The sequence below is a fragment of the Pelobates fuscus genome, chromosome 7 (assembly GCF_036172605.1).
Source record: "Pelobates fuscus isolate aPelFus1 chromosome 7, aPelFus1.pri, whole genome shotgun sequence".
NCBI classification, from domain to species: Eukaryota; Metazoa; Chordata; class Amphibia; order Anura; family Pelobatidae; genus Pelobates; species Pelobates fuscus.
The window spans coordinates 88340808-88410473 of record NC_086323.1 but is presented as its reverse complement, the minus strand read 5'-3'; the positions used below and the strand labels follow the sequence as shown (position 1 = coordinate 88410473).

The following is a 69666-nucleotide window of genomic DNA, read 5'->3' as shown; positions in this document are numbered from 1 at the left end:
CTCTTATGTGATCAAAGTGAATGAGCTAAGTTTACCCCATAATAAGCGGTATCAAATAAGGCACACTAACTTGAAAAAAAAAAAGAAGAAAATATTGAATACCACTGAGAATTACATGCGAGGTGGATGTATAGAACCTACAAGTTGAAGGTGACTTTCTATTGGATTCATGGGAGACAGGTATTTAGGTAATTTTGTTTTCTACCCCTGGTGGGCCCGTGGATATCTCCCAATTCTTGGATGTGTTCTACTTTATCAACCCACTGCACATCTATAGGATTGTGGGTTTTCTTTTCTTCAGTATACTGGTATCGGTGCATTGGCTTCTCCTAATAGTAACCATAGGAGTTTTTGTTTATATTTCTCTGGGAAAGTGTGAGTGACGTTGGAAGTGGGTGACCTCATTAATCACTTGAATGGCCAGCAACTAATAAGTCTGAATATATACCGGCAAAACCACCTTAAATGTTCAGTATTACCCAATTTGTCCTATATCTCCGGCATTATCACTTTGTGATGGCGAGAAAGCGTGTAATTGTACTGGGGTCCTGTAACATCTTCCTACACACTTATAAAAAGACTCTCTCTTGGCAACACTCACCAAAGAGACCATCACCCTCCTAAAAATAGACCTCCAATCAGTATCTGATAGCTGAATTTAAAGGTTACACATCCACATTCTCTGAGAATTTGACAGTCTGTCCCACCCCCTCCCCCATCGGCCCTGTCTGGATCAGAAGGTAGATGCTAGAAATATAGCCACCCTGTGTTTTATTTGTCTTTTATAAGGTCTCAAATGGGGTCTCTGTCTCCAGTGTGGCAATACTATTCTTTTTAAAAAATTGTACAAGTTGTGAATATCTCATAGTGTCTAACAATGATTAACGTTGTTTAATCACTGCCTAAATCGTGTGAACCCTGCTGTCTTTTAAGATGGAAGAGAGATGAGGGTTAGCATATCCCAGTAATCCTTTAAGGACATCTATGCCTTATCCATCCTGATAATCAGGATTGTCAACTAATGGAAATAATGGTGACAGCCCTGGGGAGAGTCCCCAAATATTTTTGTATTGCCAACATCTGAGTAGCGTTTTACTAATAAATGGATGAGGTTGGTAAACCAATCGACTAATACTGCATGTCTGTCCACTGGGATTTGACTTTATGATAGTAACTAAAATAGGAAAAAAAATATTTGTTTTGGGCATAGTCTGGGCAGGGGCTGAGCACGCCAGTAAAAGTGTCTCTTGTGAAAAGAAGATATCTGCAAGGCTCCTGTCCGTTTTACGAGTTAATATAGAGCATTTTCGGTTGTAGCTAGCCCTCTAATGTTCAAAAAGAACAGATTAAGCTTAGCCATCTTAATTTAAAAAAGATATAAGTTATCTAATGTCTGTGTAAGACCACATACACTAGAAAGTATTGACCATGTTGCATCAGGAGTACAAAGAAAATATGAAAAAAAAACATAACAATATGCAAAAGAAAAAAAATCATATGACATGGAACCTGAGATGATGCTACACTTGTGACAAGCTTGAGTGTGCTCACAAGTGGTAAAAGGCATCTCTCTGGGGGTAACGTGGGTTACAATTTAGCCTCGTATATACTTGGGCTTTCATGTATGACCTCATTGAACAAGGTCTAAAAGGACAGTGTCCTATAAACATAGGTCCTGGGCCTAGAGGTATTAAGGTATGTTAGCTAATAAGGGATACGTAGGTGGCAAAATACCTTAAGGCCCCTGATTTAACCGTAAGAAACACATTGTTTTAAATGATCATGTATAGCATAAAACATGTCAAACTTGATTATTCCAACAGCCAAATAGGGCAAATAATAACAAGAATAAATCTCGGGCGTCGTTCTGGCAATTTAGGGCGTCTTATCTCAAGGTATTTGTGGAGTGTTCTTGACAGTAGAGGTATCTTCTTCTTTTCCTTGGCGTCCTTTGACATTTGGGTTTCTGAGGCAGTTGTGCTGATGGTTCGAACATAAGGCCTCTCCAGTCTTCCAGTTTATCAGCTGGAATGCCCAGTGACTGCTGGAAAGGTCAAACATCGGCTAGTGTGGAGATTGATGCCATATTACCCGGATGAGAGACAATTAGTGCAAAGGAAATGTTCCAGTTAAACCTCATATTTTTGGTGATAGGTCTCAGAGCTCTTCTGGCATACAAGGTGGCTTGAGATAAATCTTAATATATAATTACATTGTGGCCATCATAACAAATTTCCTGCAGCTATTGTGCTTTTAGTAAAATGTCTTCCTTCAGTGGAAAATGATGGACCCTGCAGATTATGTCCATGGGTTTGTCCAAGGAGGGGGGGAGGGGGGGTATTATGGGCCTTAATGATCTATATTTATGATCAAATTATATCAAATTAGATTTCAGTGCCACAGTCTCTGTTGAGGATCTTATTAAACAGCCTAGGGAGTGTTTGAATCATATATTGTACCACTATTCTATTCCGTTCTGGTATGTCAAGCACATGTGTCTCATACCTCTGTTATCTAGGTCGTCCAATTTTCTTTGGGGGAACAATAAGGCTTAATTTTGGAGACCATATGGATTAGGTTTATTTAATTTAAAAATTCAACCCAATTAATAGTCACTCCCATTTAATGTACTGTAAATATACTACACTATATTGCTGCTGTTTTTGTTCTCCCACTGGATCAAGATCAAATTCACAGGCGGGGATTGTACCATCATGACACATATATTTGTGCATCTTCCCTCTACATAGAATCCAAACATGAGCCCTGACTGCATACAGAGAGGAATCAGCTGCACTACAATGGCAAGGCCAATAAGAGGTGGAAATAATCATCTGGTGACCTACTTGATATATCAATTATAAATGGTCAACATGGAAGAGATCAGCTTCTTATGGTATACGTTTTCTTTGGGATGTACATATGAGATAGAACTCTATAGTGAGAAGGAACATATCATAGGTAATGTATGTTAGTAGATACTAATTATAGGTAGGTCGGGTCCAAACAATGTTTTGGCCAATCAGCAACTCTTCATAAAGATGCATTGAATTTAAATGTCATTGTCTCCATGCCGAGCATGGAGACGCTGAACGGCAGTGCTGCCTACTGTGCAGCACTTTCTGAGGAAGCACCTCCAGTGGCCATCTGATGAGTAGCCACTAGAGGTGTCTATAGGGGCAATGTAAACACTGCCTTTTCTCTTAAAAGGCAGTGTTTGCATGGAAATACCTGAAGGTAATGATTATACTCAACAGAACAACTAATAATTGATAAGGGATACTATAGTCACCAGAACAACTGCAGCTTATTGTAGTTGTTCTGCTGAGTATAATCATTGCCTTCAGGCATTTGATGCAAACACTATCTTTTCAGAGAAAGACAGCTCTGCCGTTCAATGTCCCCATGATCTGCATTGATTCAATGCATCTCTACGAGGAGGTGCTGATTGGCCTAAATGTTTTTTGGCCCCATCCCTCGACGATTTTAGCCAATCCAATGCTTTCCCCATGGATTGGCTAAAAATTGGCAATTCTTATGATGTCACCAAGGGGGCGTGGCCAGTGCTGGCAGACCTGTATGCCACTGGAAATAAGGTGAATTTCTCATGCTCTTAAGAGGGGGGGGGGGGGGGAGCAAGCCACCTTAATGGTGGGTTTTGCACTATAGGGTCAGGAATACATGTTTTTTTGGTTGTTTTTTTTTAAAAGTATAACAATTTATTGGGGAAAAGATATTCCAAACATGGTTACATAAAAAATATATGTATACAAACAGCAGCACTAATGCATTTCAACCTAACCAGGTCTTTCTCAAAGTGCATAAAGTTCATCTCTGCATTTGCGACTTTACAAGATGATATGCGGGGCTTTTCATTAAATTTTCACATTTTTTTTTGCCCTTCCAGGTTCAGATTGTAGTTTCATGTAATTCCTGTTAATCTCTTCCTGACGCTCTGCATCATACTGAAGCGTCTGATGTAATTGCGTGATGACGTACATTGGATGACGGAGAATGAATTATTTTACCTATGCAATGCTTAGTGAATATTCCCCTAGACATACAGAGCTATAAATATATGCATTAACCTATAGATGTATTGCATACTGAGACGTGGATTTAATAACATTTATTATCTTGTATCTACAAATAACTGGACAGGTTTTTCTCGATGGTTTGTGGTGGGCAAAGGTAATCGAGGTGAAGTGCTAATTAAAGGCCAGGTGTAATTAGTACATCTGGAGATACCTTGTCAAACTCTCACCTGCAGTACCAGAGAAAAGGGGACTAAATAAAGGGTTAAACTCGCATTCTTTAAACATACCATATTTTTCTGTTGAGAGTCTGACACTAGTTTCCACTATTGTTTTATTTTAACTCTTCATTTTTCGCGTGCAAAGTGTAACAAACCAGCTTGCAACGCCATGATAGCTGTGACAAGCATGACGAAAATAATCAGCATAAGACAAGTACATGGCGTTTGTATATACAGCACAATTTTGTAATTATTTAACATTTGTCCATAAGATATACAAGTAGTGAAGACGTGAACATCATGGTATTTTAAGAGAAGATCATGAAATGATAGGTGTGCTTGTCCTGCCGCAAGTGTATGCTGTTGCTGAGGTGTTGTGGAAAACATAACTTTCTGTGTGTCTGATGCGAGCAGTAGAATTATGAGCCATATGCTGTATGCATAGTGGAAAGAACTTGTGGCTTAAGATAAGCTAAGTGGATTGAGGTACCCTGTTGGGGGTTGGTGTCTCAGTGGCCTGGTCTCTATATGTTACTTATGTACATTGCTATGCGGTAGCGGGTACAACAGGTGTAGTGAGGGGTATAGGCTGTTAAGAGAATGTGTGTGCTACGTGGTTCGGTCCCACCAAAGCCTATGGCAGCGCGGCCAAGTAGAAAAGAATATATAACACTAAAACAAAGAAAGAAGTGAAAGAAAGAGGCAAAATATAAAAAAGAAGATCGAAGGCAACTTTTTCCTCTTAGACTATGTTGGGCTTAGAGATGTGTCCATAGAGATGTGGATCTATTCCCATTTGTTGTTTAGATCCCGTCAGGTCGTAATGGCTGCATAATTCACTGCCTCTCGCTGTCAGGGGACAAAAGGGAGAGTCGTTGCGGGGTCTCATATCCCAGGTGATGCGGAGATTGATCGTGGTCCCATCGAAGGTAAGGACTCCTGTCTTAGTCCCAGGGTGGGGAGGAGATCGCGTGTGCCCTGCATGTCTTGGACGGTGTACTGGGGGTTTCCATGGTATAGTTGTAGTGCGTGTTAGCTCCTCCATTTGTAGGTGATGTTTTATGTGTGGAGGAGAGACGTGAGCCAGACCATTGTGGACCGTGACAAGTCTGTGTAAAATGAGAGCGACATGTTCTCCAATGCGTAAGGGGACTGGTTTCTTGTTGCGTTTAGTACTGTTGTTTTATCCCTGTTGCTGGAAAAGTGTACCAGTAGATCCCTGGTTAGGGTGCTTGGGGCTTTGGCTGGCCGTGGGAGCCAGAACATCCCCTTGGGGGTCACCTGTTTGGCATGCTTAGGTGTTAAGAGGGCTATGAGGAGCCGCCGTATAAAGTGAGGCAATTCAGCCTCCGGCATCTCTTCCGCTATCGCCCTGATCTTTATGTTCATTCTCTGTCTCTGGTCTTCCAGTGCGGCAAATTGGTAGTCATATTTTAGATTCTGTCGCTGTAGTTCGGTGACCAGATGTTGCAGCTGCTTTGTTTGCATGGCTTCTGGTTTGCGCCGTGTTCCAGGGCGCTCATGCGGCCTGTTAGTCCCTTTAGGTCCGTTCGTATCTGGACCATGTCAGCCTGTAGAGCGAACTGGACCCGAGCGAGCAGTTCTTTCATAACCGTTGTGGTAACTGGGAATGAGTCAGCTTGTGGGGGGGACTAGCAAAGGTTTTTTTGGTGCGGGTGAGGGCTCTATCTCTGGGCCTGTTGTGAAGTCATCTGAGAAGTCAGAGCATTCATTCGGGAAGGCGGCCATGTTTGGGCCTATTGCGCTCTGTGCCTGTCTCCAGAGGTCGCCAATGCACGCTTGCTGCCATGGCCTGTCAGGTTTGGATTTCTTCGTTTTCCGCCCCATCTCTTTGGCAGCAGCCCCGGCGTCTGTTTCGTGTCCGGTATGTGGAGTTTGGATGGTGTAATAGGGGTAAAAGTGGCCATTGTGTCCAGAGTTCAAACAGTTTGCGGCCATTCAGTGCAGTAGCTTAGCTCCACCCCCCAGGAATACATGTTTGTGTTCATGACCCTGTAGTGTTCCTTTAAACTGTAGTTGTTCTAGGCTGAATTGGAAGTTTTTAGAATCATCTTTGGAAGCATATGGAATAGAAGGCTGGATGTTAAGAGGTATCATGTCCTTATATAAAAATCCTACAACTAGAATAGTAGGCCCAAATGTTTGTTCAGACTGGGTATCAGTAAATAATGGGGTACGACAAGGCTGCCCACTTTCGCCATTATTATATATTCTTTCAATAGAACCCTTAGCAGAAAATATTAGGAAAAACGAATACATAAAAGGATATAGTATAAGGGATAAAGAATTTAAAATCAGTCTCTATGCTGATGACATCTTGTTATCAATTACTGACCCAATCAGTTCTCTGAATTATTTGATGGAGGAAGTTAGACTGTATAGTCAATTAGCCAACTATAAGTTAAATAAAGAAAAAACAGTGGTGATGAGTATTGAACTAGACAAGAAATCAAGAGATTTAATTAGTAACAAATATGCATTCACATGGGCATCTCAGAAATTCGATTGCTTAGGTATATCCATCACAAAGAATATAGATAAAATGATGGAAGAAAACTTCCTAAAATTACTAAAAAGTACAAACTTATTACTTAAAGAATGGAGAAATATGCAAATTACTTGGTGGGGCCGTATTAATGTTATTAATTCTTACATTATTCCCAAATGGAATTATCTATTTCAAATGATCCCACTTAAGATTCCAGATACCTGGCTGACGCTATTACAAAGCAATTTAGAAAACTTTATTAATAAGGGTAAGAAAAACAGAATCAACAGAAATATTCTTTCTTTGAAAACTAAGGAAGGAGGATTAAACTTTCCCAATATAAGAGTTATGTATTGGGCAAACGTGATCACCCATATATATAGATCCCAGACGTTGACAGCTAAAGAAGAAAGCTGGTTTAATATAGAAATGGAAGATTTGAGATTAAAACACCCCGAGGGTTTGATATGGAATACGAAAAATGCGGATAAAATGGGGATTGACATTAATAATAATTTGATATGGGCTCAATTGGTGCCTGTCTGGGAGGAAATCAAAAAGAAATTAGATCTTAAGTATGCAATCATGGACACGGCAAACCTGAGGATAGTAGAAGCCAATATGACAGATTTGTCCCTGTGTACCTGGAGAGCACAGGGAATAAATAAAGTGTCACAGATACTATCTTCAGGTAAAATAATGTCTGTTGACTCTATTGCGCAAAAGTATCAACTCTCCCAACGAGAGAGGTTTAACTACTTGAGGCTTAAACACTTCCTGCAGAAACATCTTATCAGAGTGTCTGGAAAAGCTCCCACTCTGATAAAATTTATATTCTCAAACCAGATTATCCCTAACGTTCTAGCTAAAGCTATAGACGTAATTAGAAACATCAATGAGATATCCAGCTTCCCCCAGAAAAATAAATGGGAAAAAGATCTAAATTGTTCTCTGGATTACCAAGATTGGTGTAAAGCTATAAACAATACCCGTAGTCAGGTCCAATGTCTAAATCTATTAGAGACCTATTATAAGGTCATCTACAGATGGTATTTAGTTCCTAGCAAGCTATCTCAGATGTTTCCAGGAGTTACTTCCAGATGTTGGAGATGCGATAAAGAGGATGGATCATTCCTCCACATTTGGTGGAGTTGCTCAAATATTCAGATCTCAATTGAGAGATTGATAAGTTTTATTAAGGATTTAAGAGGAATAGCTCTTGACAAGAAACCGGAGGTAGTCCTGCTGCATATGCATTGGCCGAGTATGCCATACACAGTCAGATGTTTTATAATTCACTGCTTTATTGCATTTAAAATTGTTCTGGCACGAAATTGGAAATCTAATCAAGTATTATTTTGGGAAGATATTAAAATTCAAATCAATCTTCAGGTGGAGATGGAAAGAGATTTAAGTATACCATACCTGAACTCCCCAAAAAGATTGGTCTTATGGCAAAGTTGGGTTAATAAATTGGAAAGTATTCTTTAAATTAAACTAGAATATATTGACTGGTATTTATTAGATTAGATAGAGGCCTGAGCATAGACAGTTCTCTCTCCTGGCATATCCCCCGCAGAAAAGGGTGTAATAAGTTATATGTGTGTCTATTGAGGCTTTCGAATGTGTTAACTATGTAATGGTATAAAGTGATTTGTGTTGTGTTGTTGGTCTTTGTATTTTTGTAAAAAAAAAGTAATAAAAGAATTTATATTTAAAAAAAAAAAAAAATAAACTGTAGTTGTTCTGGTGATTATAACTTAAGTTTGTAAGATGAATTCCTCTTAAAGCAGGCTTTACTGCAAATAAATTAAGACAGCTCCAGAAGAAAAATGAAAATGGTAAATAAGGAAGAACATAAAATCCAATGCCAGTCTTACAAAAAAATAGGAAAAGAAGAAGCAAGAAAAGCAAACAGATGTGTCTTTTAGACGAACAAGATGAACAAAAAAGATATAAAAGTATAATATAAAAGAACAGGAGAATAAGGTGGAGGTGATAAGTCACGTTAGAACCGGACGAGGGTTTATTTAAAAAAGATATGACTTGTGAAAAGTAAAATATTGATTTGAAATTAGAAATACTAATACAGATTAAACTCAAGGGCAAAAACATTAATTTGTATAAAATGTATTCTTTATATAGACAACGGACCTTTGTTTCTATCAGTCTTACTATTGATTAGATCAAAAGGTCATTCAGTTGGACAAGATGATACTAATGGAGAGCAAGAAAGTACACCATACTCTGCAAGCTCTGTTACGCCACATTTATAAATCAACATCCAATCTCAGACTCACAACACAAGTTATAAGATATATATTCCATTGCACTTTGATCTCACTTAAATGATTGTTTTTGTCACAAGCTGTTAATGCTGGATCAATAAAGATTATGGTTATCAAAAGCATAGTAAAACCTGAAACAGGTAGCTTCTAAGTCTGAAATAAAAAAAAAATAATAATACTCACTTACGTATAAATATGGATTTATAACTAATTTACAGCAATTTAAGGTTTTCTTAACACACACACACACAAAAACAAAGGGCCGGTGCAAAGAATTTTGGATACACAGGTGTAGATGTATTTTGCTACCCTTACCCAGAGTGCGCCTTCACCTGTGTATGTCACCTAATCTCTCTTTAGAATGTCTTACCTTCTGTGCGGTTTTATTTTCTCCCCAATCCCCGTTGTGTGCTTCTTTTTAATCCCCCACTACCTACTGTAGTGCCAGCCTTGCAGAAATGCATACAAGCTGTAATATACAGTTTATCAAATATTCTCTAATAATGATTATTAATCAATAGTACTTATTTTGATAAAAAACAAACTAATAGATAATGATTTGGAAGAAATGCTAATTATTTTATATCAATGCGAAAATTGGACTGGGGATTGCATTATGGGAGATTGATATTGAACCTTTATATGAAAGGAGCAATACGAATGACAGTCATGACAGTATCATGTATTACTTCTAATGCAATAACTTTAAGTTATATAATTGTCTGTTTGTTTCTAAATTGTGCAATTGCTAAATTCTCTCATTAAACTCCATGCATTGCATTTTGCTTTCTTCTATTTCATAGAAAAATAAATCCTTTTATATTCCTAAAACAAGGCTTAATATCTATAATCATATCTATCTTCTGTCTATAAAACATACAGAATCCAACGCACTCACTCAACTGTAAACTAGCTTCAAAGCTCACAAAATTATTTATGTTTTAAAAAAACCTGGCCCTAAACAAAAATAATAGAGATTTAGTTACAGTATATGATCTTATGTTGCGTATGCCTGCCATTGCATCATTGCAACGACCCCCAGGAGTGTGGAGGTATAATAAGAGCAGGCATTCGGTTATTACAGTAGGACCTGACAAAAATGGGGCACAATGGTGCATGTGTTAGAAAGCTTATGCAATGTAAGATCATATACTGTGACTAACTTAACTTTTTTCAATTATATTAGATTATAAAAAGAAACCTACAAACATCACTTTAGAAATTTTTCAAGATCCTTTTATAAAATGTCTGCATGTATGCATACAGAATTATGACAAATTTCACTTGTGTCCCTAGGCTATTTGAGTAAATATATGACTTGTGTTTGAAACTGTCGTTAGAATCATCAAAACCAGTATTTGAATAGAACTTATACTAGCCTCTTCACAGATCAATTACATTGTGCATTTGCATAAAACATGTACATACTTATGAAACTTAAATAAATATATATATATGAAACCAGGAGGCTGCACTCACTTGAACCTGCATAAGTTAACCCCTTAGTGACCAGACCACTTTTCAATTTTCTTAACGTTTGGGACACAGTGTTTGTGTTTAGCTGTAATTTTCCTTACTCATTTACTGTACCCACACATATTATATACAGTTTTTCTCACCATTCAATGGTCTTTCTAAATATACCATTATTTTCATTGTATCATATAATTTACTATAAAACAAATTATAGAATATGATGAAAAAAAAAAAAAACACTTTTTCTAAATGCAACCCCCAAAATCTATTATGCATCTACAACTGCAAAAAAACACTAAGCTAAATAGTTTCTAAATTTTGTCCTGAGTTTAACATGTTAACATGTTCTTAGCTTTTTTTGGAATGTTATAGGGCAATAAGTACAAGTAGCACTTTGCTATTTCCAAACCACTTTTTTCAAAATTAATGCAAGTTACATTGTAAACTTTAAAAATTTAAAGAAGACAACCTCAGGTATTAAACTTGTGGTATTTTGACTCTTTTCATGCAACCATTTTACCACCAATCTATGCCAAATAAAATAAAATAAATAATAAATGATTTTTTTTTACACACATAGCAATTTAAGAATACATGTGTAGCAGACCGTGTTTGGCTCCTAACCACCTTCCTTAATTTTGGCTGTCCATAACTTTGATTGTTACATTATTATATATAATTTGCCATAGTTTGTTACTTTTAAGAAATAAGTAACAAGTTGGCTGCTATAGCATTCGTCTGGCTGTTTGGTAGGAATTCAATTGCAAACCTATTAAGCCTTTCCGTTTGACAAACTAACAAACTATCGAACAACCAGGCCGGAGAGGAACGTGGCTCTAATTGACCTCGTTGACACATCGTTATTCACACTGCCTTGATTGCTAACCACATGAACGCACTTTGTATTCCCTGGGTGGCCGCCGTTTGGCATACGAACACGTGGCGGCAGCCATCTTTACATACCGACGCACCAGCGGTGTTTGGTCATCGAGTGTCTGGAACCAAATTGGACACTCGACCACGCAAACACTGCAAAGACCTCCATACTTCCACCCGTTCGTGGGGAAACATACGAAGGGAACGGTGTTCGGTGAAAGGAATCATGTGAACAAGGGGAATCATACGAACCCAGGCAGTGCCCAGTATATTAAGCGATTTCGTGATTTTCACCTCACGAACGGAGACCCACCGCAAGACCAAAACACATGGAACTCGCTTTGGCTAACATCTCGTGTGCGGTCGGTGAAAAGAAGACCTCCAGGAAATTCACAAACCCCTGAATCAATCTGGGTGATTTTTCAGTATGTTGCTCACCCAAATTGGGGCTATCAGGGGATATGTGATATATGGGTGTAATTTAGAGTCTTGTGGTACATCCAGGAATTGGGGGAAACTGTGTGCTAAAACTGTATAGCTAATTAAGATATCTCCCAGGCTAAGGGGAGGAAACCTGTATACTGTAACCAGCTAGTGATTGGGTAATTCCTAATTTTCTGTGGGTGTCTCCCTTGCATGGGAGGATTTCATAAAAGCAGAATGTGTGTCCTTAAAAATCAGTTATGCTCCTGATACTGAGTGTCGTCCAGTTATTGGGAAAGGTGATGGGATATTCGTGGATTACTTTATTTACTGCTTATGCTGTTCCTCCTATGATAACCTGCTTGATCCTGAGTAACTCTTGGAATACCAACTGAGAAAAGTCTATGTTAAACTAGCGCTCTGCTACAACATGTACGGAGAACTTTAAGAGTTACTGCCAAGGAACACCCCAAACCATATATTTTTGAAAAATAGAAACCCTAGGGTATTTCAAATGGTGGTATTTTAACACATGCACTAATTCTTCCACCAGTCTTTGGCAACCTTGTGTGTAGTAATTTTATTTGTGTTATTTTTCACACACATTCTATTTTAGGCATGGATTCTCAGCTCCTGTTATGGATTACTGCCAAAGAACACCCCAATATGTGTTCAGCAACATCTCCTGAGTACAATGATACCCCCCATGGATAAGTGTGTTGGGTTCTCTGGGGGCTAAAATACCTTATTTGGAGGGTGCGCATTACAGTTTTGCAGCTGGTTATCATGCACCCATGTCCTATTTGGGACATTCTTGAAGCCGGCCAATGTAATTTACCCCCATCAAACCATATATTTTTAAAAGGAAGACACCCTAGGGTATTTCAAATGGTGGTATTTTAACACTTTCCATGCACTAATTTTACCACCAGTTTTTTGTCAAACTTTTGGGGATTACTGCCAAATAACACCCTAATATGTGTTCAGCAACATTTCCAGAGTACAACAGTGCCTCCAATGTACAGGTCTTATGGGTTTTTGCAAACTTACAGGGGTCAAATGTAAGGCTTGCCCCTTTGCCAGATTGGTTTGCTGGGTCTCTGTTGCCTTTGAGACCGTATAGCAGCACAGGAATGAAAATTAACCCCATCATGGCATGCAATTTGTAAAAGTAGACAACTCATGGTATTCAAAATGGGGTATGTCCAGTCTTTTGTAGTAGCCACTTAGCTACAAACGCTCGCCAAAGTTAACGTTCATATTCCTTTTTTTGCATTTTTTTAAAACAAAAACTGCACTTTTACTGGTGATTTCATCGTTGCGATAGGTTTTACTGTTTTAAAAACTCATATTTGTTTTTAGTGATGTCTCCCGAGCATAACAATACCCCCCATGTACAGGTTTCATGGTGTTTTGGAAAGTTACAGGGTCAATATAGGGTTTTCCCAATTCAGTTTGCCAGATTGGTTTGCTAGTCTGTGTCGCCTTTTGAGACCATATGGTAGCCCAGGAATGTGAAATAACCTCATCATCAGGGTATTCAAAATGGGGTATGTCCAGTCTTTTGTAGTAGCCACTTAGTCACAAACGCTGGCCAAATTTAGAGTTTTTATTTGTTTTTTATAAATGTGTTTTTCTTTTTTTGCAATTTATATAATATATATATATATATATATGTATATATATATATATATATATATATATATATATATATATATATATATATAATGTAAAGATAGCACTTCAGGGACTTCAAAAATAGCGTAAAAAAAGTTTTTTTTCACGCTATTTTTGAAGTCCCTGGAGTGCTATCTTTACATTATTTTTTTATCTTTTGGCTGTTAATCACCATACTTTAATACAAGAGTGCAAGCAATTGGAACTTTTATATATATATATATATATATATATATATATATATATATATATATTGGAAGGCGTAGCCTGAAGTTGTGGGAGGGGTTACCCGGCTATTTAAACTCAGGCCCCCTACACCACAGGGCTGATGCTGCCTGGTTCATTTCTACTTCCGGTTCAAAGGTCATCAACACAGACTGCCTAAAACTCCAAACAAGCTGGTCTGGGCCTACTGTGGCTCCCACGCTGATCGGACCAAGTTTTTCCCTGCTCCAACAACTCCCATCCTGCTGTTCCAGCCACATGCGGTCAGAGACTCCCACGCCGATTGGTCCAAGTTCTCCCTGCTCCAGCAACTCCCATCACGCTGTTCCAGCCACATGCGGTCAAAGACTCCCAAGCCGATTGGACCAAGTTCTCCTTGCTCCAACAACTCCCATCACGCTGTCCCAGCTACATGCGGTCAGAGACTCCCAAGATGATCGGACCAAGTTCTCCCTGCTCCAACAACTCCCATCATGCTGTTCCAGCCACATGCGGTCAAAGACTCCAAAGCTGATTGGACCAAGTTCTCCCTGCTCCAACAACTCCCATCACGCTGCTCCAGCCACATGCTGTCAGAGACTCCCCCGCCGATCGGACCAATTTGTCCCTGCTCTAACAACTCCCATGACGCTGTTCCAGCCACACGCAGTCAGACTACTCTCACCTCCTCTCCAGAACTGGCCGTTTGTTCCCGCCGGCGCTATGAGACCCCTTACCAGCTTCCCAGGCCTTACCCTGGACCAAACCTCCGTGTCCACCAAGTCTGGGTACTTTCCAGCCGCATAGCTGACCTCTCACCTCACCGCAAGCTTCCGAGTCAAGTTGTTTGTTTCCTGTACCAGTCAAATCCACGAACCGTGAGTCTGCCTGTATGGGCCAAATCCATGAAAACACAATTGTTCACACGTTTACGTTCTTACATGCCGTCCATTCTGGACTTTTTCCCGTTCAGGACTTAAGTCAGTTCACCTACTCCTGCCTGCTCTGTTCCATTCCTATTCACTAGTTTCTTTTCGTCAAATTTCTACCGAACTAGTCTCCAGTCTATCTCAGTTACATGCTTCCATCCAGCGGCCACCACAATCATAGTACCAATTAGTTAGTTTTACACTGTTCCCTAATACATGAATGTCCAGGTTCTTTTTTGAAAGTATTTAGCCTGCTACTAATTATCCTTACATGCCCCCTGTAGTTCGGTTATGTTTGCTATATTTCTTGTTATTATTTACGATTGTGCACGGATATGGTCAGTTTCCCATTACTAATTCAGCTCTGGTAAGCATTTAATATTCACTACGTATATTGCATTACCATCATGTATTGCATATGTCTTATTTTATCACTCATGGACTTGGTACTGTTCTGAGGCAGTCATCAAGATCACATTTGTTACCATGTGTTATGGCCAATCTGTATACTGGCTCCCATGATAGGTATATTACATATTTGGCGGACGACCACTTATTCTCTAAACCTTTTTTGTATCACGCCACACTCCTATGTTCAGTATATGTATAGTCATGTTCCCTGGGACAAACCCTAGTGTACCAGGCTTTACCATACCATCATATGTTCCCCCTGACTCTACGTCAAAATAATCATGTATTACGCAAAAGGTTATTTACTCATCGCTGCTATATTCTACTCAAGCAAGTTCATCATCCTAACCGACCCTTGCTATCCAGGCATAGTATCACCAAACCTACAGCAAATCCACTCCTAACTGTTCTATGTTACATCAGCCAACGCTGGCACACAATTCCTCCGCCAGGCCGTACACAGGCCCACGCCCGGGGATCCTTAATTCCCCTTTCCATGCTGGCACGACCATAATTAAATATTCTAAGTCCTACCGGGATAGCTCTAAACTGCCCTCATAGCTTGGTAATCCATATCCCCCTATATGTATTTTCGCTACAGAAGTCACAGGACCAATTAGCAGTCACTCATGACTCTGCCTATCCCCCATTATTGTCGCAGTATTGGTTAAACACTCCCCATGGTCTCTGGTAGTGGCCTAGGATCCTCACCCTACTCACTTATAGGGATATTTGATTTATGTCCTATGAATCTTGTACCCACCATCGTAGGGTCAGGATTCTAACAACTATGTCCTCAGGGTACCTATTCATATACCTGTCCTCAGGTTACCTATTCATATACCAGCCTCAAGAACAACCACCCCGATTATGTGTATTTCGTTCACAGTAAGTCAAGCCCAATTCCAGTTCCAACTTGCCTCCCACCATCATTTCCCTTTAGGTTCACCAATATCTCATTCCGCTGGCAAGGAAACCACATTCTACCCCAAGCAAGGTATGTTTACCCACCTCGCTACTACCCATCACCCGTCCCATTCTCGGATCCGGTATGTCAACTGGTGGCCTGGTTCCCAGCTATGCCAGTAACTAGCCTCATCATTATCAATTCCGTGAGGCCAACACCCATCTTCATCCGCATATGGAGTTATACGCCCCTCGGCCCAACACATAGCTAATGCCTCACATCAACCTCTCTAGGTTACGAGTTAGGGCCTCACCCAGCATGGCCTCTTGTATTGACTCTTTTTACAGTCCCCGAGAGACCAACATTCTTGCCACACCTTTCAGTGGCCCCTGCCCACTAGTCCAAATCACATGAAGTCAAACCATTGATATCCACTCTACTTGCCTCCATACATAACATCAACGATGGACTACAGAGACTGGAATCTCCACAGGCACTGATGCACATCCCAGCCACAGGACTCCCAAATCCCTCTCATGGTTATGTTATCCTTTCAAATCCCTCCCCTAGCACATCGGTTTACATTATTACTCCCTCATACTTTGTGTCCCTGACCATACGCAAAGACATCTGGAAAGGTTAATTTAGTCTCCTTACTGATGTACTCTAAGACATCGTGGGAGACAAAGTCTTACTACTACGATGATCTGTACGTCATTCTATACACCAGAATCCCAGACTCAATCAGAAACTCACTATCCCAGAATTCATCCTAGCCTTCAGACTTTTGTGACGTAAGTGGCTCTACTTCTCCTCACCATAGAGAAGGTTTGCATCGACAACCTGGAGTTTTACCTCTAAGCACACCCTTTCCGTCATTCAGTCGACTTCTACATCAAGGTTTCCACACACCAGTTCCACACAGGTATGGTCACACTCCTGTCCGGTATTCACGAGTGTCAGAACCTTCTTTCTGCATTAATAGACCCCGCAACACAATCACATTGCTTAAGAAGGTATTCAACCATATTAATTACCCACCCCTAGCCTCAACTCATTGATTTCCTCTAAGGAATTCTCCCAGCACTATGCCAAAGGGGTTGACCAGAGCTTGGGTGGGCAAGACAGACATTTCCTATGCCTCCAAGCTTCTACCTTCAGCCATCCCAAGGGCATGTTCATGGCATTTTATGGATGGATTGTCATGAATTTCCCACACGTGTAACTTTTAGAGCAAAGAGTAACCCCAAGCTGTTTGTCTTATTTGCTAACACACTATGTTGACTAACACTCAATATTAGCAAATGTCCTGAAGTCACCAGTTATCTTAGATAACTTTCTCACGATAGAACGCCCTCACTCCGCTCTGGTTAGTATTCACCAGACGATGGCACTTTTCCTCACTATGGGTTCCACTTTCACAAACTGACCTTCTTAGGCATTCATCTTGACACTAATAAGCTACAGAACATGTCCACCTACAGAGAAGGTACAGCGCATCGGAGTCCTGGGAACCTTTCCTTCTGAAGAACAAGCGGGGAGGGTGGGGGGGGGGGAATGGATCTACAGTCCTACTGGGCACATTGAGGTTGTAAGCAGACCTACACATATGGCTCAGGTTCATACCACATTGGATTGGGGGCCAGGTTATTCCCGCCATTTCTCATCATTTCCCAGTTACATGGACCAATGCGTCCGCACACACTGATTTTACAGCCAATTTGGTGACTTTTGGTTCTGAGATGCCTGGCCAGTTGAGACTCTAAAAATAAAAAAAATAAAAAACTTTCCATTCCTCGTCAACATTTCTTTGGAATCTGCCCCATAGTGGCCGCCTACAAGGCCTGGGGAGGTATGAGTGGATAGGGGAACCTGTCAAGTGCTTTTCTGACAATAAAGCAGCTGGCTATACCCACATTCCATGGCTTAATACTGCACTAACTCGCCTCATGGCATTTGGCAGATTTCTGTATTGAGCTGCCCTCTCTGATTATTACAACAAGTTTACCACCGATTACCATAAAACCGATATTCGTTCACTAGTCGCCATTGCGACACTCCTCTCCTTTTTGCCCACACAGTTTATAAAATCTCTCTTAACACTACAAAACTTACCTGGCTGGCTACACCATGTCTTAAGTGCCCATCCTAGTACCAAACAGTTCACATCCTCTTACCATATGTAATACGTAGGGACAATCCTACGGACAATAAGGTGCCGGTCAAAATGTCAGACCTTTACAGGTTATCACTCACAGGACCAAATCTCAATATGCCCCTATTTAACTGCAGGGCAAACCACTCACTACGGCTAAATTCATAATGTACCTCAGAACCCTCTTAACTAGGCAGGGACTCAACCCCAATGCCTTTTCGGGACATTCCTCCAGAATCAGGGCAGCATCAGCTGCTTCCAGACAAATGTCCCTGCTCACACCATAAACATTAGGACACTGGAAATCCACAGTATAATACTAGATACATACCACAACCAGAGCTAGAGTTGAGTAGGACAAGCCTTTATGAATCTTGCAACGTAAAGATGTGTAATAAGGTATCTTATTCAACTTTTTGCCCTCTTTTATTACAGGCCTACCCGATACGTCGGTTTCGGCACACCACAACCGACTTGCTCATATATCTAACTTATCATGTATACGGCTTTTGTCCCCGACTACAAATTGGAAGGCGTAGCCTGAAGTTGTGGGAGGGGTTACCCGGCTATTTAAACTCAGGCCCCCTACACCACAGGGCTGATGCTGCCTGGTTCATCCCTCCCACCTCTCCCCTTATACATATTACTATTACAGGTGGGCCCTCTTTTATTACAGGCCTACCCGATACGTCGGTTTCGGCAAACCACAACCGACTTGCTCATATATCTAACTTATCATGTATACGGCTTTTGTCCCCGACTACAAATATATATATATATATACACGCACACATATATACTACATGTGTATATATATATATATACATACACATATACATATAATACGTGTGTATATAATTTGTGTGTGTGTGTGTGTGTGTGTGTATGTGTACACACACACAAACTTTTATTTCCTATATATGTATAATATGTTATGATTAAAGCATTTTATAATATATTATACATATATAATGTATATATATGATTTAATTATAAGTGTATTTGTGTACACTTATGAAATCATATATATGGAATATATATGTATAATATATTATAAAATGCTTTAATTATTTTATAATGTATTATGCATATATAATATATGTATAACATATTTTATTTTTACTTTTTAGCAGCCTGGGGGACTGCCTGACAGCTCAGACAGTCCCTCTGCTGGCAGCTCCTAGAGTCCTATTGCGACAATGTGATCATGGTGATCACATGGCCCTGGAGGGCAGGGGTGGTCGGAGCTGCTGCAGGGAGACAGCTGGGGTCTCCAGCAGTCCCCCCCTGACCGTGATCACCGCGGATCGCATTTGAGGTAAGTCCAGCGCTCCTATTTGCCGTGGACATACTAGGCACGTCTGCAGTCCTTAACTACCATTTTTTGTCCACAGTTGTTAAGAGATATACATAGAATGAAATTATATATATATATATATATATATATATGTATATGTGTGTATTTTGATATAAATATATATATATCTCAAAATACAGTTATAATAAAATTACATATATATATATAATTAAAAAATGTAAATTAAAATTATTTTTACAGTTTTTTTATTTATTTTTAATTAATTATTATTTCTATTATATATATATATATATATATATATATATATATATATATATTTGTGTTAGGTGCTCATGATAGTACAGAGCAAGTCGGTTGTGGTGTGCCGGCATAAAAGAGCAAGTCGGTTGTGGTGTGCCGGAACCGATGATGAGGTAGGCCTGAGAAAGAAAAGGGCCTACCAAGGAAAAAGAATTGAAAAGAAAAATAATTATTATAATGTGGTGTGGTGGGAGGGTCATTCAACGCTAACCTCGAACGGTAAGGAGCAAGGTAAGGGGTGTTCCTTAAGTAGGTCAGGAGTGAATACCAAGCACCTCCCAAAATTACAGGCTAAATTGCCTTAATAGTGCACAGGTAACAAGAAATAGTATAGAAATGGCGCTAAAGGATCAAATCGGTGGATGGTGCAGCCAAAACCAAGTATATCACCACTATGAATACTTAAAAAATCATGTACAACCAAAAAAAAGTTTAAGCGCACACACACACCAGACAGGAGTGATTACCTGAAATATGGCAAATAGGTATCTCCTCCTTTATACACAATGATTAGATTCACTTATGGAAAATCCCTATACAGAAAATATAAACACAGAAAGGGACATAGTGCAACCTGTATATTATATATAATACAAAGGGAAATTTTGAGATGGAATCACTCACACTTTTATGAGCCGTTTAGAAGTAGGCTCAGGACTTATGCAGCTTTCATGTCACTTAAATGGGACATGCACATTTCCTTAAATCCTCAGGCCGGTTCCCCTTAGGTCTCAATGATCATCAAGTTTGGAGTCAGGAGTCAGGAGTCAGGAGCCAGGAGCCAGGAGCCAGGAGTGTCAGGATAAGTAATTTATTTTAACAAATAGTTAAAAGATAAGTAGTAAAAAGCAATATTGCACACACAACGCGTTTCAACCAACTGTTTGTGGTCTTCCTCAGGTGCTCTTCTAAATTACAATGGATATACCACAGCTTTTATAGGGGGAAGTATTACAGACTTAATTGCTGAATTCACAACACTTGCATAGATAATTACCCTTATATGGTCCGGACCGGATGTGGTCTGCCACCTCCAATATGGCTCCACATCCGGTTCGGAAGGGCACACAAATAAATCCGATAATACATACATAACAACGAAAACAACGTATAGACAGTATATATCCTCCTCCCATCATAGTCAACATACATGATATAGTGAAATCATGTGTGACTACGAAGATGGGGGTATCTAAAGTCCTTTCGATGCTCCGTTGCATCACTTCCGGTGACGTGTCCGAAAATGGAGTCCGTCCGTCGCGTCACTTCCGGTGACGCATATAGCAACAGAAACCGTCCATGTCACTTCCGGTTTCGTAATCGGACGGCGAAAAAACTCTCTTCCCTCTTCTAGGAGTATAGGAATGTCCGTTTTCGAATTGAGGGCAAGGTGGCCATCTTAGGAGTGGGCAAACAGTCCTCTTATGAATATACTCATTTCGCAGGGCAAAATATTGCATACAAATAAAAAACAAAACAGAAAAATACATATTAATTACATCATCCAGCATAAGTTAAGATAAATGTATCTCATTATGTAGCTCACTAGTATGAATAATAGGGAAACTACATTATTATAAAGTGCATAAACTTAAAAATACTTAATGGACCCAATACAGAGTCACTATACAAAGATAGCTAAAATGATCTGTAAAACCAGCTGTCCAGCAATTTCTCGATCCCAACCGACAAGACCAAAAAATAATAAAACTTTAATAATAAAACTTCCAATAAATAGATAAAAATCTGTAGAAAAAACTAAAAAGGGCCAAAAAAAAAATAAAAGTGGAAAAATATATATTCAAGGAATAATACTCTCATATATGAACTATCTCAGATAACGTCAATTATAGCAGCTTGTTGATCTCAAAGTCAATATTTAAACCTTTTGGGGCCAGGGAACGCGATTCAAAAATCCACTTGGATTCTTTTAAACTAAGAGCTTTAGATATGTCCCCGCCTCTCCAGTGTCCTACCACTTTTTCGATAGCGAAAAAGCTTAGAAACTTGGGATCCGAGCCATGGTGTTGTAAAAAGTGTCTAGATACACTATGGTTCGGAAACCCTTTCTGAATATTTCTCAGATGTTCGCTTATCCTTATTTTGAGTTGGCGGGACGTCTTCCCCACATATTGGTATCCGCAACTACATTGTAAGAGATAAATTACATAGGTAGAATGGCAAGTAATTAGGGTTTTAATATGGTATTCTTTTTTAGTGACTGTAGAGTGGAATTTTTCTACTTTCTTATTGTTCAATCTTAGGGTGTTGCAGCAGGCTCTGCAAGACCCACAGTAGAAAAAACTTTTTGTTCTTGTGTCCACTCACTCAAAAAGTTTCTCGGTACTTCTGTTTTAATAAAACTGGATGTTACCATTTGTTTAAGGTTTCTTGCACCTCTAAATGTAAATTTAGGCTTGTTGCCTATATATTGTTTAATATCCTCCTCGTGTTGTAAAATGTGCCAATTCTTATTGATGATTTTCTTAATGGCACCTATATTACTAGAAAAATTAAAAATAAAGGGGATCTGTTTTTGTTCACCTAAATCATTTTTCTTTTTATATTGCAACAGGGGAGACCTATCCATGTCCCCAACTTGATCTATTTTTTCTTGTAGATCATCACTTTTATACCCTTTTTGCATTAATTGGTTTTTAAGGGACATAGCCTGACTAATATAGTCCTCTTTTTTGGTACAGTTCCTACGTATCCGAAGGAACTGTCCTTTGGGTATATTGTCCAACCAAGGACGATGGTGGCAACTATCCAATTCGATAAAACTATTGACGTCTACCTTTTTAAAAAAAGTTTTGGTCATTAAAACTTGGTCCTGAATAAAAACATTAAGATCTAGAAAGTCAACACTATTATTACTCACATTCTGCGTGAGGGAGATTCCCCACTCATTATCATTAAGATAAGTGAAGAACTCTAAAAAAGTATTTTCAGACCCCTTCCAAATGATAAAAATATCGTCAATATATCTCTTATAGAGGACCAAGTTTGCGCCAAAGTTATGTCCCCCAAAGACGAAGGTACGTTCCCAAAAGGACATAAATAAATTCGCGTAACTTGGCGCAAACTTGGTCCCCATTGCCGTACCTTTAATTTGCATAAAGAACTCCTCCTCAAACCAAAAATAGTTATTGTGCAGAATCATGCGTATTCCCTCTAAAATAAAAGTTTTTTGGGGTTCTCCATATGCCTCAGTAGCCTCAAGATAAAATTCGACGGCTTTGCATCCTATGTCGTGTTGGATGATTGTATAGAGACTAGATACATCGCACGTTGCAAGTAGATAATCATCCTGCCAACTAAAATCTTTTAAAATGTTGAGTAGACTCATAGAATCTTGTAGAAAGGCTGGAGTCTTTTTAACTAGAGGTTGTAGGTGGTAATCGATATATTGTGATAATGCAGATAAAACTGAGTCTATCCCAGAGACAATGGGGCGCCCTGGGGGGTTGGTCGTATCCTTGTGAATTTTGGGCAATATGTATATAACAGGAACTCTCGGATATTCAGGGAGTAGGAAGGAAAATTCTTTTTTGTCTAAAATATTATCCTCCAAACCCTTCTCCAAGAATATTTTTAAATTATTTTTAATTCCTTCTAAAGGATCTTTCTTAAGTTTTACATATGTAGTTGAATCATTTAATTGTCTATATATTTCCCGTATATACCAACTTTTATCAAGGATAACTACTCCTCCCCCCTTGTCTGCCGGTTTGACAACTATAGATTTATCCTTATTGATTAGATCTATAGCTTTTCTCTCTTGAAAAGAGATGTTTTGTTCAAATTTGGTAGGGGGCTTAATATTATGTATGTCTGCAAGACATGAGTTTTCAAAAACCTTAATATTATCCGTTTTAAGAAAAGTGGGATAAAGACTTTTTCTTCAAATCAGTGTGGATAATTCCCGAATTTACATTCACTGAAGCAGAATTAACCATTGCTTCTGGTGTAATAGAGTCTTGTCTATTAAAAAAAAAATTTAAACACAATTTTCTGGTATAACGGTTGAGGTCAAGAAATACTTCAAATTTATTAGCTGGACAGCTGGGTACAAACTTAAAACTTTTAGATAGAATCCCTTCTTCTACTTTGGAAATGACTCTATTGGAGAGATTAAAAATCCTTATCTCACATCCCTTTGCCTCCTTTTTCCCGGCATAATCTCTCCCTCCTCTCCCTCCTCTCTTTCCTCTTCTGATTTTCTGGTCGTTTTTCTTGGGGTTTCTTTTATCGGGGTTTTTCTCCCCATTCTGTTCCCTAAAAAAACATCCTCCCTAGGTTCTGTTCTAAGGGCCTCAAAACGATTCTTGAGAGGTATATATGGAGAATTACCTCTAAGTGGACTTCTCCTCCTATTAAGAGAGGTCTTTCTTTCCCTGAACCTGTTCCATCTCTGGGGAAGTGGTGCAGGTTCAGGGAGATCGGATCTCAATCTTTCCGATTGTGAGGTCCTCCTAGGTTTCAAGGATGTATTTTCCCGAACGTAGGGTTTACTTTTATAAGACCTACGAGTATCCTCAATTGGAGATTGAGGAACCCCTTTTCCGAATCTATAGTTATTGTGGGACCTAGAGTACTGATGGGTATCAATATTTCGATATTGGAAGGAGGGTTTCCCCCTAGCTCCTGGGGTCCTCGGTCTTTCTTTTTGTCTCTGATGATTATTCTCTTTTCTGGGCTTGGGTAACACCCTAACCTCATTATTAGCATAATCATCAAGGTCCCTATTGAATTTCTTTTTTTTGTTAAAGATAAGACTTTTCTCAATTTTGCTTATTTTGATACTAATTCTTTCTGAGAGACTTTCAAAATCTTTTGTCCCTACAAAGGGTTCTAGTCTAACTTTAATTCCCTTGATTAATTCGGTATATACGGGAAATATATAGACAATTAAATGATTCAACTACATATGTAAAACTTAAGAAAGATCCTTTAGAAGGAATTAAAAATAATTTAAAAATATTCTTGGAGAAGGGTTTGGAGGATAATATTTGAGACAAAAAATAATTTTCCTTCCTACTCCCTGAATATCCGAGAGTTCCTGTTATATACATATTGCCCAAAATTCACAAGGATACGACCAACCCCCCAGGGCGCCCCATTGTCTCTGGTTTAGACTCAGTTTTATCTGCATTATCTCAATATATTGATTACCACCTACAACCTCTAGTTAAAAAGACTCCAGCCTTTCTACAAGATTCTATGAGTCTACTCAACATTTTAAAAGATTTTAGTTGGCAGGATGATTATCTTGCAACGTGCGATGTATCTAGTCTCTATACAATCATCCAACACGACATAGGATGCAAAGCCGTCGAATTTTATCTTGAGGCTACTGAGGCATATGGAGAACCCCAAAAAACTTTTATTTTAGAGGGAATACGCATGATTCTGCACAATAACTATTTTTGGTTTGAGGAGGAGTTCTTCATGCAAATTAAAGGTACGACAATGGGGACCAAGTTTGCGCCAAGTTACGCGAATTTATTTATGTCCTTTTGGGAACGTACCTTCGTCTTTGGGGGACATAACTTTGGCGCAAACTTGGTCCTCTATAAGAGATATATTGACGATATTTTTATCATTTGGAAGGGGTCTGAAAATACTTTTTTAGAGTTCTTCACTTATCTTAATGATAATGAGTGGGGAATCTCCCTCACGCAGAATGTGAGTAATAATAGTGTTGACTTTCTAGATCTTAATGTTTTTATTCAGGACCAAGTTTTAATGACCAAAACTTTTTTTAAAAAGGTAGACGTCAATAGTTTTATCGAATTGGATAGTTGCCACCATCGTCCTTGGTTGGACAATATACCCAAAGGACAGTTCCTTCGGATACGTAGGAACTGTACCAAAAAAGAGGACTATATTAGTCAGGCTATGTCCCTTAAAAACCAATTAATGCAAAAAGGGTATGAAAGTGATGATCTACAAGAAAAAATAGATCAAGTTGGGGACATGGATAGGTCTCCCCTGTTGCAATATAAAAAGAAAAATGATTTAGGTGAACAAAAACAGATCCCCTTTATTTTTAATTTTTCTAGTAATATAGGTGCCATTAAGAAAATCATCAATAAGAATTGGCACATTTTACAACACGAGGAGGATATTAAACAATATGTAGGCAACAAGCCTAAATTTATATTTAGAGGTGCAAGAAACCTTAAACAAATGGTAACATCCAGTTTTATTAAAACAGAAGTACTGAGAAACTTTTTGAGTGAGTGGACACAAGAACAAAAAGTTTTTTTCTACTGTGGGTCTTGCAGAGCCTGCTGCAACACCCTAAGATTGAACAATAAGAAAGTAGAAAAATTCCACTCTACAGTCACTAAAAAAGAATACCATATTAAAACCCTAATTACTTGCCATTCTACCTATGTAATTTATCTCTTACAATGTAGTTGCGGATACCAATATGTGGGGAAGACGTCCCGCCAACTCAAAATAAGGATAAGCGAACATCTGAGAAATATTCAGAAAGGGTTTCCGAACCATAGTGTATCTAGACACTTTTTACAACACCATGGCTCGGATCCCAAGTTTCTAAGCTTTTTCGCTATCGAAAAAGTGGTAGGACACTAGAGAGGCGGGGACATATCTAAAGCTCTTAGTTTAAAAGAATCCAAGTGGATTTTTGAATTGCGTTCCCTGGCCCCAAAAGGTTTAAATATTGACTTTGAGATCAACAAGCTGCTATAATTGACGTTATCTGAGAGTTCATATATGAGAGTATTATTCCTTGAATATATATTTTTCCACTTTTATTTTTTTTTTGGCCCTTTTTAGTTTTTTCTACAGATTTTTATCTATTTATTGGAAGTTTTATTATTAAAGTTTTATTATTTTTTGGTCTTGTCGGTTGGGATCGAGAAATTGCTGGACAGCTGGTTTTACAGATCATTTTAGCTATCTTTGTATAGTGACTCTGTATTGGGTCCATTAAGTATTTTTAAGTTTATGCACTTTATAATAATGTAGTTTCCCTATTATTCATACTAGTGAGCTACATAATGAGATACATTTATCTTAACTTATGCTGGATGATGTAATTAATATGTATTTTTCTGTTGTGTTTTATATTTGTATGCAATATTTTGCCCTGCGAAATGAGTATATTCATAAGAGGACTGTTTGCCCACTCCTAAGATGGCCACCTTGCCCTCAATTCGAAAACGGACATTCCTATACTCCTAGAAGAGGGAAGAGAGTTTTTTCGCCGTCCGATTACGAAACCGGAAGTGACATGGACGGTTTCTGTTGCTATATGCGTCACCGGAAGTGACGCGACGGACGGACTCCATTTTCGGACACGTCACCGGAAGTGATGCAACAGAGCATCGAAAGGACTTTAGATACCCCCATCTTCGTAGTCACACATGATTTCACTATATCATGTATGTTGACTATGATGGGAGGAGGATATATACTGTCTATACGTTGTTTTCGTTGTTATGTATGTATTATCGGATTTATTTGTGTGCCCTTCCGAACCGGATGTGGAGCCATATTGGAGGTGGCAGACCACATCCGGTCCGGACCATATAAGGGTAATTATCTATGCAAGTGTTGTGAATTCAGCAATTAAGTCTGTAATACTTCCCCCTATAAAAGCTGTGGTATATCCATTGTAATTTAGAAGAGCACCTGAGGAAGACCACAAACAGTTGGTTGAAACGCGTTGTGTGTGCAATATTGCTTTTTTACTACTTATCTTTTAACTATTTGTTAAAATAAATTACTTATCCTGACACTCCTGGCTCCTGGCTCCTGGCTCCTGACTCCTGACTCCAAACTTGATGATCATTGAGACCTAAGGGGAACCGGCCTGAGGATTTAAGGAAATGTGCATGTCCCATTTAAGTGACATGAAAGCTGCATAAGTCCTGAGCCTACTTCTAAACGGCTCATAAAAGTGTGAGTGATTCCATCTCAAAATTTCCCTTTGTATTATATATAATATACAGGTTGCACTATGTCCCTTTCTGTGTTTATATTTTCTGTATAGGGATTTTCCATAAGTGAATCTAATCATTGTGTATAAAGGAGGAGATACCTATTTGCCATATTTCAGGTAATCACTCCTGTCTGGTGTGTGTGTGCGCTTAAACTTTTTTTTGGTTGTAAATTGCCTTAATACTTGTGTTAGGTGCTCATGATAGTACAGAGTAAAATACCATAATGTAACGTAGGATGGTATAAAAGACCAAGTCGGTTGTGGTGTGCCGGAACCGACGATGAGCTAGACCTGAGAAAGATGAGGGCAAAATTAAGTAATCAAATTTATTTCAGATAACCAATACAAATACGCATATCAACCAGACATGTTTTTGAATGCATTCCTTAATTCTTGTACTAGGAATCCATAGAAAGCTATGTAGATTGCTGCTTTGATGACAGAATTCGTGTTGGTGTCAAAAGGTTTTAAATCAAGCAGGTTAGATAATGCTTTGAAAATATGATTGTCTATGGGTAGCCTCTGTGATGTACGTGTGGGTTCAGATCTCTGAATGCTCCTGAGGATAGTCTTAATTTGGTGAGAGGCCATGAAACTTGTGTTGTTTGGTTGTAAGGTTAGCATATGGTTTTGATTGCCTGTTAGATAAAGTTTGATGGTGTTGTATGACATCTTAAGTTTAAGGTGGCAAAAAGAAGCGAACCCCAACAAAGATGTCATTACAAATGGTTGCATGATGTTATGTTCTGAAAGGAATCTTTTGAATAATGTAAAGGCCCTGTCATATGTTTTGTGCGTATTTTTTGACAGTGCCAATTTGGACAGTGCCCTGCTATGATGCATAATGGTGTCTAGTCCAGTACTAGTTGCTGAAATGTTTGGGTAGTTGTGGCTGTGAGCGCAGCTGAAGGGAGTGCATGATGAAATGCCTGAAATTTAAAACGAGACAAACTGTCAGCAGCTGTGTAACATACACCTGGAACATGGAAACAATAGAGGAAGAAATTATGACAAGCCACCAACCAAGTGAGTTTCCTCAGAAATCTCATGATTGTAAGGGATTTGGAACGACCTTTGTTGATGATGTGACAGGTTGCCTGGTTATCTGAGTAGCAACGTACTGACAAGTTTGCCCATAAATGACCCCATGCTACGGCAGCCGCTACGATGGGATAGATCTCAAAGAGAGCTGAGGTAGTGGAAAAACCCTCCAAATCCTGAACTGCCGAAGGCCAGCTGCCCCAAAGCCATTCGTTCCCCAAAATTGCTGCAAAACCTGTGGTAGATGCCGCATCTGACCAAATGGTAGGTGATGAGTCAGTCAATTGAGGGAGGAACATACTTTTACCATTCCAAGTGGTTAAACATTTCTTCCACATGCGTAAATCCGCCGTAGCTTGAGTATCTAAGGACAACCTGTGTGTGTCGTGTAGGAAGAGTGGAAATAGATACAAGAGTCGTGATATGAAGGAGCGGCCTTGAGGTATGATAGAAAGAAAGTGACAAGGGAGGGAGGGGGAGAAAGAGAGTGACAAGGGAGGGAGGGAGAGGGAGAAAGAAAGTGACAAGGGAGGGAGGGGGAGAAAGAGAGTGACAAGGGACGGAGGGGGAGAAAGAAAGTGACAAGGGAGGGAGGGGGAGAAAGAGAGTGACAAGGGAGGGGGAGAGAGTGACAAGGGAGGGAGGGAGGGAGGAAGGGGGAGAAAGAGTGACAAGGGAGGGAGGGAGGTGGAGAAAGAGAGTGACAAGGGAGGGAGGGGGAGAAAGAAAGTGACAAGGGAGGGAGGGAGGGGGAGAAAGAAAGTGACAAGGGAGGGAGGGAGGGGGAGAAAGAAAGTGACAAGGGAGGGAGGGGGAGAAAGAGAGTGACAAGGGAGGGAGAGAGATTGACATCCATCACACACACACACACACACACACAATCACACAATCATGCAACCCTTACACACACAGAAACACACAATGCATTCCTTACACACACTCAATGCACCCTGTACACACACTCAATGCACCCCTTACAGACGCACACACTGCATCCCGTACATACACAGAAACACACCTTGCAGCCCTTACACATACAAACACAGATTCACACAATGCATTCCTTACACACATATCAGGACCTCCCCTACACACTCCACTCCCTGTGAACAAACTCATTGGTGGAACATGAAGGTGAACCCTGGGACCCAGACCTTGAGATGTGTAAAGGGCCCCCAAAAAATGGAGCTGCTTCCCGTTCTCCCAGAACATTGATTTTTGTGACCACAGTTACAAACAGTCTCCAGAGAGCCTGTTCTACACCAGACCAGTGGAGCTAGACTGCAGCTAGAGCCCATCATCATCCTCATCTGGTTGTAAGTAGGCAATCTAGCATATTATTCGTGGCACTAATCTCTAATTTACCTCATATTAAAGAAACACTATAGTCCCCAGAACCACTGCAGCTTAATGTAGTGGTTCTGGTGTCTATAGCCTGTCCCTGCAGGCCTTTTAATGTAAACACGGTGGCACTCCAGCACTGGCGTTAGTTAACATGGCAGAAAAATAATTGGAAAGGGTTAGGGGGGCTACTAATAAGGATAGGGGGAGAGGGGTGGGTAGAAAAACAATTGGAAGGGTTTAGGGGGGCTACTGATATGGATGGGAGGAGGGAGGAGGTAGAAAAAATATTGGAAGGGGTTAGGGGAGTACTAATATGAATGGAAGGGGTAGGGTGGGTTCTAATATGCATGGAAGGGGTTAGGGGGTACTAATATGCATGAAAGGGGTTAGGGGGATACTAATATGCATGGAAGGGGTAGGGGGTTAATATGCGTTGAAGGGGTAGGTGGGGTTCTTTTGTGCATGGAAGGGGTAGGGGTGGTTCTAATATTCATGGGAAGGGTAGGGGTGGTTCTAATCAGGAGGATCCCGGCGCTGTATCCGGGTAAGTAAAACCTCTTCCCTGTAGTGACCCTTTAACCCCTTAAGGACCAAACTTCCGGAATAAAAGGGAATCATGACGTGTCACACACGTCATGTGTCCTTAAGGGGTTAATGGTATTATTTAATCATTTATATAGCGACTGCAAATTCCGTAGCGCTGTACAATGGGATAAACAACTCCTAGTTTACGGAATAAGAATATACCCGGCGAGTAAAAATGCTATCCCCCCAGATTTTTGGGGGTTCCTACGCCCATGGGGGTGGAGGAGGCCATGGCCTATATTGGATGAGCTATGCTGATATATAATTAACAACAAAGGGGAAGGGATGAAAACAAATCTTCAAAGTGATGATGTAAAGTTTATATGATATTACTGTAATGCAAAGACGTATGATTGGTTGGATCAGTGCGTGTGATTCAACCCGAGAGTTCCCTGCTTAGAAAAGGAAACCGTATCCTCATGTATATGTCGTGTCATAGTTTAAACATAGAAATGAGGCCTGTAACTGTAGGCTGAAAAAACGTGACTGAAATGGATAAGTATGGAAACCCCTGAAAGCGTGGGAGTTAAATGATCCATACAGATATGTGAACTGGTTTGCTATCGAAACTAATACAATGCTGATACCTTTAAACAGTAAATAGAAATAATCTATATCTAGCAAGCAAAACAAATCATTTAACCGAATGGTATAAGCATGAAATGATGTATGTAATCCCCGAAAAGGATTTATGTGAATATATTAGCAAGACAAATACCGAAATCCTATGGCAAAGGAAAACAGAACTGAAACGAACAGTTTATACGTATGAGAATGTCTGCGAACTGGCAAGCGTGTTTGAGCATATCATGAACAAATACCAAAAGGCGAAATAACCGAAAGGATAGCTTATTTCACGAAAACATGGAACAGCTTCAGGCGAAATGGCAGCCTTTAACTAGCACAATGAATTTACCGAATATCGCACAAAATGATTCCGTGACCGGATTGTCCAATTTGCATCATAACAGGGAAAAAATTTAAAGTGAAGACCCATGCTGTACCGGACACCGTGGGAACCGATCCTGGTGTGGCAGGTAGGTCTAACTTACGGTTTAGGAGTCCCCAGGACGCGATCTACGATGATGACCGGGGTCAGGAGAGGCTGGACGGATGGAAAGGCCTGTAACAGGATTCCTGGGGTTAATTTTTTTAATTTAATTCAATTTTATTTTTAAATTATTTACATTTTACTATTACCGAGTGCCTCAACCCCTCGAGGCACTCAGTAGGTAAGAGCATCGGAAGCCTCTTGCTCTTACCTACACTGCCGGGCGCCACATGCAGCAAACCCGGAAGTGATCGCTCCTGGGGGAGTGATCACTCAGGTGCCCGGCTGTGTATGGGGTATTCCATTTTGGCCACGGATGTACAGGGTACGTCAGTGGTCGTTACCCTGTACGTCCGCGGTCACTAAGAGGTTAAATGTGCATAGGGATTTGGAATAGTGTGCAAGTAACTCTTTTCTTTGATTTTTATTGTATGTATTGTGGCTCATGTGTACTATGGTCATTGCTGCCACCCAGGAGTAGTGGGAGTTTAAGCGCAGGGCTCCTTTTTTGTGTTTGTATTTGCTTTTGTATCACACAGCCATGTTACAATGCTGCTGCCGACCTCATGTGTTCCCTATTAGGGGTTAATAAGTATGTAGGAGTTTAGATAAATATCCCTTTCTGTATTATTAGAGTGTAACGGCACCCCAGGCATAAAAGGGGTTAAAAGCCGTTTAGTAGATCTTCCCCTTCCAGAGACACAGGCACAGCTACTGCAGAACCCCAAACTCCCGAACAGGATACCAAGTAGCACTCCGAACTCCCGAACTGTAACCTCACGAATAGCTGCTAGCAGCTGAACAGGAAAAGAACCCAAGCGGCTTACACTCCTGGCAATCAGTCTCTAACAGCATACAGTAAATCCCCCCAAGATCGAGACAAAGCTCCGTGTTGAGGGTCAAGCAGTGAACAGCCAGAGCTGTGGGTTTATTGTTCTTATATACACATTAGTACCACCCACAGGGTTTTGGAAAACAACCAATAAACACGTACAATACACTCAGACACTCTCACACAAAACAAGAGTATAGTTATACAACATATACCACCGGGGGCGCCACAATCACAAACATGTGAACATATTTACCACATAGTAGTCATGGGTGTACATGTAAAGAGATAAAAGCAACAGTATATAGTGAAGTATTTAATAGCATATAAAACAAAAATAATAAAAATGGTTGCACTCACAAATGTAGTGGCACAATAAAACATATGTCTTAATTGTGCAAAAAAGGCTTGTCAGCCCCTTCTTGGGCTAAAGGTCCTCTCTGTATGTTAGGATCCCAGTTCCACAGACGTTAAGTGAAGTAGTAGTTCAAAGCTGGCTGGATGCGATCACAAATTGCAGGGACACTGACAGGCTCTTGGTCGCTCGACGCATTTCGTCTCTCAGACTTTCTCAGGAGCTGTGTGCACTTTTCTTCCGGCTTGTTTAAATGCTGCAGGTTCGCGCGGTTTTTGTTGTTGCGCGCATGCGCACCACAGCAGACCACTACCGCGCATGCGCGCATTTCTTAGTTGCGCGCATGCGTATTACGGCAGAACTCTACCGCGCATGCGCGCGTATCCAACCTGAACCGCAAACAACTTTATTGATATTCTATGCCGGTTAACACATTTCCGTACCCGACCACATGATCTTACGGAATATTGTGTTCCGTATATTACTGCCCCCTTTTATGTACTCCCACACAAAATCCTCCCCTCTGCCTGTGAAACAATTACCTTACACAATGGGTAATGTAATTATCACAAGCAGAGAAATACAGTTTTTCCACATTATTCATAACTTTAACAGTATGCATTACATTCACATAAAACATTACATTACATTACATTTTCAGAATCAGCATACTCCAAATACAAACATACCTCAAAATCATACAAATTGGCCCAGTGGTTCAAAAGATAGATCGTAGTCTTTTGTGACCAAATGAAGCATGGCTTTTCTGCCCAAAACCGGTTCCACAGAGTCTTCTATCCTGGAGATAATGGGGAAGTAATCCAATTATCTCCAAGGACAGAGGCAAAACTCCATTGAACACATGGCAGCAAAAGACAATAAAATACATAAAAATATATAACTGTGCAGCCATTGCATAAACAGGTACATTCAACATATCCCCAGATAGCTCAGATCTGCGCGCACATTATAACTGAATGGCGCTCAGATCACACACATACAGTTCAATTGCCGTGGAGCTAAAGTCTTTCCCATAGTTTTTCATTATACGAATGGGCTCCATGGCATAGCCATCTGGGGTATCACCGCTCAAACAGGGCAAGCACCTAATGACACGGCTTTCGTGTCTTTGCAGGGGAAAATCAAGCGTTTCAACATGGGGCCATAGCCTAAAGGCAGCAGGCAGGCAACCAGGCTCCTCCAATGCACAGTGGCGAGATTGGTCTCGTCACATAGAGATTCTTACCTGAAACTGAAAGAAGCAAAGTGAATTGTTAATGTAGGATTTAGCTTGGAGATCTGCCTTGATGGGGCAGGTGAACTTACACTCAAGTGGCCATTGGAGTGATACTAAAAAAAACAGTTATTTAAATGTCCATAGTGCTCAAGTAACTATTTTCTTTGTATTTTATTGTATTTATTGGGGCTGATGTGAACCATGGTCATTGCTGCCACCCAAGAGTAGTGGGGATTTGAGCACAGGACTTTTTTCTGTATATTTGAATATGGAAATCAGTGGTTACGCTGTGTGGGACCTCATTAACCATGAACAAAGCTATCACTTACATATGGATAACTGTGGGACCCTTAATAAATATGCAATGAATTATTTAACTAACTAGCTGATATCTGACTAAAATTGAAGAAGCTACTAGCCATTATGCTTAATAAAAATATACCTGATGTACGCACTAACTATACCGCGCAATGCTGTACATGTTGAGAGTGTGTGTGTGGGGTGGCTATTCAGGCTAGTGGTCAATTACTAAATGTTCATTGTATTCACAGATCATGTGAAAAGTGAGAAAGAGAGGGAAAACAGGAGGAGCAGATTGGTATATATTGGTATATGTGTATTGGTACATGTATTGGTGCTTGTGTGTGGGTGTAGGTGTGCATCTACATATGTTTGGGCATTTGGTTGTATTTATTTATATATATTGTATGTACTTGCGTACAGTGTGTATGTTCTTGTGTATACTAGTACATATGCACTACTTGTGTATATGTATATGTACATGAGTGTGTGTACGTTTGTCTGTGTATGCTGGATATAGGCCTTTATGCATATCCTGTAACTCTTGGATGGTAATTCATGCATTCTTTATATTAATACTCCCCCCTTCTAGCACCATCTTCTGCACTGTTCGCTTGTTTTTTGTTTTTTTCTCTCTCTCCCCCCTCACTCTGTGATCTTCACATAAGATATTTACGATCCTCTCTGCAAGAATGGTGTCTATGTTCTATCAAACTTGTCTTATCTGCACTCATGTCACTTTAACCCCTGTATCACAACTCAACTTTGAATTCTATGTGTCATCTTGCTCAGAAATACTTCAGACTTGAGAGAGGGAGGTTCTTCCGAATGTTTGTCATCAATATGTATCAAGTTTGGATAAATATGTGTGAGGAGAAAGATATATATATTCATATTGAATATATACATCTTTCTCCTCACACAATATGAATATATATATCTTTCTCCTCACACATATTGATCCTTACAGTCTATACGATTGGTCTTCTTCATTTTGTGTCTTCCATATTACGGGAACAATTGGACTGCTATAAACAGTGAGGACACCCCATCACCAAAAGCACCTTAAAAGACATTTATCGCCATAGTGCAACTCTGAACCGTTTGGACTAATTATATGTAATAGTAACATCCCAATTAAAAACCACTTGATTGCACTTTATATATATGTTTTATCTATATGCTTTTTAAATCTCTACTCCATACTAATACTATCTTAATATATTTTGGCGCAGCCTTGCACTACTGTTTTTTGTGTCTCCCATTCTCATTCTAGAGGATTAGAGGGTTTCCTTCTGCTGGACAGCTGCCTACTCACTCTTCTTTTTATTATCAGCGCTGACCTCTTTTATCTTTTTATAATTTCAGACTCTACCCAACCACCAAAAACTACAAACCAAAAAAGCCCTATCAAGTATGTTAAAGAATAGGGAAAAGGATACATAAGTCTGAACTTTCCTGAAACAAGTCATTCAAAAAGAAGAATACGGGGGGTGGGGCCTGACTCTCAAGCAGGTCAGACGTGTTTGCCTGGAGCTCTTGCAAAAATAAGCATTAAACCTGCTATATCAACGATCACTAAGCCGCAAAAAGCTCTAAACCAAGCACAGAACGCATCTCTCTGTCATGACATGAAGGGGTGCTGCCCTGCAACAGCACTGTCCCTTTAAGTGTGGGAACCAACTTAGCAGAGAAATAATTCTAGGACACGATAAATGGAGTAATAAAGAAAATGTATTAAGGCAAACCAAAAAGATATAGATATATATATATATAATATATACAAAACAAAATATGACAATGCCACAAATATATAAATATATACAATAACCCAATATATACAATAGAGCAGGCAGAGTCCACGATAGTCCTAGGCAAAGGTAAAGGCTTAGTCAGGTTAGTGCAGCCACCAAGTACAAAATGAACATCAAGGGGCAAAGTCCTAAGCAGGTCACACAGAAATAATGCAGCAAGGTCAGAATCACTGGAGAAGGAGTCTAGACAGGAACACTGCAGGCGAACACTGGAACAGGAGGCACAGGACACAGGACCATAAGGACATCGGAACACCAGATCAGGAAACACAAGATACTCGGGATACTCAGGAAACAAGACACAGGAGACAGGACACAGGAGACAGGAGACAGGAGCCAGAATCACGGGAGCCAGGAAACAGCAGGTACAGGGTCAAGGATAGAGGATAATGATCTGACAGGGAGTGAGGGGAGAAACCAGAATATATAGGTGCTAAACAAGGGCCAGGTGTAGTGCCTAATGAAAGGAAATGAGAAACAGTGCCAAACAGAAAGAGTGGTGAGTGCGAGTACTGCACGAGGGCATATTGACTAAAGAGTGTCGTGACACTCTCACGGAGGAAACATTAAGAATCCCGAAATTATGCACAAGCATAATCAGCAGTCTGGCCTTGTGACTCACCGAGATAGCAGGCCTCCAGCCTGGGAGAGGCGGCCGATCTCCCGCCTGGGACCGAGCATCCTGAAACGACCTCCTTGGTGCCCTGTCACCCCCCCCCCCCCTCTGGACCGGTGGGGGATATCCCGGTCCCCACTGGGATCACTACCGAAGCACCAGTGGCCACTTGACTATGCCGCTCATGAAGCTGCATGGTGACTCAAAGATGGCCGACAGGCCGCCATTTCTGCTCAGTGAGGCAAACCCAGAGACCAGGGATTGGGTACAAGACTTCGAGACAAGATTCGACAAAGTCTGCCAAGATTTCTGGGCCCGTATAACCCACCGCTCAGGCGCTTCTACCTTGCTAGTCCGAGATCTGCAAAGACGACCAAGTGCTTTCATGGAGGCTTCGCCTCAGTCTGACCCACCGCAACACAGAGCGAAGCAAAGACCAGCCGGGCAAGTCTCTGACACAGTACTGATAGCGGGGAACCGGAGGCAAATGCCTCGAACACAGGCAAATGCCTAGATCCAGCCGGCACGACCCAGCCCTGAACCACTACCTTCCTGGACCATGTAACATTATGGGACTCCCCCACACTTGTCGTCTCTATCCATCCAAGGCTTCTTGCCACCGTGTAATTGAAAAGCCTTACACAGGGCACCAAGACCTACCTGCCGTTCAACAAGGGACTTGTGGAATCAGTTCCTGGGACGGTATCTTGGCTGGGGAATGGAGGGGTATCGCTTGTGGGGGCCGTCGTTCTTACTCTCATCAAGATATTGTCCATTATATGAAGGGTGTAGGCTGAACTCACTGATAATAAGATGCAGCTCCTTATATGTACACTCTCATGCCCAGTATCAATTACCAAAAATGCCAGTTGATATAGTTTACACTACCTCTGCACTCTATGCATTTCTAGTATAATTACGAATTTGTATTCATGTTGAATGTGATGGTACACTGACTTAGGCACCTGTGGCATGTTATAGCACTGTGTTTTAACTTGGGTTAATACTCTTATTTTAGTGGATAGCACGACAGGCTAATTAAGCGCTCACAACAACCCCCTAAAGAATATTTCAAGTCTGCTGTGACCTATCACTAATAATGTCTACCAGTGTGCCACGCTTCTCATGCCTAGAGTAATACTAAAAGAGTAGACATTTTGGTTTACTCGCTATATAACAGAGGGTGCAGCTAGTCAGAATAATCTGAATACTATGTCACTGAATCTATCGAACAAGTTTAGCTATGCATATGTTTTGATTTTATCTTGCCTCTTACTGTTATATCTGTAGTTCAGCCTGTTTCTTATACTTAAAAAAGTGCAACACTCTTCCATGACACTGTACTTAAACGAATGTTCAAAATATGCTTGTTAATGCTGTTGTGGCATCATAAACTTGTCTGTCACTTCTTGCACTGAAAAAAATAAAGAATTTAAAAAAAAAAAAAAAAAAGAAGAAGAATACAATTTGTACAATTTACCCCAATTATTTATTATAAAGGATACAAGTCTCCTATGTAGACCTAGCAATATAGGAAATATATGAATGTCCACACCTCATGGTTTTATGAATAATGGTCGTTACAGCAGACCTGGTGACTAATTATTCTAGGACTATAGTCAGTCAAAGAGCTGATGAAACAATGTATAATGTGTCCACTGCATATTTCACATGTTAAATATGTAATGTATTTTTTATAAATTCTCCATGTCATAACTAGGAAAATAAAAATATTCTTCCTGATGGAACACCTTATAAGTAAAGAAAGCACGACGAAGAAGGAAAGGTCAAGAAATGTGAAAATCAATTAATTAATTTGTTCACCCTTTAATGACGTCATAACATTTATATCCATTTTATTTTACAACACAAAGACAATCATTTGATTGATAGTTTAATATGGTTAATTTTTTTATCCAAAATGTTTACATTCTTGATGCTGACCTTCTGCTATTTCTCTGGCAGCTTACTACACATGCAGTAATGCATATAATAAGACATAGAATGATAGCAGTTGTGCAAATAATCAGCAGTATATGAGTTATATTAATATCCTGCTTACAATCAGTTGAAGGAGTTGGGGTTTGAGTTGTAGTGGTTGGAGCTGGTGTAGTAGTAGGGGGAGGGGTAGGAGGAATGAAGAGAGCTGCCTGTGCTATATTAGATGGGTCCGATCTTTGGGAAACCTTATCAATTGCAATTAAAGAAAAATAAAGTATAGTGCCATTTTCTATAGTAATATGTTCTGGTACAAATGCAAATGTCTCAATGGATCCAGATGGCTGTGGTTTGAGATGAGTGATGTTTACAGCCTTGCAATTCTCAAAGTTGTCTCTAAGTTCCTTGGGAAATGTGTTCATTCTCAAGTCGTATGCTGCGGCTGAAAGAGTAATAACATGTTATTAGAAGAGTAAAACAAACAAATTAAGAATAATTATTATTCAATTTCTTGGCACCTTTTGTGATAACTAAGTATAGTGATCTTACCACACTAAATAACGGGGATATCTCTAGAGAAATCCAAACAATGTGGCCAAAGGAGACTGTATGTAATAATATCAACAATTATTTCAAGAACACTAATTATATGTTTGTCTGTGTCAATCCTGCTTTCAAGCCAAATGCTACATGAGTAATACATTTAGAAGTTTGTATGTTTGAAATACAATCTAACCATAAGTAAGAACCTTATATGACAATTCACCTGTTCCTTGATCCAGATCATCTCCAGTGGCTGTCCATGTCAACACAAAAGTGTTTCCTTCGATCTTTGCTTTTAAATCAGTTATTTTCTCAGGCTTATAGATGTCAGGTTGGACACCAGAGGGGACATTTGACAGTACGAAAGAGCCACCTGAAGCTGTTCTACTAAATGGCCCAAAGTCAACGAGAAGGTCATCTTCACTAATCGAAGGTTTTATAGGGTTCATGACAATTTCACCTGCAATTAAACATGTAGTTTTTAGTGTATGATTTATATTAACGAAGCAAATTTACTAGAAAATTATTTACATTGCAATTGCTGATAATTAGAAAATAATTTACTGACATTGATGTTTACTGGACTTTACTAACCTTTATATAAAAGGTTACAAAACAAAGAATAAATTATGATCTAACTTCTATTTGCAATGTTGTAATGACTATATAGCCAACAGGGGATGGCCATTCAGTCTTTTAATGACTGTAAACTTTCAATTTTACAACAACAAGCAGTGTTTTAATTTTGTATTTTGTGGGAGTAGCTGTAATCAAGTACCAAGCATAGTCTTGGGACTCTGCTCTTCCTGCAGCATTGTCACTATCCTATACCTTATGCAGGAAAACAATACTTGTTCCAAGAAACCTATTTTGGTTGAAAAAAGAGATTGCACTTAAAATAGTACAAGAGAACACCAGTGGACATAAAAGTTGTATTGTGTATAGATACATGGAAGTAAGTTATTGTCCTTTATTTAGGCCTTATTATGTAAGCTCAAGTGCATAAGGTAAGATCTGCTCTTGCATCTGGTATGCTGAAAATGTTTGCTGCAATTAAACATAAAATGTAACACATCATATCAGGTTCAGACAGTGACAAAAATTCAACCTGGGTATTTAAAGGCAGAGCAGCCTAATATAAAATGGGTGGGGGCAGATCCAGCGAGGGTGTGTGTTGTGTCATCACTAGTGACATGCACACTCAATGAAGAGCTCTGACATGGGGAAATTCACTTTGTTTAAGTGCAGTGCAAGTGAATTAAATGACATGCTTGTGCTGTGTTTGCTGACAACTTGTCTCTGGTGTCCCCATAACTGGAATATCAGGGTATAATAGAGGGAAAGAGCTGGGCGAGGGTGTTGCGAGTGTGTAAAGAGAGGCGGGCAGTGATTTTGTATATGTTTAGAGGCTACTTGTGCATTTGCGTGTTTGGGGTAGAATACCTGTGGTGTTGTGTATGCATTGTTTGGAAAGGCTGTTTGTAAAGTATTATGTGTGGGAGGAGCTGCATGTGGGGTTGTGTGTTGGGATTACTTGTGTGGTCTTGCATGCGCTCCCTTAATTTCTCCCTGTCAGACTGACCCTCATTATCTCCTTCTATTCAGTAGCATATGATATATGTGGGTGTATTTGATCTACATTACACTATTATTATTATTAATGATAATATGATTGGTATATATGTTATGTAACTTCGAATATTTACACTGTATTCAAATCTTTACCATTTTCTATATATCCAGGTACATACAGAGCCCGATTTTTAGGCAGTGACAGCCGAGCTTTATTCCCAGTGTTTTCAACTCTCACTTTCAAACTATGTCTTCCATTTGATTTGAAAGAAAAGAAGTAACTTGAGTAGACACCATCGTTTAAAGCAATATCAGGACCTGCAACAATATCCAAAAGTTAATCATTAGATGCATGTGCTAGAAGAGATAAGTATCAGGGCAGGTTTAACTAAGTGAAGGCTTGTATGGCATCCAACAAAACATTTTAATATGGCTCTTTTGAAAGCAATGCTTCAACTGGAATATGAATGGAATTCATATTAACAACAGCATATTATATAAATTATTTAAAAAGACCATGAAATAGTCATAGAAAACTAAAAAAATATGTGCATTATCTTTATTTTGTTTCTGTTCACTAAAAAGGACAAAGATGGAGTTGGAGAATTACAGGAGAAAATCTTTGAGGGGAGGGAAATAGACAAACTGACTATTCAGTAATGACAAGTCAATTCCGAAGTCATAGTGTCTGTTTCAATTAGTTTAAATCTACTACTATTCTGTAAAGATCAGCTTGTAGTTGACCTCACTAACCTCAAGGGTCACTCCAACCAAAAGAAAACACTGGTTAGTTTAGTTCAACCCAGTTCCACCTTGCCCCCACCTAAAAAAGCAAAGAAAGCTAAGATACACTGTATCTAGTGCCAATTCCAAATTCTCCCTCAATCCGATCTTCCACTGCTGATATCACTGCCTTTTTGCTAGAGGATTAGGAAGGTCAGAGAGAGAAGGTTGTAGGGAAGTCATAGATGGCATGGGGAGGAGTCTGCTGCCATTAGTTGTTTGTTGCCAGCATGGTGGAATCAGATGCCAATTTTGCACAGAATTAATATTGGTCAACCCATAACGCGTGTTACAATTCCATCAGAAGAGGGGTTAATCTCCATATCAGCAAAGTTTCAATGTGAAACTCAGCACACACAGACTCCAGGCCCCATGGCCACTTCAGACCACTGAAGTTATCATAGTGCTTGGAGTAACCATTTAGCTGGGTATTCTGGAACACTACATAACAGTAAATAAAAAAAATATATATTATATCAACATCAGTTCAAGCCACTTAAATACAGATATTTCAGTGTGAGGTTGTAATTAAAGTTTTAGCCAAGTTGTTTCTTTAAAAAGTTACTTGTAATGTTAAAGTTTTGGTATTGTTAACATGTGAAGTATACATAACAAACATTGTACCATAAATATTGTTTGTAAAAACAAACAATAACGCATATCATATAATTGGCTCTGATCAATTAAGTTACCTGCTCCATTATCAAAAAGCTGTACAATTTCAGCACTTCCAATCTGAGGTTCAATAATTGCTGTAATATTCACTCCTATTATTGGCAAGTGTCCTTGGCTTACTAAAGCATAGATGACCATTGGGTTGGGATAAACGTTAGTATCTGTATTCATGTGGGCGGTTACAGTTATTGGAGGCACATTCTTATCAGCTGCAGTAGAGCTAACCATTATACCAATGGCTTGATTTGCTGTAAGTGTATTGCACAATTTATAATTCCAGGCTCCTCTCTAGAAAAAAAATATATTCATGAATTACATTTTTTAAATATTCAAAATGTGTGTTATTTTGATTCCTATCCGTAACATTTCCCATTTTTATCTCCATAACAGAATTACCTCGGCTGTTCCTGAGATTTCACGCCTTGATGATTTGGCAACCGTGTCAGAAACAAAGTTTGCTTGAGTGTATATTGTTCCCTTTGGATCTTCTAAAGTGATTGATGGAACTGCTGTTTGCCATGTTACTAGGAAGAAAGTTGAATTGCCCACGGTGTGGTCAATGAACACAGTGCTGCTCAAGCACTCGCTTGGTTTAAGAGTTAAACCATTACTTTCAAGCTGTAAAAAAAATATGTACAATGCATTATTTGGGAACCATGATGCACCCTACCACAAATATATATAAACTTCAAGTTGTCCTCACTTGTCAGATAGCTATAGTATATATAACCTTTTCCTACAACCATACTATCTCTCTATATATGGATTTGATCATATATCCTGTTAATTCAGTGACAGTGCAGAATCGAAAATGCCAAAGAGTGCTCATGTTCCACCTGGACACTCTTGCAGTTCTCCTGGTGGTACTTTTGTGAGGAACGTTCCTTATGCATCTATTTGTCTCTTACAGATATCTTGTATATACCATCATGTACACATTATACTCAGCAGGCACTGTATCAGTATCTGTACTCAGACTAGTTGGATATTTAATACTCACATTGTATTTTTCAGATAACTTTGTTGCACTTTATGCACACTATAATGTGGAAACTATATTCATGCAGTAAGTTAATGTCTGTCCTGGGGTAATTTAGACATTGGACTGTATATATATATATATATATATATATATATATATATATATATATATATATATATATATATACAATCCTATTTATTTAACTCTATTACTAACCGGGCTTCTAACTCATTATATTTTTATCACTGGTATTCAGCCCTATCTTGGCTGCACTTTTCCATGGGTATACATCCTTACCATTTTGACCACCATTATTCATTCCGTTTCCTTCACTAATCAGTTTGATTTACATATGATGTGCAAGCCTATCTACCTATCATAACGAAGAGCATGCTATTTAAACCTCCAACTGTCAGGATTAATTTACCCCCTGAAAAGCCGCTTACCGGCGAGATGCACGTCAGGGCTCAGTCGGACTTCTCACTCCGTATCAGCAAATTCTCATTCATGAAACTCCGGTGATCACCATTTGCCAATATTGGGCGGTGTGGCCTCCAGCTAGGTACGGTCGTACTAGCTCGCTACCATAATAATTTCTACAGTCCAGCATCTATATTTTTGTTTCCCATAAGATAGTTAGACTAGAATGCTCTCACTATACTTACAATTGTAGGTGTCCACGAAGGCACACATTAGTGACTATTTTTGCATACTTTAGTTTAACGTGGGATTTTCTTTTAATGTAGTCAGCTCATTTAGACGTCATATGTTGGTGTTCATATTTATGTTATTCCAGGTTTGGTAGAATAATCCTGTTTTAGTATGTATCTAATAAATTTAAAGTTTTAAAGACTTTTCTTACACTCTCTTTGGGACTGTTAACGCTCCTTTCTCTCCTTATTATACTTTTGTGAGGCGACATGTTGATGGATCAGATATGCATTTAACACCACAGTGAGAGTATGCAGTGATAGGATTGTGCAGCTGGGCTATGTACAGTTACATTCTACCTAATGAGTACAACCAACATGGAGTAATCATTTAGTTACACACATATGTATTACTGCTTTTAATCAAACGAAGGCAACAATCCCAATATAAGCAACAAGCTGTCACACCATATGTTAACTGTTATAACCTTGCAGAAACAGTGTTTTTTGTTTGTTTTTTTAAACATTCAGACTTTGATTAAAAATGTGTATAGAATCTAATCAAACAACCTCCACATCTTTATTGTTCTTACTGTAAAGAAGCCTTCCATTTGCTGTATGTGAAAATGTATTCTTTCCACTCTTATTGGGTGACCTTGTGTCTATTTTATATTCCTGCTAATTAACAGGTTAGCACAACATGGTTTGTACTGCCCCTGTATATGTATTTATAGTGCAATTATATCCTTTCTAAGATTCTATTTTTTTTCAAAGAAAAAAAAAGCAGTTTCTCTAGCCGTCCTGCCCCCTTAAAATATTCTTCTTTGGGGGCGGCGCCTAACCGCCGGGCTGGAAAGACGCACCGAGCATCAGCTCCTAACAAACAGCGACCTAATCAGGGGTAAATACCTCGAAAACCGGAGCAATCACCAGCAGGACAGCATGAGAGACGACAGGGAATCCCTGGGGAATCGACTGATACCAAGAACGAGACATTTCCTCCCAGGGAACCCGCAACAGCGAATGGGGCCTACTCGGGACCAAGCCAGAGAGAGGCGGCCGCTCTCCGCGACGGCAAAGCCTCGAGTGAACCCCTCAGCACACTCATTGCATACCTCCCCCCCCCCCATTGACCGGAGGGGGTTATCCCGGTCCTCACTGCAAGTCTGGGCCAGCCAGCCTGGAGCGCAAGACAAGCGTGAACCCAAACAACAGAGTTGCAGCACTCCACATGGCGCTCCCAAGATGGCGGCTGATAGGCAGAACAAGCAGGGCAAGCTACTGACACACGAGCAACAACCAGACCTCTCGCAGCGCCTGGAGGCGATTTTCAACCGCTTCTGGGAAGCGCTGAGAGAGAAACAACTAGCAGCCCGAACAGACCGGCTTAAAACGCAGACAGCGACTAATCGGAGCCGCAGGTGGCGAGAGGTGAGGGGGAAACTCTTAGGCGTAAAACTACCAAGCCAGTCCACCCACACTCCCCCTGGTCCACCCGGGCAGCCGACTGCAAGGCCGAAAGCCCGAAAGCAACGCCCACAAGCACGGAGACACAAGCACCACAAGAGAAGGCTGACCGCCGGATCCTCCGACCTTCCTAAACAGGGAGAACTCTCGGGCCCCAGAAAAGGCCAAGGATGCCAGGAGACGCAGGCCTGCACACCACCCCGAGGCTGGAGTGACACTCTCACCCACATCAGCGCAACTGCGGACTCCCGACCAAGACCTGAGGATGAAGGAGGACTTGACAAAATCGGCCTGCCAACACGAAAACCCAGATTCCGCTTGCCTCACACATGTGGTATTGGCTGATATAGACTTACAGACTATACCTGTGTCATTCTCTTTAGTTGTTATTATGGCATTCAGTTTGAGTTTTTGTTTAGTTTAAGACGCAGAGCCTGTTATCAAAGACATAAATAATCTTTACATATACTCCGCCACTAGCTTGCCAGACTATCACCTTATAGCCAGACAAAATGTTTCACACGCTTGGTGGCCCTCTCCCATCTGAGATACGCTTCACCATCTCAACATAAAATGTTTAACCCATCATAACCCACTTGTGCAATAGGCATCCAGAGTCAGGCTGTACGCACACTTACACTTGCATGCACGCGGGACGACATACTGGTATAGTTAGACGCAACCCGCTCTACTAACCTAGAATGTGCCCTCACAAGTGAATTTCACCAGTCTGCAAACCATGTAGCATGCCTATCAAGCACACCCACGGTGTCAGGTCATAAGGGAACCCTCAACGCTAATTATAAGGGACCACACAGTGACAACACCAGATCAACCTGCCACTACACTCCTTAGAAGGTTACCACACCATAAGTAACTACGACTTATTACAGGCAACAACGGTTCAACGGGGAAGCACACCATCGGTGACCATAGCACACCTAGCCTACCACGTCTTACTATGACAGAGCAGCAGCCTAGATAAGCGTGCCACAAACACAGGTGGTTATGAAATCTTTTGTTCGATTTATGTACCACTATGAATCTCCTGACACTCCACCACTAGCTGAAGCACTCACTCACTCACTTATTCCCTGCATAACGTTACTCCAGACATCAGTTATTGTTACTAACAATGTGCAGGACTGCTATATGAATATAACCCTACAGTATAAGCATGATTATATTATATAAAACTGTGCTTTTATTTCCTTTGCCATGACGTTGAATAACAGTTTTGTTTATATCGGTTTGTTGTGCTGCTGTGGCTCTACAGACCAAATTGTAAAACCTAGCACGAAAAAATAAAGTTTTGAGCTACCACAAAAAAAAAAAAAAAAAAAAAAAAAAAAAAAAAAAAAATATTCTTCTTTAAAACTTGTCCCTCAATTTGCACTGCATATTCTAGGTGTAGTATTAACATTGATCAATAATGGGGCAAAATTATATTTTGATTACAAGAATCAATACCCCTTTTACGCTTTACTAGGCTTTGTAATGGCAGACTGGCTGTTTCAATGTTGTTTTCATGTGATGGTATTCACAATTCAAGCTCATTTAATGTATAAGTGGATTGTTTGCTCCTTATTTCTAAATGTGTGATCTGTATTCAATCTCATCTACCACTTGCCTTCCAAGTGCCCCAATTTATCCAAATCCCTCTGGAAATATATATTATGTTCAGGCTCTATTATCTTACCTAGTTGTATGTCATTTGGAAACACAGACGCATGACTTTCAATGCCCACTTCAAGATAATTTATAAACAGATTAAGGAGAAGTCAACCCAAAACAGCACACCGAGGCACTCCAGTTATGACTGTTGTCCACTTTAAAAATGTTCAATTTACAACTACTGTCGGCACTCTATTTTTAAGCTAATGTTCTATTCAAGAACAAGATCTTTAATCTAAGCCAATTGATTTCAGTTTTAATAGAATCCTTTTCTTGGAACATTATAAAATGCAAATGTTCATGCCATTGATAATAACTTATATATACTAATATACCTGAATAGCCTCTTTTGTAATATCTCCATTTCCTGCAGAAATTCCACTGAAAGCATCAATCAGTGCATTAGCGTCCACTTTATCTGATGCTGAAAAAGTTAATCCTCCTAAAAAATAATTAGGTGTAACTCAGCATGATTGATCAGCAAGGATATTACATATCAAATCTCCATCACAAAATAACAATCTTACCAGTCATGTGTGCAATGTCTTCAAGTTCCTTGGCTGCATTTGGCCCTAGAGCTATTGTATGAATGATTACCCCACTGCTTAATATATTTGGAAAACAAAGTTTTGTATCATAATTGTCTTCTCCATCAGACAGCAATATAATTTCAGTACCATATGAAGACCCATCAAGCTTTTTGTTTACCTAGATTGTGAGAAATAAAATACCAACCAAGGAAAACATATTGTAACTACGTCAGGTATAAAACAATGTAAATCACAAAGACATTTTAACATTTATGTTTTACTACAACTGCATTGGTAAAGATTGCATGGTTTATTTAGCAGCTATTAAAAAACACTCAATCAATGCACTCAATCATCTGTAAATGTTTGACGTTGAAGAAGGATGTGGTACTTTGACGATAACTTGAGTAATAAATAAATCACAGATATCCGAATCAAAGCCATTGTGTATCCAAAGTAAGTGTGTGATAAAAAGCAATCACATGAATACATAATTCCACAGCCATCCAGCAAATGAATAGCTTGACAATGTTTTTATTTAAACCAGCAAGCAAACACTTTGAAACAATATACCAACCAAAATAAAGCAAGAAAAACATAGAAAAGTTTGTAAACCTTTATAAACGTACTATAAACTTGGTCAGATTGCGTTATTAGGCACGGCTTTCAGCTAGGGGAGTTTCTCAGCCCTAACTTACTCGCCCATCTCAGTTTCAGACCAGTTCACTAATAAAAGAAACAGGGCATCATTTTATGGGAGCAGGGAGCAATAGATAAAAACCTTACACAGGAGCCTGCTCGGCATGAATCACACTGACAGACTCCCTCTCTTCCCCGTCAGGATGTTTCAAGGTGAAGAGATCCTTTGCACATGTGTAAATCTGTCAGGCATGCCCAATGCACTTTTCCAGCATTCATAGGGATAGGACACTGATAAGTTATATCAATGTTCCTCTAGAGTATGTGTGAAAATCATAAGAAAGAAGAAGCAGGTAAATATGGTTATTTTTATTCAGCCTGCAGAGTGAGACAAGTGTGTCATTCCAAGCTAAAGCTTTAGAATAAAACTGTTTTCCCTTTAATGACTAAAAACGAGGTTACATATCAAGGGTTTCCTTTAAGGCATTTTGTATGTATAGCACAATCAGTGTTCATCTAACCACAACTTATTTTCTACACAGTGGAATGTTCAGAGATAGCTATCTGATTAGTGTGAAGTTTTGTTGTTTAATATAAATTATTATGCACTATTAAATAAATATTAATTTCCTTTTCTCCTACTGACTAGCAGGGTAATTCACTAAAGTAAATTTAAAATTTAATGGCAAATTCAAAGATACTACCCTGGGCCAGAACATTGTATTCCAGGGTTACTGTGTTAATGTGGGATGGTTAGGACAATCCCCTGAAAAGGTGAACATATGTGGGTATGTTTGAGTTTGGGAGGGTGGCCATGGCAACTTCATGGAAAACTTCCTTTTTGATGCTTCTCTGTCCCCTCTTATATCTAAGTCACCCTGTGCTTATTGTAGGCACAAGGTGACTGGGAAATCCAGACTAGCCTGCCACGACCAGGCTTCTACAGACTAAGCGGTTGGGAGGAGGATGCCATGCAGGCAAAAGGCTTTCATGCACCTGACTGGGACAAACCTGTAAACGCTATTTAACTGGCAGGCAGATCGAAACTGTGAAACGACCCACTAAAACTTTAAGTGGAGGTAGCACAGACTCCATACAATGAATTACATCGCTATTTCACTAGATTAGGCACTTGGGGATGAGCTATCAGGGAAACTCCATGTGTGTAGAGTATCACTATTTCCCCTATGTTTTTGGAGGTTTTTCAAATGTTATGGGGAACAATTGTACTAAGCTGTGTGCTTGGTAGTTAATTGAATTAACAGGTGTGGTGCAGTATGTTTGATGGATAATTGTATTAAGCAAATCTGTGCCTGGGTTTTAATTGAGTTAGTGGTGCTTGATCTAATTTACTCCCAGACACAGAGCTGCCTGGGAGGGGTTACCATTGTTCTGTTAAGGACATCATGCTGGGGCTCTGTGTAAAACCTTCATCAAGTTTTGGCTGATGTTTAGGTGAACTATATCAGCTGTTATTATCACTGATGGTGTCCTGTTGGAAAAGGAGGGATTTTAACAGAGATACTCAGACCTGAGTACTGAGCTCCGTTACAGTGAAAAACCCTGTAAGTGTTATGCCTTAGCATTACTACTATGTACGATGCTGTGTGTGCTCACATAAGTTTGCTTGTGAGAAGATTCTATATAAGAACATATTTGTTTTCTATTTACATTTCTGTTCTAGAATATATTACAAAAAAAAAAACACAGATGCCGGAGCAAATCAAATGCTTAAAATTCTAGACCATGGCATGTTTTCCATATGAATTATCCAAAGGTAACTAAAAAATTTATTTTTTTTTCTTACATGCAAAATCAAATGTATTTGATAACCCAAACTTGCACATTAATTCTAAATTTCACAAACTACTTCTTAAAAAAAAAAATACAAAATTTGACTTCAGTATAAATATATAGCTTTAAAAGGAAAACAACATTTATTTAGGACTTACCTCAATGCCTGCCAGAATTCCGGAACAAATGTGTGTTCCACCATTTGCAGTTTCAGGCAGAAGAGCTTTCAGCTTTGTACGCTGTGCATCATTGTATATTTGTACTAATTGGGATGTAACAGATGCTGAACCAGAAAACTGGACAATTCCAACAAAGGAGTCATATTCAATGATCTGGATGATAAATACTTCTGCTGCCTGGTACAGACGACCTATACGGTTATTCTACAATTTAAAACAATGTAAGATAATTTTAACTGACAGAAGACTATCAAGACTTAACAAGCCAAGTTCATTAAAGGAACACTCCAAACACCATAACCACTTCAACATACCCTGGCACCTCCTTAGATGTGTCAAAAAAGCAGTACTAAAAACAGAGCTGACTTGAAGATTTTAAGTTTTTTTCAATTCAAATATTGCAGCTTACACTTTGTGAACAATTCACTCTTTAGTAAATAATATATATTATTAAACACATTTTTGAACCATCCACTTTGTATTGAAAAACCTAGGAACAAGTTGAATATCTTGCAAAAAGGAAGTAATACACAAACAAGACTATTCATTAACCCCTTAAGGACACATGACATGTGTGACATGTCATGATTCCCATTTATTCCAGAAGTTTGGTCCTTAAGTGGTTAATTTCAAAGAGATTTGTAAACAATTTGATTGTCAAAAACTGCGTGAACAAAACTCATGATTGGCAGTATTAAAAGTCTTGCTTGTCTTAATCTGCTCTACTCCAACCACCATAACAACTTTATCTCAAGAATGATTTTATTTTAACTAAGGTTCCTGGAGGTCCTGGGTGCTGTCTTACCTTAAAGGGTAAACCTGCTTAACAATGGTTTAATCCCTAAAGTTAAAAAGACAACACCCATATGCTCATCCTCCTGGTTTCCAGGAATGGTCTAATGCTTTAAGGAGGAAGTGTGGCACTTCGGACTGTGTGGCACTAACAGGTTGCAGTTTATAGAGCTGGAGTTCTCAGTCTATCCCCATTAGCTGGAGTTCTCAGTCTATCCCCAGCTTCCCATTCACAAAACTGTTCGAGAAACAAAAAAGCTTGTTACATGTATCTTGTAAAATGTGGTGGATTTGTCAATCTTATTCACAACTTAGGTTGGCAATACTAACCTAGTTTTCTAGAAAACCACAGCAGCTACTCGTGCATTTTAATCACAATATCTTTTGAACTAATATTAATTTCTTTTTGTATCATTGTTTAGTTTATTTTTAAGAAACAGAACCTCCATCCAAGGCATGTAAAAAAAAGTACAGGAAAAAAGGGGAGAAAAGGCTGCGCCAAGAGATACAATAAAATAAGTCCCAATAAAAATATAAATAGGATATATATAAATATATATAAAAGTCAATATAAAAAGGAGGATAAATGTCTATGTTGCGCTGGTGTTCTCTCTTCTTATGATGCTTTGGATCCTCCCGTGATATGTAAAATATAAAAGGGAAAAGGACCAATGGTGCAGATTGTGGGGTACGTGGAAAATGAAGAATAAAAGATGTAATAAACTCACATTTATATGAGCTATAACCAGCTCAGGTGGAATGGGCGTTCTGCAGTATAATCCCTGCTAGTAGGATATCAGGAAATTCTGATCCACTGGTGCTGTCCAATTCTCAGGAGAAGGGAGAAAAATATATAACAGATAGTGCTCTCTGAAGATAAGATGTGGTATATACAAAACAAAATAAATATACTCACAGTATACAGTGCAGATGACACTGCACTTGAGATATGGCGTGGGTGGTATAATCCCCACCTTAGGATATATAAAATGCCAGGAAAGGATAATATAAAATTGGAGTGATAAAAATATATATAATAAAAATATGAATGGCACAGAGATAAAGCCAAACGTAATTTATTATTAAAAGTATACAATAAAATCCATTAACGCGTTTCACCTCAAGGGTTTTATCAAAATGGAATAACATTTAAAACCTGGCAAGAATAAAATATATATAGGTGCACTGTTACTTTAAAAACGGCGCCAAACATAGCATCAATTAACATTAGCCAATCACAGTTAGGCATAATACATATGAAGGATACAGCTTATAATACTATTAAGAATAGGTATATTCTAAAAGTTTGGTGTGTGCCAGACATAATAGGCAGAAAAAAAATGGAAAACGAAGCTATATAGCTTGTATAATATTAGATTGTATTTACACTCTAGTGTGTGGGGTTGTGGGAGATGTAGTCCGCTGGCCATGTGTCAGTTCAGATCCAATGAGCATCCTGGGCGGGGCTTGCGCGCATCACATGGTCCGCATCACACAAAGACAGTGTGATGCAGGAGTCATGTGATCGCCGCTGAGGAGCTTGGGAGATGTAGTTAGAGAACCCGAAATGGGTTTTTAAATAGAAATAGCTAGCTTAGGAATATGTAATGTCGGCAAGAGGATGCATGGCAACAGATAGCCAAATTTAAAATTAATACAAGGGTAACATATAAAAATTAACTTGGTATTAACAGGCATAAATGATATATATATAGAAAAAGCTAGCTTAGGTATATATAATATCAGCAGACAAATTAGTATGCATGTAAAAATGCTGGATAGCAATAAATAGCCATATATAAAGTTAGTAAAAGAATAACATATAAGAATTAACTGGGTATTAACAGGCATAAACAGTATATATGGTGATAATCTTATTAGTATTAGATATGTGTACTATAGCAGCATAGGTGGTATTCATCACATTAGTGCAAGGTGAACTAGCAGCATAATGTTCCATTATAGGAAATAAGATAAATATAAAATGTCTTAGAGGGCAACACTTGCTTAAAACCATATGTAGAAGCATATATATATATACAGACAAGTAGAAATTGAATAATAAAATGAAAATAAAAATATCGATAAGAATATCTATTCTGCTTGGTGGTCATATTGGGGGTATCCCAGACCATAATGCCGTAGGTGACAACTATGACTAGGATAGCCCCCAAATGACCACAATAGAAGAATTAAACCACATATTTATTAAAAGATTTTTAAACCATTTTAAAATTATAAAAAGTTAAATAAATCAAAGTCTGCATTTAAACCTTTGGGGGCTAGGGTCTGTAGGTTGAATACCCATTCCATCTCGTTTCTGCCTAAGATATTTTTAAGATTTCCCCCTCTCCAGGGAATTTTACATTTTTTTATACCCATGCAATTAAGAAGTTTGGGGTCCCGATTATGTATTTCAAAATGTTTTGATACGGAATGATTAGCATATCCATTTTTTATATTGCGACAGTGTTCTGCTAATCTTGTTTTCAGGCATCTGGTTGTCATACCAACGTATTGGAGGCCACATGGGCACTCCAATAGGTAAATAACATTAGTGGTATGACATGTAATAAAGTCTCTAATAGTATAACTCTTATTAGTTGTATTTGATTTAAAACTAGTGATTTTGGACTGGGTAGTGGGATTAGTACTTTTACATACGACACAGCGTTTGCACTTATAAAAACCCGTCATCCCGTTTAAAAAAGTAGATTGTGTTTCTTTTACTTCTCTGGTGTAATTATTGGTTAAAATTGATCTAAAATTTGGTGCACCTCTAAAAACAATTTTGGGCTGTATTGGTAATATTTCTTTAAGGAGGTCATCTTGTTTTAAAAGATGCCAGTGTCTCTTAATCGTTTTTTTGATAAAGCCGCTTTTATTGTTCAAATTAAAAATTATGGGAAGAGTAGGGGCTTTAGAGGAGTCTTTTTCTTTATAGGTTAAGAGATTTTCTCTAGGTTTACTTTTTACTGTTGTTATAATGTTCTCCAGTTTTGTGGGTGAGTAGTTCTTCTCAATGAATTGATTTTTTAAAAGCAGTGATTGTTCGTTAAAATCATTGATAAGAGAGCAATTCCTTCGCATTCTTAAAAATTGGCTTTTAGGGGCGCTCTCAAGCCATGGTTTATAGTGACAGCTCGACTGGTCGATCGCTGTGTTGGTACATACCTTTTTAAAAAATGTTTTTGTATGTACCACCCCTTGTTTAATAAAAATGCTTAGGTCTAAAAAATTGATTAAATCTCTACTATATTCGTGTGTTAAAACAATCCCTCTATTATTTGAGTTGAGGTGTGAAATAAAAGCATTGAGTGAGTCCTCAGAACCTCTCCATATAAAAAACAAGTCATCAATGTATCTGTGACGTTACCTCCCTATACACTATAATCCCGCATGAATTAGGTTGTAATGCCGTTAGATCCATGCTCTCTAACGAAAAAAGAGTTCCAGATACTCAAATTGATTTTATTATAGAAGGCATTGATATTATTTTAAACAATAACTATTTCTGGTTTTTTAACTCATTTTACCTTCAGAAGAGAGGCACAGCGATGGGGACCAGGTTCGCTCCCAGCTATGCCAACCTCTTCATGGCGGACTGGGAATCCAGTGCCATTTGGGGGCAGCATAGGTGGGAGCAGAACCTGGTCACCTATTTTAGATACATTGATGACTTGTTTTTTATATGGAGAGGTTCTGAGGACTCACTCAATGCTTTTATTTCACACCTCAACTCAAATAATAGAGGGATTGTTTTAACACACGAATATAGTAGAGATTTAATCAATTTTTTAGACCTAAGCATTTTTATTACACACGGGGTGGTACATACAAAAACATTTTTTAAAAAGGTATGTACCAACACAGCGATCGACCAGTCGAGCTGTCACTATAAACCATGGCTTGAGAGCGCCCCTAAAAGCCAATTTTTAAGAATGCGAAGGAATTGCTCTCTTATCAATGATTTTAACGAACAATCACTGCTTTTAAAAAATCAATTCATTGAGAAGAACTACTCACCCACAAAACTGGAGAACATTATAACAACAGTAAAAAGTAAACCTAGAGAAAATCTCTTAACCTATAAAGAAAAAGACTCCTCTAAAGCCCCTACTCTTCCCATAATTTTTAATTTGAACAATAAAAGCGGCTTTATCAAAAAAACGATTAAGAGACACTGGCATCTTTTAAAACAAGATGACCTCCTTAAAGAAATATTACCAATACAGCCCAAAATTGTTTTTAGAGGTGCACCAAATTTTAGATCAATTTTAACCAATAATTACACCAGAGAAGTAAAAGAAACACAATCTACTTTTTTAAACGGGATGACGGGTTTTTATAAGTGCAAACGCTGTGTCGTATGTAAAAGTACTAATCCCACTACCCAGTCCAAAATCACTAGTTTTAAATCAAATACAACTAATAAGAGTTATACTATTAGAGACTTTATTACATGTCATACCACTAATGTTATTTACCTATTGGAGTGCCCATGTGGCCTCCAATACGTTGGTATGACAACCAGATGCCTGAAAACAAGATTAGCAGAACACTGTCGCAATATAAAAAATGGATATGCTAATCATTCCGTATCAAAACATTTTGAAATACATAATCGGGACCCCAAACTTCTTAATTGCATGGGTATAAAAAAATGTAAAATTCCCTGGAGAGGGGGAAATCTTAAAAATATCTTAGGCAGAAACGAGATGGAATGGGTATTCAACCTACAGACCCTAGCCCCCAAAGGTTTAAATGCAGACTTTGATTTATTTAACTTTTTATAATTTTAAAATGGTTTAAAAATCTTTTAATAAATATGTGGTTTAATTCTTCTATTGTGGTCATTTGGGGGCTATCCTAGTCATAGTTGTCACCTACGGCATTATGGTCTGGGATACCCCCAATATGACCACCAAGCAGAATAGATATTCTTATCGATATTTTTATTTTCATTTTATTATTCAATTTCTACTTGTCTGTATATATATATATGCTTCTACATATGGTTTTAAGCAAGTGTTGCCCTCTAAGACATTTTATATTTATCTTATTTCCTATAATGGAACATTATGCTGCTAGTTCACCTTGCACTAATGTGATGAATACCACCTATGCTGCTATAGTACACATATCTAATACTAATAAGATTATCACCATATATACTGTTTATGCCTGTTAATACCCAGTTAATTCTTATATGTTATTCTTTTACTAACTTTATATATGGCTATTTATTGCTATCCAGCATTTTTACATGCATACTAATTTGTCTGCTGATATTATATATACCTAAGCTAGCTTTTTCTATATATATATCATTTATGCCTGTTAATACCAAGTTAATTTTTATATGTTACCCTTGTATTAATTTTAAATTTGGCTATCTGTTGCCATGCATCCTCTTGCCGACATTACATATTCCTAAGCTAGCTATTTCTATTTAAAAACCCATTTCGGGTTCTCTAACTACATCTCCCAAGCTCCTCAGCGGCGATCACATGACTCCTGCATCACACTGTCTTTGTGTGATGCGGACCATGTGATGCGCGCAAGCCCCGCCCAGGATGCTCATTGGATCTGAACTGACACATGGCCAGCGGACTACATCTCCCACAACCCCACACACTAGAGTGTAAATACAATCTAATATTATACAAGCTATATAGCTTCGTTTTCCATTTTTTTTCTGCCTATTATGTCTGGCACACACCAAACTTTTAGAATATACCTATTCTTAATAGTATTATAAGCTGTATCCTTCATATGTATTATGCCTAACTGTGATTGGCTAATGTTAATTGATGCTATGTTTGGCGCCGTTTTTAAAGTAACAGTGCACCTATATATATTTTATTCTTGCCAGGTTTTAAATGTTATTCCATTTTGATAAAACCCTTGAGGTGAAACGCGTTAATGGATTTTATTGTATACTTTTAATAATAAATTACGTTTGGCTTTATCTCTGTGCCATTCATATTTTTATTATATATATTTTTATCACTCCAATTTTATATTATCCTTTCCTGGCATTTTATATATCCTAAGGTGGGGATTATACCACCCACGCCATATCTCAAGTGCAGTGTCATCTGCACTGTATACTGTGAGTATATTTATTTTGTTTTGTATATACCACATCTTATCTTCAGAGAGCACTATCTGTTATATATTTTTCTCCCTTCTCCTGAGAATTGGACAGCACCAGTGGATCAGAATTTCCTGATATCCTACTAGCAGGGATTATACTGCAGAACGCCCATTCCACCTGAGCTGGTTATAGCTCATATAAATGTGAGTTTATTACATCTTTTATTCTTCATTTTCCACGTACCCCACAATCTGCACCATTGGTCCTTTTCCCTTTTATATTTTACATATCACGGGAGGATCCAAAGCATCATAAGAAGAGAGAACACCAGCGCAACATAGACATTTATCCTCCTTTTTATATTGACTTTTATATATATTTATATATATCCTATTTATATTTTTATTGGGACTTATTTTATTGTATCTCTTGGCGCAGCCTTTTCTCCCCTTTTTTCCTGTACATCCTTATCCCAGAGGGTTAGAGGGTGACCCTCTGTAAGGTTGCTGCCTCCTTTGTATATTATTAGCGCTAACCTACTCTACACTTTTTCATGTAAAAAAAAGTAATCACATGTAAAAAGTGCATGTACTAGTCTACAAAAGCTGTCTGCATTTTTTTAAAACTTTTTTTAAAAAACTTTTTTTCTGCACCTGAGCCATGCTTCCTGAAACATCAAGGACTAAGGTGACCACTCTCTCCTTGTATTGAAGAAGAGTGAATGTAGGTTCTGGAATGTTGGTGATGGTCCCTGGAACAGTAGATTTTATGTCAGCAGAGTTGCTGATGACATCCCAAGTGCTGCGAGAATTACATATTCGGTTCTGAAGTGATGGGGCTTCAATATTATGGTTACTCGCATCACAGAATTCTGTTACCTATAATATATTAAGAAATAATAAATAACAATGATAGATAAAACCTATAAAGGCAATGGTTTAGCAGTTATAACACGAAACACTTTTATTTATATATATATATATATATATATATATATATATATATATATATATATATATATACACTAAATACACCTTGAATTAACTATATCTTCCAAAGACTTCCAAATATTTATAGGAGGAACCATAACCTACTGAGCTACCAGTTATAAAGACATCCCTAATCTGTGATACTGTAATAAGGGATTTCAGAATGCTTGGTTGTATAGGGAGAGGTATTAGCAGTAGAAAGAGGGAAGTGCTCATGCCATTGTACAGAACACTGGTGAGACCTCACTTGGAGTACTGTACACAGTACTGGAGACCATATCTTCAGAAGGATATTGATACCTTAGAGAGAGTTCAAAGAAGGGCTACTAAACTGGTTCATGGATTGCAGGATAAAACTTACCAGGAAAGGTTAAAGGATCTTAACATGTATAGCTTGGTGGAAAGACGAGACAGGGGGAATATGATAGAAACATTTAAATACATAAAGGGAATCAACACAGTAAAAGAGGAGACTATATTTAAAAGAAGAAAAACTACCACAACCAGAGGACATAGTCTAAAATTAGAAGGACAAAGTTTTAAAAATAATATCAGGAAGTATTACTTTACTGAGAGGGTAGTGGATGCATGGAATAACCTTCCAGCTGAAGTGGTAGAGGTTAACACAGTAAAGGAGTTTAAGCATGCGTGGGATAGGCATAAGGCTATCCTAACTATAAGATAATGCCAGGGACTAATGAAAGTATTTAGAAAAGTGGGCAGACTAGATGGGCCGACTGGTTTTTATCTGCCGTCACATTCTATGTTTCTATGTAAGGGCCGGCCTTAGGCCTTTAGGCGCCCTGTGCGAAACATCTTCACAGCACCCCCTCTGTCATATATGTATGATGTAATGTTTGTGTTGTCTGTGTATGTGATAGGTGTGATGACTGTGTGTGATGTGTATGCTATGTGTTGGCTGTGTGTGATATTTGTAATGGGTTTATTGGCTGTGTGTGATGGTTATTAAATTCAAATAAAAACATGCATTTAGGCCTGTGTTTTGAATGCAGGTGTATATTTTTGCAGAGTTATGTGCACACAGTCCCACAGTCAGATGCACACAGTTATAAATATACACTGTCAAATCCACCACATGCACATAGTCACAGGCAGTCACATACACAGATCAGGCAGAAACACACAGGTACAGGCAGTAACACACATACAAAGTTACAGGTAGATAAACACACACACACACACACAATTACAGGCAGACAGCCACACACACACAGCCACACATACAGTCTTACACATACTTACATGCAGACAGTCACACACACACACACATACACACAGGCACACGGCCACACACACACGCACACAGAGGCAGACAGCCATACACACACAGGAAGACATCCACACACAGAGGCAGGAAATCACACACATACAGGCAGAACGCCACACACACAGACAGACAGTCATGCACACACACACATACACACACAGGCAGACAGTCACACACACACAAACACAGGCAGACAGTCACACACACAACACAGGCATGCAGTCACACACACACACAGGCAGACAGTCACACACACACACACACACACACACATACAGCCACACACATACACACAGGCACACGGCCACACACACACACACACGCACACAGAGGCAGACAGCCATACACACACAGGAAGACATCCACACACAGAGGCAGGCAATCACACACATACAGGTAGAAAGCCACACACACAGACAGACAGTCATGCATACACACATACACACACAGGCAGACAGTCATGCACACACACACACACAGGCAGACAGTCACACACACAACACAGGCAGGCAGTCACACACTCTCACACACACACACACACACACAGGCAGACAGTCACACACACAGGCAGTCACACACACACACAGTCACACACAAACAGTAACACACACAAACCCACAAAGGCAGTCATACACACAGACACACAGGTAAACAGTCATACACACAGAAACACAGTTACACACACACATGCAGACAGTCATACACATAGACACACACACAGGCAGACAATCACACACAGACACACACACACACACACAGGCAGAGAGTCACACATAGACACACACACATGCAGACAGTCACACACAAACACTCACATGCAGGCAGACAGTCACACACACACACACACACACACACACACAGGTAGACAGTCACACACACACACACACACACACACACACACACACAGACAGTCACACACACACACACACACACACACACACAGGCAATCACACACACACAGGCAGTCAGTCACACACACACAGGCAGACAGTTACACACACAGACACACAGGCAGACAGTCATGCACATAGACACGGACACACACACACACAGGCAGACAATCACACACAGACACACACACACAGGCAGAGAGTCACACATAGACACACACACATGCAGACAGTCACACACAGACAGTCACACACAGGCAGACAGTCACACACACACACAGACACACACACACACACACAGGTAGACAGTCACACACACACACACACACACACACACGGACATTCACACACACAGGCAGTCACACACACACAGGCAGTCAGTCACACACACACACACACACAGACACATACACACACAGACACACACAGGCAGACAGTAATACACACAGACACACATGCAGACAGTCATACACATAGACACAGACACACACACAGACACACACACACACACACACACACACACAGGTAGACAGTCACACACACACACACACACACAGGCAATCACACACACACAGGCAGTCAGTCACACACACACAGGCAGACAGTTACACACACAGACACACAGGCAGACAGTCATACACATAGACACGGACACACACACACACACAGGCAGACAATCACACACAGACACACACACACAGGCAGAGAGTCACACATAGACACACACACATGCAGACAGTCACACACAGACAGTCACACACAGGCAGACAGTCACACACACACACAGACACACACACACACACACACACACACAGACATTCACACACACAGGCAGTCACACACACACAGGCAGTCAGTCACACACACACACACACACACAGAGACACATACACACACAGACACACACAGGCAGACAGTAATACACACAGACACACAGGCAGACAGTCATACACATAGACACAGACACACACACAGGCAGACAATCACACACAGACACACACACACAGGCAGAGAGTCACACATAGACACACACACATGCAGACAGTCACACACAGACACTCACACACAGGCAGACAGTCACACACACACAGTCACACACACACACACACACAGGCAGTCACACACACAGGCAGTCACACACACACACACACACACGCACACACAGGTAGACAGTCACACACACACAGGTAGACAGTCACACACACACACACACACACACACAGGTAGACAGTCACACACACACAGGCAGTCACACACACACAGGCAGTCACACACACACACACAGGCAGTTAGTCACACACACACACACACACACACACACAGACACATATACACACACAGACACACACAGGCAGACAGTAATACACACAGGCAGACAGTTACACACACAGACACACAGGCAGACAGTCATACACATAGACACAGACACACACACACACACACAGGCAGACAGTCACACACAGACACACACACACACGCAGGCAGCCACACACATACAGGCAGTCAGTCACACACACGCGCACACACACACACAGACACACACAGTTACACACACACACAGACACACACAGGCAGACAGTCACACACACAGGCAGTCACACACACACAGGCAGTCAGTCACACACACACACACATACACACACAGTCACACACACAGACAGACACAGGCAGACAGTCATACACACAGACAGACACAGGCAGACAGTCATACACATAGACACAGGCACACACACGTAGACACACACACACACACACACACACACAGGCAGACAGTCACACACAGGCAGACAGTCACACACACACACAGACACGTACACACAGGTAGACAGTCACACACACACACACACACAAACACAGGCAGACAGTCATATACACACACAGAGACAGTCACACTTACACTGACAATCACACAGTTACCTCTGTTCATTGTGGAGGCAGACAGGCAGTGCAGCTCTTGGAGACTATTTGGTGGGGAAGCAGGGACTCCTTCCTGCTTCCCCTGCAGCAGTTATCTGGAACATTTAGCTCCGCCCCCGCTGCAGGTAAGCTCCACCCCCACCACATAGTAAGCCCCGCCCCCAATTTTTTTAATTTTATTTTTTTATCTCAGCCGTCCATGTGTGAGCTGTGTTGGCCACAGGGCGCCCCTTGCTCCATTGCGCCATGTGCGGCCGCACAGCTCGCACACCCCTAAGACCGGCCCTGACTGTAATTGGGCAGTAACTGTTAAAAAGGTACAATAAGATAAAAGATACATAAATGTGGTAATACTTACAGAGGATAGTGATTGCATGTACATTATAGATTCCATGGCAAATTGCTTTTGATTTGGCAAAAACACACAACCTTCCTCATAAAGTCCTGTGGTAACATCAAAGTTACAATTTCCACCAGTGTCTTGATTTCTGTTTGACCCAGTGATATCGAGTGAACACCTGGTAAATAGATTTGCATAGGTTATCTGGTGGGTTTTTAATATTTATAAATATATGCATCTTTAGTTACACTTTATTGCATAATAACCTATGGATAACTTAATATCATACACCAGCCATGGTGTACCAGAACACAGCTTTATTATTATTTTCATGTTGTGTATCTATACCAGTCATTGCTAGTCATAAGTATAGACCTTCTAAAAGAAGACTGTTCTTTAGTTGACTTACTTTGCAAGTACTTATTTAGTTTACTATATTACAAGACAGAGATGCACTTGCAACCTGGTATAACAATGAAACTCAAGTTCTAACTAGACTATATGACTACAATTTTTAATCAAGACAAATTTCAAATCATTTGTAAAGTTTTTTTCTCATTATAGCTGTACTTTTTATAAAACAATAACTAGTATGTTAAAAATAATGTAAATAGAAAAGTCACTACCTTGTTGCTTCTACATTAAGGCCAGTTATATAAAATGGATTTTCCTGGTCATATTCATCAAAAACTCCCCATCGAAAATGCGCCCATTCATGGACAAAAACTCTACCTATTAAGACAAGAGTACAGTAATCATATGTTACATTTATGCTACTGTTATATGGGAAGTTCTACCGTTAAAGTGGATCTGTCACCTTTTACTATTTCATAAAGATATAATCTTTATTAAATACTGATTAGGACTGTGTTGAAAGCTCACTAAAAATTCCAATAGAATCCATAGACTAGGAACTACTTTATCTTATGGACAAGTCTGAGGTTGACAAAAGTTTACAAAAGAAGGAGCTTGTCAAGCAGAAGAGGACCTGTTTCATGAACATGGCAGTGGCTGCAAGGGGGTCAAGGTGAAATATGCGAAATTGACAGATCAGCTTTAAATATGTGTTTCTAAATATGTATGCAAAAAATTAAAAACGTATTGATCAAATAATTGTTTTAACTTTTTTATAAACTTTTAACTTTGTTTGATCTTTATTTAATAATTGAGGCAGTTTTATGAATTGACCATGCATATTCACATTCTCTTTTCAATGAAAAGTGAAAACTGTACACATATCTGCAGTAGGTATTTATGGGACCTAAGATCTGGGTGCATCAAATAGTGAAAGCTGTGTCTGTCGAAAATTCATTGGCTGAGAACATCAACTGACCACTCTCAGAATCAGAAAGAACAATCAAATTGTGAAGAAACTGTGTTGTAAGTCAATACTGTAACAACAGCGAGTCAAAAACAGTCAATACAGTATATATTCTTATACTGTCAAGACAACCCCCAAATACCTGTCAGATTCAGATTAGTTCTATATTTTCTATTGTGTGATATCTAGATTATTGATCCCCTACCCAGTCCTCAGAGAGCACCAATAGCTTAGAATTCAGAAAAAAACTTGAACCTCTGGTGGAAACCACTGATCTAAACCAGCATTATTGTCTCTATTTTTCTATATGTTCACTATGTTTATAAAATATATTTACCTCTGGAGCCATAAGCTGATAATAACTTGTCATCCACCATAAAGTTTGGTGTAAAATGAATATATTTGCCAGCCTCTCCACAGCCACCATATTGCAAGGTGTATGGATCATCTCCATATTTTAGGTGCGGTATGGTAATGATCGCATCTGCCTAATGAAGGATATAAGGATAAACCTTAAGTTAGCTTTAAAAAGTAAATCTCAAAATTGTCTCTCTTTTTGAGAAATATTAATAAAAGTTTGCATATGCTAAACCATACACATTAATTTTGTGTTATAACACACTTTAGAACTGACTTGTTAGGTTAGGAAATATTGTTTTTAAATAATGAAGGACATGCTAACTAAAACATGCTTAACATCAACAAACACACATATTAAAAAACATTAAAGGGGCATTGATGATCTCAGCAAATCAAATGCTTTCCCATAGCAAAGCATTGAATTGGCTGAGATTGTCAATTCTGATGATCTCAGTCAAGGAGGCGGGGTGGGAATGAAACCAAATACTGCCCTGGCCAATTAGCATCTCCTCATAGAATCAATGCATCTCAATGAGGAAAGTTTAGCGTCTCCATGCATCAATGCTGTCCCAGGAAACACATTTAGTGGCTGTCTGAGGAGTGGCAGCTAGAGGTGTTTCTAGGCTGTAATGTAAACATTGCATTTTTCTCTGAAAAGGCATGGTTTTCATTAAAAGGCCTGCAGTGAAAGCCCTACTCATTAGAATAAGTACATTAAGCTGTAGTTGGTACGGTGACCATAGTGTCCCTTTTATTACTTACCTGAATGGATGGGCGGGGAAAAGACAGTATAGTGTATTCAAAGATACAGGTTAGGCAATTTACTAGAGGGCTATTTTCAAGGGAAAGATATGTCTAGTATTTCATGATCCCAACCTATTTTTAAGTTCGTATCACCTATTAAAATTTGCCAACTTTAGATAATACTTTATTTTGTGCATAACTACCTACCTTTCAACCCAGTCCACTAAACCATAACATTTTATTATTATAATTTTTCTTTCACTCTTTAGCATGTGTTCAGGAAGTGGGTGGTATCTTTAGTTTTTTTTTTTTTTGCTAAGGCTGCTGATATACAAAGTAAAAAAAAAGTACACTTAAATTGATTCATACAGAGGAAAACATCAAATAAGGAAAGGATATTGAGAGCGAAAAAAGCTGGAAAAAAAGAAAATTTGAGAAATAACAGGCTGTGTAGTTTCTAGAAGCATTGTCCTCGTTTATTTAAGTATGCAATGAAAAGAGTTTTCATTTTAAAATTTGCTGGGTTTGCTTTCCACTACAGAGCATATCTACTACTGCATTATCATTGTCTTATCTTTATTGGCATAGGCTATAAATTCTGATTACATTGTTAGCATTTGTATTATAAACCTATAGATAAGGTATATATTAGTGGTGCTTCATTTAGCCGGATTAAAGAAATACATAATAATGCTGGATGGTCACTTTGAACTACACCTTCAAAGCAGCTCTCTAACTAAAGATTTATTTATGTATATCAGTTTCAAATAACATTTGAATTTTATATCATTTTATAATAAAAAATGTAAATGTAAAAATGTAAATACAAAAAGAATAATAAGGTATAATAAATGTAAATATGTTTGTCACTTTAATATAACTTTTTTTTTCAGGTCAAGGAACATAGACTAAAACAGATTAAAGAAAACAAAAACAACAAATCAAAAACAAGGGAGGGGAAATTATGATTCCAACAGCCAATTGCTTCTCATGTTCACAAAGGGGGAAAAAAAAGGTTTGAGCATGGCATGGCATGTGCAAGGCCCAGCCTTATACCGCATGAAAAAGGTGCGACAGCTCTCTGTAGAACATTCTTGTAACATTTTTGCATCAGAGCATTACATGGAGACATACAATTCACTGATATATTCACATTTAACCCCTTAATGACCAAACTTCTGGAATAAAAGGGAATCATGACATGTCACACATGTCATGTGTCCTTAAGGGGTTAAGTAACATGTATTCCTTACGCTATAGTGCCTATTTGCATCTTTGTTTCAGATCGTCCCCATTTCCAATTTTTACTTTCCTTTACTGCAAAGATTTACTCGGAGCTGCCAGCTGCTCTGCCTTCCGCAAAGTCATCCAACACTTGAGCTGATGGCCAATCCAATGTTCCGCCGCACGCTCATCGAAATGCTTCTTATAGGAAACCATTGAATGCAATGCTTTTCTACAAGCGACAGCCTTACTTGGCCAAGCTTTACTCAGTCAATGCAGCAGAAGTGCCTCCAGTGGCTGTCTGGGATAGGTGTAAACAGCAATGTAAACATTATCATTTCTACAAAACTCAAATGTTTGCATTGCAGGGTTACATACGACTTTGGTGGTATTTTCAGACTTAGGGCTTTCTGGTTAGATTTAGTGTTGAGTCAGTACAGGAGACTAGTGAGTCAGAGAGACTGAGAGAGTGATATTGGGGCTTATAAGGAATTGGGCACCACCCTGTGGAATATTTAAAGATTACTCTCTTTTCTGTAGATCTTTTCTGGCAGAGAATAGTGGCACCACACCACCACCTTTAGGCTAAATGTATTATGATATACGTAACCTTTTTCCTTTGGATCTTGTGTTGAAGACTATTTGTAAATTTAGTTTAAAATGCCCATTTACTAAATTAAGTAAAAAAAAAAATGCAGATAACTTATTATAATAAGATAGAATAATTTTATGTGATAATGAGACTAACCACAATGTATTATGAGTTTTAGGCATTTTTATTTTTATCTTAAATAAATAAATTAAATAATGTGGGAGAAGTCATGATAAATTACTGCCTCCATTGTCCTTCAATTTCATTTATGAAAGGCAAATTCATACACTTAACGCTAAAAGAGAAGGGTGATTTAATCTGTTTAACCTCTGGTTTCGTTCTGCTTATTATTTATAATATAATAGTATAATAACTAAATCATTTATAATTCAGTTATTATACACCATTGTGACAGTTACAGTGATTTTGTGGAGTTGACAATTCTGCTTGTGAAGCTGATTTGCTTCAGTGTTAATGGTGTCCATGTTTTTTCCTCTTCCCATATATTCCATAATTGTGCTCTTGTCTGCATATGAGAACAGATAATAGAAGTATATCATGAAGAATGAAAGAATGAAAGAAAATGACAGACCTACATAGCATGTATAAATATTTAACTTACTACATTAGTATATTTCACATCATGCTACTGAAGTAATACATATTCTAGAAAATAATACCTTATCGTATGTCTCTGTTTTAGGTTTTATGTAGTTAGGATCGGAAGACCATGTCAAAGGAATTAAAATTTTCACATTCCGAATGAAGAGCCTTTTCTTTGTAGCTTGAAATAAGTAGGTTGTAGCTTCCTTCAGCATGTTCTGTAATTTATTTTCAGAAGACAAACACAGGACAACAATATATCAGTATTGGGATGACACATGGAGGCTTATTCACTAAAGTGAGATGTGTCGAAACCGCAGAGTGAAATAAAAGTGAATTTCAAATTTAGGGCTAAATAACCAAACTGAAAGCACCGATGGCTTGGAGAATGCTTTCAATTTGACGATGTTAGGATTAAATTAGAAATTCACTTTGGATTCAGTTTTAATTCCTGACAATTCTCAAATTAGTAAATAACCCTGGCAGTAATAATACATTCTCAATAAATGTCACTAACATCTGCATATTTTTTATGAAATGTTTTACTCAGTATATTGCAAAGGACAAAATCATAAGATTTTATCTTGTACTGTTTGCCACAATCAACTAAAAAATAATTGTATACCAGACTAACCGATTTTTTGTCAAAATAATGTGTTGGTTTATTGAGAAGTGCAGTGATAGGTACTAGATACTGGAATTTTAGGGAGGGTGCTATGGAATTTGTGGGAGGCAATTATATTCACAAAAGAATGTTCGGGAGGTACATTCAAGTAAAGTGCAAAATCTGGTTTAAGAATAGTTAGATTATAGCTTTAAGGCAGCCTATAGAGACAGGATTACAAATACAAAAAAAAAAGTCCTGTGCTCAGACTCCCATCACTCCTGGGCAGTAGCAACGACCATAGTACACATCAGCCCCATCAGAGACAGGATTAACTATAAATAAATCACAGCATATTTTGAAAGTTAGCTCAGCCAACATGCTAATATAGTTGTAAATTACGAACTCTAGTAACCACTACTTGATAAGTAAATTACTACTAAATGCAAATAATTTAGTTATTATTTCATGTCTTGTTTTTGTCACTTATAATTTGCACTTGCAAACAGATTTATACACTAAATGATCAAATTTGCAATCCAAAAATTCATATCCAAATGGAAATTATATCTCTAACTCAGGAAGAATCATAACATAACTATTTTAGCCTGAATTGCATGAAGTAGTTTGTTTTTCTGTTTCCTTTTAATAGGAAACACATTAAAATACCTCAATAGTGAAGTCTGTATGAAAAAAAATTTATAATTAAAAACAAAAATCTTTACCTTCTAGTAAATCATCTATGTTTATAAGTGATCTGTCATAGATATAAATTTATAGATGTATTCTCATTCCACTGCACCATATTTTAACCCCTTAAGGACACATGACGTGTCTGACATGTCATGATTCCCTTTTATTCCAGAAGTTTGGTTCTTAAGGGGTTAAAAGAGGGAAAAAAGATAATTTTGTAATCAAAAGATACTAATATTGAGTGTTTTTGCTTTCCTTATACAGTAGTCATTGTAGTATTTCAGTATTAGTCTGTTATATTAATGCATTGGTAAAACAAGAACAATTCATCCTTACCTGAATGTTTTCAATAATTTTGGGATCTTCTGGAACTCCAGGATTAATTGCAATGACAATATCTTCGTATCCCCCATTATTAAGTTTAACCATAGAACATTTAGCTGACCCTAGAATTTCAAATGCTAGAATCACAGCATAAAGATTCCAGAGAGCCATTTTCTAACCCCTACAGCTCTGGGTTTGCTTTTGCTATATATATGTTGCTACTTAAATGCCATTATCAGTAGTTTTGCCTGGACTTTGTTATTCTGTTAGATATGAAACATCATTAATATGATACCTTGGAATATCTAACTTGATAAGCAACTTACAAGATAAGTGAATGCTAGTACAAGGAAATAATTAAAAATATATCATCTATATTGTTCCATAAAGTAAAAGCTAACTATTATTTTTTTTTTTTTCAAATGCTTTTCGTTTAAGTTTACACTCTGAACATTGTGTATCTCTGAACTGGCACCAAGTGACCATCTCAAGAAGTATACAAGCATTAAATTAATTTGAGGTATTCATTTATGTAGGCTTTTCTATAGACAGATTATACAATTAATATTCCTTTCATA

The 69666-nt window shown here is 38.9% G+C and overlaps 1 protein-coding gene across 1 annotated transcript; it reads right to left on the bottom strand.

Annotated features, from left to right (window-relative positions):
• Positions 1-38676: 38676 nt before the first annotated feature.
• On the bottom strand, positions 38677-69281 carry LOC134567986 (calcium-activated chloride channel regulator 1-like). The gene is made up of 14 exons (XM_063426187.1): positions 69101-69281; positions 67545-67685; positions 64282-64432; positions 63250-63355; positions 62642-62801; positions 57853-58077; positions 50287-50511; positions 47693-47873; positions 47501-47607; positions 42789-43010; positions 42410-42680; positions 41088-41252; positions 39586-39822; positions 38677-39261 (listed from the first exon to the last, which is right to left on the bottom strand). Exons 1-14 carry the CDS (start codon positions 69257-69259, stop codon positions 38807-38809), a joined length of 2805 nt encoding a protein of 934 aa, XP_063282257.1. The 5' UTR covers positions 69260-69281; the 3' UTR covers positions 38677-38806.
• Positions 69282-69666: the final 385 nt, after the last annotated feature.

Coding starts and splice junctions, on each gene's coding strand:
- LOC134567986 (XM_063426187.1), bottom strand. CDS start 69,259: ATGGCTCTCTGGAATCTTTATGCTGTGATTCTAGCATTTGAAATTCTA. Junction 67,686..69,100: donor AAATTATTGAAAACATTCAG/GTAAGGATGAAT, acceptor AATAAATTACAG/AACATGCTGAAGGAAGCTAC. Junction 63,356..64,281: donor ATCAGCTTATGGCTCCAGAG/GTAAATATATTT, acceptor TTGTCTTAATAG/GTAGAGTTTTTGTCCATGAA.